Source organism: Lygodium microphyllum, chromosome 16 (genome assembly GCF_053477565.2).
Source record: "Lygodium microphyllum isolate KBCC chromosome 16, Lygodium_microphyllum_v1.1.10, whole genome shotgun sequence".
Lineage (NCBI taxonomy): Eukaryota > Viridiplantae > Streptophyta > Polypodiopsida > Schizaeales > Lygodiaceae > Lygodium > Lygodium microphyllum.
In genome coordinates this window covers 91,741,618-91,813,706 of record NC_141150.1, presented here as the reverse complement: position 1 = coordinate 91,813,706, position 72,089 = coordinate 91,741,618, and the positions used below count along the sequence as shown (strand labels likewise).

The 72,089-nt window shown below is 40.1% G+C and overlaps 1 protein-coding gene across 2 annotated transcripts; it reads right to left on the bottom strand.

Moving 5' to 3' along the window:
* Positions 1–14,373: 14,373 nt before the first annotated feature.
* On the bottom strand, positions 14,374–59,236 carry LOC148023114 (calcium-dependent protein kinase 8-like). Of its 2 annotated transcripts, XM_087696111.1 has the most exons (8): positions 58,069–59,234; positions 57,854–57,977; positions 57,589–57,732; positions 57,368–57,520; positions 56,884–56,996; positions 56,631–56,798; positions 15,277–15,498; positions 14,374–15,188 (listed from the first exon to the last, which is right to left on the bottom strand). In XM_087696111.1, the coding sequence occupies exons 1-8, from the start codon at positions 58,573–58,575 to the stop codon at positions 15,048–15,050; spliced, it is 1,572 nt and encodes a 523-aa protein (XP_087552237.1). In that variant the 5' UTR covers positions 58,576–59,234; the 3' UTR covers positions 14,374–15,047. The 2 variants fall into 2 exon arrangements, with proteins under 2 accessions (XP_087552237.1, XP_087552238.1); XM_087696112.1 differs by lacking the exons at positions 14,374–15,188; positions 15,277–15,498 and adding an exon at positions 54,021–56,421 and having other exon boundaries at positions 58,069–59,236.
* Positions 59,237–72,089: the final 12,853 nt, after the last annotated feature.

Below are 72,089 nucleotides of genomic sequence, written 5' to 3'. Positions count from 1 at the left end.
GCCATTTTTGAATGGCCAAGAATCGTGCATCCCTTCTATGTGCAGTGAATGGATCAAATATGGCAACAATATCCTCTCATTCTATAGATCTGAATTTAGAGCTTGAGCTCTATTGTACCATAAGCAATCACAAAAAAACTATTCTCTCTTTTCTTTGTCTTTGTAATGATAAAGCCCCTACTTCAAGTGGCCCTTGAACTTTGACAAGCTGGCACTATACTTATCTTTCACAAGTAGGCCCCAAGCTTAGGCTACCCACTAGCTTTTGGCATCCAATACATGAGCTTATCTAAAACCAACATTGATCAAAACCTTATTGCCATACATCATTTCTTGTCTCTTTTGGCTTCCCAAAAAGCTTTCAAAGTGAGCACCAATGCTTGAAATCCAAGCTCCAATGGCTTCACAAATCTATGTACCTATGTTGGGTGGATTAGATGAGGATTTGTATATGATTTAATGGTCGACAACAACCTCTCAATTCAATGTGGACCTCAATTTGTCATGCTCCTCAATTTGATATTTCACTTTTGCACTCCCACTTTAATACCAACTGAAATGAATCAATATAGATGCACAACAGAAGGGAGATGTCACAAGATATGGAGGCTCAAACAATCTTCTTCTTCTTCTTTTTCGTTCTCCTCTCTTCTTCCATTCAATAGGATACAAACAAAGTATCTAACTGAAGTGATGGATATCTTTTGACTCTAATGTCTCTTTACACACAACCTCTCATATTTTTAGTGCATACATAGGATAGAGACTTAGCTTAGCCTATGTTATATTTCTCAACCATTTTAAAAAAAAATTGAGATTCATGTTCATTATAAGATGTAAGTACTAGAATTCCAAGAGTGCATATCAAGTTTTTAAGATGTAAGTTTATAAAAGTTGTTTGAAAGAGAGCCATGGTGGGTTGCAAATGCAATGCAATGACATGTAAGAGAGTGAGAGAAAGCACACACAAAGTTTTTAGTGGATACTCGGTTACCTTTATTCTTCATTATCTTCACTTACATATGATTGTAGTGGTATATACTAGTACAAAGGGTGCTCACTTGCCTTTTGGCCATTGGCCTTTACCCCAACAACCTCCCACTTAAAGATCAATGTTCCTTTAGGGGAGAATAAAAAGTGAAGATACTATCCAATGCCCATTAACACTCTATAATGTACAAAGCACTTGAAAGATAAACTCTTCGAAAGAAGATCTATATGGCTATAATGCTTATTACAAAAATATTCTCACACAAATCCCCATGTAAGAAAGTTGCCTTAATATCCATCTACATGAGATCCTATCTACCTTGGCAACCAATGTAAGTACGAAGGTTGGTCATTTTAACAACTAGTGAGAGGATATCATCAAAGTCTATAACCTTCTCTCACCTTAAAGCCCTTGACTAGCAATCTTACCTCGTACTTGGGCAATGCATCAAATGGATTCATTTTCAACTTGTAAACCCATTAATATGGTAAGCCATGCTTGGCAGCGCTAGGCAAAGAAACCAACTTCCAAGTAGCATTCTTGGCCAAAGAGTCCATCTCTAATTGCATAACCTTCTTCCACTGATGATTATTATCTGTCATCGTAGCATCAACATAACACAATGTCTCACCACAATATATAACCATGATATTGTCAAGAGACGATTCATATCTCTTTGATGGTCTAGAGAATCTTAACACTCACTCTACCTAAGCCCCTAGTTGTGCTAATTGTCTACCATGCCTAATATGAGGTTGTCCATCTGCCTTTGACACTCCCACCTCAACATTTTTTGGTTATCCAAGCCTTGACTCATATGGGATAGGTCATATCTACTCATGTTGTAGTTATACATCCTACTAGAATACAACCCTGCATATCTCAATGAACTTGATGGCGTATTTATGCATCTTATCCTCATTGAAGATAATGCCATGGTATATTCTCAGCTTCAAGATCCCAAAGATGGTAACCCATCTCACTCGAATCTCCATATCCAAGGACGATTCACGTCTTAGACTTAGGATCAAGCTTGTTCCACTTTTCCTTAGAGGTATGCAGATAAGCCTCATAACCAAACACCTACAATTGATCGTATGAGGGTTTCTTACCAAACCTCACATTTTTTGAAATTTTACCATTCAATACCATGTTAGGTGATCGATTAATCAAGTGAACATCTATCTTCACAATGTTAATCTAAAAACCATAAATGAGACTAGCATTTAATAGCTGGAGAGAGAGAGAGAGAGAGAGAGAGAGAGAGAGAGAGAGAGAGAGAGAGAGAGAGAGAGAGAGAGAGAGAGAGAGAGAGAGAGAGAGAGAGAGAGAGAGGTAGAATTTGAACATCCTAAACTCCAATACATGGGGGAGGAAAAAGCAAGGAAATCAAAGTTGCACATTATAATTTTGTTTCTCTTGTAATATTGCTCCGTGACTATTGCAAAGTGACCTTGCATTCCTTGCACTTATATTGACACATTAGTTGAATTTTATTATGTTGCATCTTTTGAAAAATTTCTAGCTTGCAAATCTTGTGGTTGTCACATACCACTACTTTGCCCTCTTTCAAGCATCACAAGAAGATTGGCTACATATTCAAGAGGAAGAACATCGACTTCCTTGTCATGAGTTACATTTGTATTTGCATAAATATCCTCTTTCCTAGGCTCTTTACATAATGAGAGGGAGTTTAGTTCATGGATGCATAAGGAAAGGTCTTAATGGCCTAGATATAGTTGGTGATTCAATTTCTATCTCAACGACCTTAGGTGTAGGGTCTGTTGGCTTTAACAGTGTTAGAGGAGCTCTTGTTTCATAGATTGAGTGTATGACTACTAATGGGGAACAGTTTGTTATCATATTGGTTAGGGAGGGCTAGTTGTTTAAGTGCTCTATATGCTACAACATCACAATCGTATCTACTATCGTTGGTACAAGTCCTCACTTTTCTAGGCTCATGGCATGTTGAGGAAGGTGATTTCTCCCACAATGGATACAATGGAGAGTGGGTTTGTATAGATATTGATGTCTCATGCTCTCTACAAACATGAAGAGTTCCTAATTTCATTGTTGTAGACTATAAGATTTTAGGATGGTTAAAGAGAAGATTATAGGCATCATTGATGTTACTGCCATTGTATAGAGATCTTTGAATGGGTATTGGGCTTGTTAAGGTGCTTCGTAGCTTTCAAATGCCAACTAGAGTGAAAATCAAGGTTTTGCACTGAATTTTTCTCACCGCTTGGTTGCCACTTACCACTTACTATTGGATAAATAAGATTGACTACAAAATACCCACTCAAGGTAAAAAGTAGAGTTTTCACCTTGAGTTGTTATTTTTAGACCCTAGCAACTTCTGTTGAGCAAACTTGGTCTCCACGCATGACTAGTGGCACTAGAATTTTCTTATCCATACACTAGATCAAGTTTCGGTGTGATGGGCTACTAAAACCTTCTTAAGTCAAATTAAGGCAATAACTTGATCTTGAATTATCACTTTGAGTTTCACTTTCCAACTCTGCAATGCTTGAGCACCTCTTGTCATTGTAGCTTGACCCTTAAAATGGACCCATGCTATCAAAACAAGAGTTACAAAAGATTTCTTGGACTTTTTAGTTTTCATCATCAATTCACCCAACTCAATATGAACTTAATGTTTTTGCCTCGAGTTGTTATTTTTTACCCGTTTTGGCAAGCAATCACTTTAGCAATTCTTTTGATGCAGTCTAGATACTTAACAACACATAAGTTCTCTTATAAAGCTTTTAGGTAACTCAAGTTTGACTTAGGATGAAACTTTCTCAAGTCATAGCAATGTCCAATTGTTTTGGTTCTCGAGTAACTAGTGATTTGTAGGATGTTCCATGAGGTGAATACAAGTTATCAAATGGAGGAGTTGGAGTGTCTTACCACCTAGAAGGAACCAAGCAATTTTCATCTCGAGTTGGGAACTTGAGAAAATTTAATAGCAAGGTGAAGGTTGAATGCAACTAAGGTTAAGGTTCTCACTCTAATATTCAACCTAGTGTGGTCTAGAAGCAATCAACAAGCCTTCAAGTCTCAAGTACAAGTCAAGTTCCTATTCAACTCAAGTGAAAAGTTTTCCACCACTTGGTTAGTGTTTAAGTAGGTATATCCAAGTTTTGAAGCCCTTCAACAATGCCCTCAAATTCAAAATGAGCCCTTAGATGAACCAAGTTGTTAAGTGGGTTTAAGGTTGGAGTTTGCCTTGCACTAGCGAAATATCTGTTCGATGGTTTTCACTTGGACTTGATGTCAACTCAAGGTGGAAAAAGGTAAATTGCCAAGAGGTGATGAATTTCAAGTGCTTATGAAAGTAGAGATAGACTTGATACTTGGATACAACTCTTGCAACTATGCTATACACAAGCTAGATGTTTAGATGAAGATATAGTGCACCTAGATTGCTTGCCTTTTTTGACAAAGGCATAATTCACATGGATTGCTCAATGAACCAACTCATGATGAAAACCACTCAAGTAATGGACGAAGATAAGATCCAACTTGCTTTATGATAGCACCATTGGGTTTTGAGGCCCTCAAAATGTTCACTTCTGTACAATGTCTAACCCCTTTTCACTTTGTCTTGTAAATTGTTAACAACAACATTAACCTATTTCTTGGGTGCATTGCATATATAAATTTCCAATGGCTCAAATATTCTGAGAATGATATGTAAACACAAGTCATTTGGGTCCAATATTGATATTTAAATAGCATGATTTTGGATGTTGGAAAAATAAAAGTATCATTGCCATTTTACATAAAACCAAGATCAAAGTACAATGCAAAATGAACTGATGAGATTTGGAATTTGACTTTTCATCCCTAACTACTCAACTTGTTTTGATGACACAACAAAAGTAATGGGATATCTGCAAGCAATGAGTTAGCTAGGGGATGCGATAAAGCAAACAACTTGTTTTGATGACTAATGGGATATCTGCAAGCAATGAGTTAGCTAGGGGATGCGATAAAGCAAACAAAAAATAAGTAAAAATGATAAAGACAACAAAAAATAAATAAGGAAATCACTTACAAGTATGAGCTCTAGTAGAAATTCAAGTTTAAGGAGTACAATAAGAACAATGCCTTTCTTATACAAATAGATGATGAGCAATTAGCAAACTTTCTAACTCATGGGATCACAATCAGACACGTAGAGCCAACATATTAAGATTTTCCTAAATACTAGTGAAGCTCACGTGCAAGCAAAGATAAAATATAAGAAGTCTTACTTAATTGCTTAATATGTGGTAGACTAAACATTGGCGGCTAACAAACAGAAAAAAAAAAGAGATGCAACAACCACAATTTGCGACACATTGGTTGTAGAAATTTACATTTTAGAAATTTTGATGACAATTATTTTATATTGTAACAATAGGTGTAACCACCCCATATCATTGCAACCAAATGTCAAAATTTTGAAAACATGAACAATGTATATATCATAATAGCTTTAATTCGAGAATGGGATACATGCACACAAAAGACTTTCATGTCTACCTAAGTTATATAGTGAAAAAATGTCAAAAATTAACTACTTACTTGGTTTGCATGCGTCACTACTTTTTGACACAAATCATATGGTTCCTCATCTTTCAAGCAAGGCACATATTTTATATCTAGATGGAGGAAAATGATGCAACATGTGAGAATTTAATATGTTTATGGCACAAATTGAGATAAATGAACCTATAATGTAGCCAATATAAGAGAAGCACATTCATTGAAAAGAATTGAGAAGAACCATAGATGGCTACAATAAAGATTTTGCTTGGCAACAATACTTATGTATTAGTGGAGAGAACAATAGAAAGTAAATACCTTCTTAAATTGCATGTGTGATATGCCAATCCATGCAAGTGGTCATTGTAATGCAATAAATTTAACTTGTAATTTGATAAGCAATCACAACCAACACATTGATGTGACTATCAAGAAAATATTGTTGCAAAGACTTCACATGCTTCAAACAAAGGTAAAAATGCCCAAGGACATAGAACACTCACATTTGGAAAGGAACACATGAAATAAAAGATTGAGTCAAGCTTGATGTAATGTTGTGTTCAAACTAGAAAACCTATCTTTGTAAACAAAAGAAATAGGCGTTTGCAAAGAGCTAACAAATATATTGGCCCAAGGTAACCCCCAACTTGTCTAGCCTCTCTACTCCATCTTACCCCTCCTATGATCACCCTACTAGTTGTCTTTTCAAGTATTGAAATGTTGTGGACCAACTGTTGCCATCACCCTTATTATGAAATTTGCCATTTTTCTTGTTCTTCCACTCATAGCAATCTTTTCTTAAATATCTATTTTTATTACAAAAGAAGCAATCCACATCCTTATTGCTGCAAGACTTACTCCTTGACTTAATGCCTCTCTCTTGAGGGTTTCCCCTAACATTTGACCTTCCTCTCATAGTGAGTGCACTAGATGTCTTTGACCCTGCATTGTTCTTTTCATTCACCTCATCGATGAGAAAATTACTCTCAATATTAAGGCTTATAAGACCGCTTGCAAGCATAGAATTGCTAATGGATGTCCTAAAAGTGTCCCAACTCATAGGCAAAGTGACACATCTAATGGTTATCCTAAAAGTGTCCTAACTCATAGGCAAGGTGACCCAGCCACCAATAAGAAAGGTGACGAATACACAAGTTAAGAGAATGGAGTGACTGTGCTAGTGAAGAGCTATGAAGGAGTACTATAGTGGCTTTAGAGACCTTTCGTATTAGGAGATGTTGTTTGGAGGGTGATTGCATGACCAAATGAGGACTTTTTGTGTAAATGTGTTGTATTCATGATAGAGAATAAGTGTAAGAGTGAATGTGAGTGAAGAGACATTTGATTTTCATAAAAATGTTATATTGCTAAGAGAGATTGTAAGAGAAAGAATATTGTATAAGCACCCTTTTCAAACATGGTATCAACAAAGCAAGGTTATGTGAGCTAAGAGCACAAAAAGGTTCTATGAGTTAAGAGGCTAGAGGTCTAGTCCTAGATCTCCAAATTACTTACACTAGTTGAGTGTGAGAATTCTAGTCAAGAGGAAAGCATATAGTTAGGCCATGGACCACAAAATCTCAATTGACCTAATCATAAGCTTTCTCAATGTTTAGAAGAAGCATTATTATCCCCTATCCACTACATGGTTTTGGAAAAGGTCAAAATATTCCATAGGATACTCTAATCTTGGACAAAACCTTATAGAAGTGTCATGAATAATACTTGAACATGGGCACTATCTATTACTAATCATCTTTGCTAGGGCCTTATACACCATTGAAAATGAGTAATGGGACACCATGGACCAAGCTCTAGTTGTCCCCCCCCTCCCCCTCCCCCCCCCCCCCCCGCCCCCATGTGGCCTCTAGGGGAGGAGGTATACTAATTGATATAATGAAGGTAATTGGCAATCACCCAAAGTTCAAGATATCCTTAAAAGACATCAAGAAGGGGTGTTGCAACTCCTTCTAAAGGGTGAAAAAGAAGCCCCTTTCTGGCCAGAAGAGGATCTAAATATTATGGTTTTGTGGGGGATCCTATAGTGAAGAGTATGGTCTCTTGGAAAGCCTTGTGATAGCCAAGTGGATGGGTGTTAAGTCTCAATGCAATAGCCTCTCCTATCTTAGGGCGTCAGTGCAAGGATGCCTCCTAAAGAATATTGCTCAACTCTCCATGAGTTTAGGCCACCTCATCTCTAATTTGTGTGACCTAGTTCTAGTCTCTAGACCATGAGTCCCTATTATATATGTGTAGTACCTCACACCATAAGAGTTTGATAATTAACATGATCGATGGTCTAAAGCTAATGGGATAGTATCCAAGTTCAAAAGGTGTGGAGCATAATCTTATTAAGTAGTGTCTCCCGACTACCCAATATGTCCAACTTTTTGGTGAAGTTTGGTGGAATTTGGTTGAAGTACTGATAGTAAATGATTTCCAAACTTTTTGGTAGAATATGGTTGACGTAGTGGTAATGAATGATTTCCAAACTAGAAATCTTAGTATTCATGGACAAACACAACCATGCTATCAAACAACATCTTAATGAAAATTCCACAAAGCTAATTCTTTGGTTTGCTTTAGACTACGTGTTAGGTACCAATGCAGCTAATGTTAGTGCAAATAACGTTTGCTCCAAGCATGGCCAATGCTATAGTATTGTCACTGCCGAAGTTGAAAAGTAGATTTTATGGATTGCAAATGTAGATGGCCAAATCTTCCCAAAACAAGCTCCAACAAATAGGTGGGTGTAAAATACAAATGCAACTACTAATGAGAATTGATTTGCTCTACTAAGATAAAGAAAAGTTACAAAGCCATCATTGACCACAAAAAATGCTAAGCCAATATATCTTATTGACAAATAGCTAGCTATAAAGAATCTTATGTAATCCTAAATTTGTTGTGAAACCTAGAAAATGTCTTAAATGAGTTCAAATGTGATCTTATTTGCTTACAAAAACTAGAGCTAGACAAGTCCTCCTATTCAGGACCTTGTGCTTTCTCACTAGGGCTTGAGAATACCCAAAGCGGTTCTCAAAATCGAAGCAAGACGATGCTGAAATGTAGCCAATATTTCTGATTTATGCTTAATAGGATATGCCCAGACCTTATGCGTACAATTATCAATGAAGGTAACAAAATACTTCACGCCACCTAATGACTTGCAGGGTACGAGACCACATATGTCCGAATGAACAAGAGCCAATGGCTCACCCCCCATGCGTGTCATATCAAACTTTTTATGCATATTACATGTTTGCCTACCATATAAACAATGATCACAAGACTCAAAGCACTTATAGTTAAGGGGCGGAAGATACTATAAACAATTAAGCATTTTCATTACTTTCAAGGACATGTGCCCAAGACAATGTTGCCAAAGAGATACATGTGGAATTGCATTCACAATTAAAATATAGTCAATTGACCCATATACAAGCAAGGGGTAGAGAGTATGGGACTTAGCACCACATGCAATGACAAGATTTCCACTAGTAATCTTCCATGAGAAATCACCAAAATAAACTACATAACCTGCATCATCCATTGTGCCAGAGCAGAGATCAGGCTCTTCGTGAGAGCCAATACATGGTGTACATCATGAAGAGTAAACTTGCAACATGAACCAAACAGCTGGACATTACCAATACCAACTATCTCCAATGCCAGGTCATTACCAAACGGACAAATCCAGTCATACTGCATAAGAGTGAAACCACTCTCTATGAGAGGTCACATGAAAGGAAGCCCTGGAATCTAGGAGCCAACACTGAGTATACCCTGACAAAGCATTAGTCAGTTGTGAAGTATCAAGAAAAGAAGCTACAAGTATGAAATCATCATCAGAATCAATGTGCACAACATTAATCTCTTCAATTTTAACATTGGACTTGCTAGGGACAATGCTACGATTATCATTTTTGTCATGTACTTTACCCTTGCCATTTTCTTTGTGCTTCTTCTCGTGCATCTTATGGCATTGTGGTTAAATATGCCTTGCTTTCCCATATTAATGACAAATCAACGAGGACTTACAACCATGAGACTTACTGCGAGATTGTCCACTAGCCACACGACTGAGAGCGAGACTATTGAGAGTCTCTTCTACGGTGGTCATTACTGCCCCTACCATTATTACCTCTAACTATCAAAGCATGAGAGGTGCGGGAAGGATCGATATTCTTTTTGTTAACCTCTTCAGTCAAGAGGGCACCCTCTACATCCTGCATTTGTAACCCATTAGTAGGCATGTTGGCACACATAGTAGTGCAAAAGGTATCCCATGATTCAGGTAGTGTAACTAAGAGGAATAAGAGAAGAAGAGTGCCCTTGAATTCAATCCCCTGCGAAGATAAATGATTGATAATGGAATGAAACTCATTTAAGTGAGCCAAGATAGAAGTGCCCTCCTTCATGCAAAGGTCCATGTGTTGCTTCAGCTAATACATTTGAGAAGCGCGGCTCTGTTTATCATAGACATTGCAAATCTTCTCCATAAGTTCCATGCAGATTGCCCATTAGAGACAATATTATAGAACACCTGCTTAGAGAGGGACAATATGATGGTGGACTTGCATTGCTCATCTAATTTAGCCCAATTCTTTGCATCAATAAATTCGAGCTTGACACCCTTATGTTTTAAAGGCATGGTATGTATTTTTTATACTAAAATTTGCCAAATTTGGGCCTTCCAGTAGCTGTAGTTGGTGCCATCCAACTTGTCAATATTAAAGACAGTACTATCACTTGAGCCACCAGCCATAATGAAGCCAAACAAGTAAACAAATTATCAAAGCATGTTGTTGTAATTACTGCAAATAGCACTAAAACCACTGCCATATCAAACTGAAAACAAGAGGTACCGACTAAGGAATGAATTGTCCACAAACTCGATGCAAAGAATTCTCAAATGAAGGTGATTGCTTGCATAAACAATGCAACAAACTTTAATTACAACATGTTGAAGATGAAGCACATTAGTAATAAATCAATGTGAATAGGGAATAGCTCGAACTAGCACTAGGTGAAGATGTGATTCGCAATGAGAACTATCAAAGGATCAGTGTGTCAAACTGAGATACATTCCATAGGCATAAGCATCATGCATATAGTGGGTCTCACGGGTAATAGAAGAGACCAACTAAAGGCACAATGGACTGATAAATGTAACAAAAGCTCATTACATAATCGACCAAGATGTATATATCACTAACAACATCGTGACAGAGATAGGTGCCATCCCAAAAGTAATGTCAAACCAACCCATTAAGCATCAACTTCGTACATAAAGTACAACAAGATCATGTACATGCCACCTAGTCCCACGGTCTCACTATAAGACCCTCAAGCTAAACTGTGTAACCAAATGCTCAATGTAACATCCAAATGTTGAATACAGCTCCCACTGGAACAAAAGTCAAATGCCAAATGAGTAAACAAAGCTAAAAAGCATCATGTGGAAGGCATCCATATATCCAAGATCTAAGTAGTATATATTTGGGAGCACTTGACCCAAGTAACTTGCAAAGCACTTACTGGAGCATCAAATAACCATATATAATAGTGAATGACAACCAAAGTGAAGATTCAAAACTCCAATCTTAGCTCAAAAGCAATCCGGGAGCATAACCAACCATGCAACATGAACCATAAGCATCAGTACCTCACCCCCAATAGTCAGTAAGCACCCAGGAAGAGTAATAAACATATGCTTTCATTAATAAAATAGCATTCAACCTTGCATAGCAAAAAAACCCTTGTAAAGTTGAGCAAAAGAGTTCTCAAATTAGTCCCATAGCATTCCAATACATTGGCATAGCATTCCTAGATGATCCGACATCAAATAGACATTGCAGGAAGCAAAAATGACCTCCAGACAATGAATTAAGTGCTGCCCACAAGCAGTATACAACAAATCACTGTGAATACACAATCAATATTTGAAATGGAAAGGCTCAAATCCAACTCGAGGAGCTAGTAACCAATGTTGGGGTGCCAAAGGGTGAATGCCCAAGTGTTAACCATGGAGAATAGAGGCCAAACGAGAGGCAGGAGTGTTAGATGAGGCAAGAAGAGGGGCAGGGACAACATGTGCAAACACACTATCTGCAACCCCTCTTGTTAGAGCTACTACTACCCACAACGGAGCCCAAAGCAATTATGACTAGGACTAGGGAAAGGCTTGGAGCAAGCCTCAACAAGTTTCCTATCACCGAGAAGAAGGAGAGCACTAAATCATATCTCAGGGTGAAGAATCCACGACTACCATTGAAATTGTGAGTTGAAGCTTTTCTCCACAAGGTGAAGCAATGTTGGGTTGAAATCTTCAATGCTGGTGCAATGGCTTTGATACCTGTTGAAAGGAGTGAGCCCTAAAGTGGAAGCACAGAGTAGAAGAGCGAGCCATGGTGGAAGGAGAGAGAGAGAGAGAGAGAGAGAGAGAGAGAGAGAGAGAGAGAGAGAGAGAGAGAGAGAGAGAGAGAGAGAGAGAGTGTGTGTGTGTGTGTGTGTGTGTGAGATGGACACATGCCACATGTAGTGTACAAGTGTACGGGTATGCAAGTAGTGTCAGTGTAACTAATACACGAGTGACTAAGCACGAGCGCCTTTACCCCCAACACAAAATACTTACATCACACATATCATGGTTTAAGGGTCTAGATGAAGAAGTATTTATTTGTCCCCACCCAATATTGACACCATTGGAAACCTTCAACTCATGCCTCACTATAGTTTTATCTCCTTATTGGGAATCATCATATGCATGGATAAGTTAGCCCTTTATGTTTGAAAATTGTTGATTTTTCAATGAGAAACAAGCAGGAAGATAAGAAAGGAAGTTATATATGTCTAAAAATCCAAAGCATTCAACAACTCATATGTCCCACTAAATAATAGTTATAACTAGGGGGTTGATACTATTAAGGAATATTATAACCTTTGTGTGTGTGTGTGTGTGTGTGTGTGTGTGTGTGTGTTTCTCTCTTCTCATTTTATGACATACTTTAGTCTTTATGCCATATTTTTAGCTTTTCTTTAATTAGATAACCAATAATTATATCGCACTAAGCGTTCTAAACATTTCATATTAATCACTCACTTATCTTAAACATTTGCTCCACTTCATTCTTCTGACTAGGGCATGTGTTGTTTTTTCGAAAAGGGTATATATTGAACTTGTGAAAACAAGTGCACCCTCGCCCTCTCCCCATCTTCTATTCATACGTTTTCATTGTTGCCAACACATGTATGCCTCCTCAATACTTTTGGAGCCTCTTTACCATGCCAACATCTCCTAGACTCCTTCCATGGCATCATTTTTTAGCTTTTTATGCATCTATATCTTTTACAACTTTTGGTGCTTAACCATTTGATTTGTGAGCTCTATGTGGAATTAAGAGCTACAAGCTTTGAGTTGTGGGTGTAATTTGGGGGCATATTAGAGCCCTAGCTACTTTGACTTGTGCAAACAATTCATAGTAAAATGGCATGTTGGCATTGGGGCCAACTTGGTCACATAACATTTGAAAATCGACAAAAGCAAGATTTTAAAAAAGGATAATAAAGTAGATCGAAGGTTCCTCAAGTATTGTATTTAAAAAATGCATCCAAATAGCTAAGGATATAAAGCCTTAACCAGTAAGGAATCATTCCTTCAATGCCTTTGAGTCTCTTTGAAGTAGAACTAATTGAGAAGTAGCTCAATATCATTGAATGCCACATTTGGAGCTTAAAGAAAGAAGGGGCACATAAGTCTTCAAAGTCATGAAGGGCTACAAACAAGGTATTTTTGAAGAGCAATAGTGATCCAACCCAAATTTTTAACTTTAGTGATACCTAGTGCAATGAACATGAAACCACCTCCTTCCATTAACACAAAAGCTACAAGGTCACCAAATATCTTGACCCGAAGAAACAATTAAAGACTAATGAGAAGGCCAAATGTTGTGTCACACAAAGTGAGCTATAATGAGAATGTAAGGATATGTTTGCAATCACTCGTGCTCTTGAGTATGGATTTACCTTCTAAATATGTGAGAGTTGGGTCTCTCAAAGTCCCAACACACATCTCTTAAGAGAGAGAAGAGATGAAAAGCATAATCAAATGCATAGATAAGTTAGATAGAACAAGTATGGAGAGGTAGACATTAGTGTGACTATGAAGTTAACTTCCAATTGTGTAATTGTGGATTTAAGTACCATGCTAAAGGAAAGCCAACTTTGAAGACTTATAAAGCATGGATAAAAGGTGGTGAAGAAGGGTTCAAAAACATACAAAGAGAAGAGTAGACTAGCTTGCCACATATAAGCCTCACACCTTGCAGAACCTTAGGAGCTCTGAGGATCATTACCTTCTACAACAAAGTGATTGCCATGTAATACTTCCAATACTAGCCCTCGAAAATACTACAAAAATGAAGATTATCAATACACTAGTGAACATTGCCAATAGCCAAGTGCTTCAAACATGGGGTAACCCGTTTATCAAGAATGTACACTTCAATTGACTAATGGGTCAAAATAGAGCCTACACAAATACTTAAATGTATCGACCATTGGAAGTTGCAAAATTGTGTCAAATGCCTTTGTAGCAATGAAAAGTATACATTGTGACTTCTCATGAAGGCCTTGGATGCACACCCCTAGAGTTTTATTGAGTATTAGAGTAATGAATTAGCATTGTTTACAACCCCAAACAAATGGAATATGGAGCAATGAATTAGCATTCTTTGTGCGCATGCATGCATGCAACAATTAGTTAAATGTTAACTATCTTTTGCATGTTAATATATACGAAAAACCCATAAGTCAAAGGTTTCATATGTGCCATCAATTAGATTGTAAGAACCAATTGACTCCTTTTTTATAGCACATTGACTATTTCTATAAAGAATGAACAAATCATATGGTCTCAAACTCATGCCTCTTTGTTGGTGGCATGAACACCACCTCAAGCTTGAAGCCTTGGTAGCAGGCATATATGACAAGTATCCTCTTATCTTTTGCATTGATATACAAATGTCCCTCAATGGAACACACAAAATCTTTAAATCTAATTTTGTTGTACATACATTGAAGAGCATTCTATAAGTGCTCAAAATCTCCTACATATTTGTTACGTCTTGATAGAAGAAAGCTCTCTCATGTTGAAGACTCTATGTACCTACTTATATAAAAAGCTCCCATGCCTACTTGAGAAGAAGGCCAAGCAAAAATTGAAGGGTAAAAGAACTCAATAGAACATGTGCAAATTTCTGCCACATAGACCTTTTGTTTCGTATGTTTCAACATGCTTTCTTTGACCCATGTTTTTTTTCCAATCCAACCCCAAGGATAGTTGTACAAGCACTCCAAAGTGCAAGAACCTATATCATGACTAGGCTTCTTGTTAAACACACATGCATATGCTTGCAACCAAAGGCAAGTTAGTAGTAATAGCCAAGCCTTATTACAAGAACTCCTTTGTAATTCTTGATGCCTTCATTGGCGCGAACTATTTTTCCTTGTCACTTTCTCATATTTGTAATGATCCATCTTTCATCAATTTGATGCTTAGACTTTCAAACCTTTCTTGTGAGTAACGTCGTGATACTTTTCTCCAATCCGTCCCAGTTTGCATCATGCTTGCAAATTCATCGTAACTTATTTTACCATCCTGCATAACAAATCATCATATTGTATCTTATGGTCTTGTAAGTGAGAAGATTTTGTTGAGCTAAAACTATACACATTAAATCCTTTACCTCATTAGTATCCACTTCACTCATTACGTTATCTATCAATTCCGAATCGCAATTATCACTCAAGGCGATCCTGAGCTCATCAATATCAATAAAGCCATTTCCATCTTTATCAAAATAAGAAAATGCCTTATGCATATGCTCATCACTATCCATCCTTTTAAAATGCACTGCTAATGCTGCAAAGTTCCCATAATCGAGAGAACCATTCTTGTCTACATCAGCCTACACAAAAAATGAGATGTTAGTCATGTCAAATCAACTGAATTAATTGAATAGAACATGTGTAAAAAGACATTAAGGCCTATTAAATACATTGTTTAAATGCAAGCAAATCAATCATTAAACAATGTGAATTTTCAAGAATGGTATAATCTGGAGGATTCTTATTTGAAAGCATTTAAAAATAGCATGGTATGGACACAAGGAACACTCTTATAATATTAATTGATATAGAGCCATGCTTGTGAAAGAATAATTAGGAATGAAACAAAGATGAAATCATAAGAAAATTGGGGGTCAACAAGGTGTCAAGGGTGTTATATATATATAATTGTGTGTCAATGCATGTGTATCGAAAATTATCTATTCCATTTAGATGTGGCCAAGGGACATAACATATTAAAAAAGAAACCTCAAATTGATCCACAGTTAATGCTAATTCTTAGCAAATATCAACCTAAACATGAAGAGTCTTCAAGCCTTTCAAAGACGAGCCACAAAATAGCTTCCAAGATTCTTTTACATGTAATCCAAGTTCTCTAACAAAATAACTTGGTTGGAGAAAGGCATCATCATCTACAACTGACCTGAGATACAATAGATCAAGCTAGCTTCCTAGAGTTGCCTCCCTTTAGATCTTATCAATCAACTCGTGGAGGTTTATAATAAGCAAAGCCTCCATAGCCTATTGTCATGGCCCCATCCCCCAATGAAGGATTTGAGAGCATGGAGAAATCAGAATTGGACAACCCAAGGGTGAAAACTACATACATTCAAAATAGTTATTGTGAATAAGTTTTTTTTTCCAAACTACTAAAATGGCAAAAAGCTCTCCTTACTACCAACCACTAAATAATCTAGAATCAAATGTTGTCCCTTTGAAAATGGCTCCAAATCTTCTCAACTAATGACCCAAAGCCCACTACTGTGGTAGTTCGGGTTGAGTTTCTCAATCTCCCACTTCCCTTCATCCCTTTGTAGTGTTATTGTTAGTCCCAATATTGTGCTAGTTTGGGTTGAGTTTCTCGATCTCCCACTTCTCTTCATCCCTTTGTAGTGTTATTGTTAGTCCCACTATTGTGCTAGTTTGGGTTGAGTTTCTCGATTTCCCACTTCCCTTCATCCCTTTGTAGTGTTATTGTTAGTCCTTGACCAATAATGTTGGTTTAAGAACACATACCTTTTCAACCACTAGTCCAAAGCCCACCACATTGCTAATTTGGGTTGAGTTACCTTACCTCTCACTTCCATTCATCCCTCTGTAGTGTCATCGACAGCCCTTATAGATTGTATCCTATGTCAAGGACTTCTATGAGAGATCATCCCAAGGATGCATGCCCAAAGCCATGTAGTGGTATAAATTGTGATTCAATCACTTTGAAACTATTGTTTAAGAACCTACCGAACTCACATTTCCATTGTGGGAATGCCAATCATTTCATTAAGGATTGTCCCCTTTGCACTAAATCCCAAACTTTGACTAGTATGTAGAATAGAAAGGAGGCGGAAATATGGTCTCCAAACAACACAAACCTTTCAAAAATAGTAACTTATAAGATGAGGTCAAATAATGTCAATCATCATGTCCGGGTTACAAAATAGAGCAACCACATGCTAACATCTAGCATCTTCTCAATTCTAGCTTAAAAAGATAAGAACAAGAACCAAATAAGATGGAACAAGGAACAAAAAGCCTTGGAGCTATTTGAGGATTCCTCTATAGATGATTGTGATCATGAAGTTTAAACTTACAACCAACATACAATCCCACCTTCTAGTAGGAGGCCAATAAAATGGATGACATCAACTAGGAGGTGCAAAACAATGACCCGTCACAAATGTTAGTAGATTAGTTAGTTCATATGAGCCTATGTTGATTTTTTGGGGCACATTATTTACCATTTACGGTTTGTATTGATTTGTGGGTGCTTGATTTAGTGACCCGTGTTTATGGCTGACTATGAATATGCAAGGAAGAGGTATTAAGTCATCGTTCTTGAATGGTGAGCTCAAGGAGGAGATGTTAAATCAGTATTTTTGAATGAGAGTCACTAGGGTTTGAGGCTCCCATTTTGAGAATATAGATTGTTAGGATGAAAGAGACATTTTACAGGCTAAAACAAGCCCCTAGAGCATAATTGCCAGGGCTGAAAAGAAAAATAAAAATACTGGAAAGATAAACAGAAGTAAAAGCAAAGGAAACAAAACGAGTGATATTACTTGCTATCTGTGTGGTTGAAAGGGCCACAAGAAGCCTGATTGTAGGTATCACAAGAAGGAACAAGAGAGAAAGAAGAATTCAGGAGACAAAAAGAAGAAAGAGGATAAGACAGATGCATCTGAGGCAGCCAAAGGCAAGGAAAAGGCCAGTGTGGCCTCCAATGTAGTCATAGAGGAGCTTTCGGATGCAGAGACTAATGTATTGTGTGTAGTTAATTATGATGCCCTTGTATGCCACATGCAAGATATGCAGATTACCAAGGCTAATGTAATTGATGCACTTTTGTCAATTGATGATGGTGTCACTCAGACTTGGATTGTAAACTCTGGTGTCTCTTTTCATGTAACTCCTTGCTTGGAGTGTTTAGCTATGTTCAATGCAAGTAGTTATGGAAAAGTATACCTTGGAAATGACCATGCTTGCAGGATTGATGGGATTGTACACTTGTCTTTAGATAATGGGCGAGAGCTTGTGTTGAAAGATGTCAGATATTTGCCTAGCATCAAGAAGAGTTTACTATCTGATGGTCAACTTGATTTGCATGGTTACACTACATTGTTTGGTGGTGGTTTGTGAAACTTGAAAAAGGGTTTCATGCTGATTGCAAAAGGAACCAAGAAGAACACTTTATATTGTTTGCGTTGTAAAGCTTTGAATGACAAATTCATTACAGTTGCTGAAATCGGTTGTCATTTGGAGTTGTGGCATAAGAGATTAGGCCATATGAGCTAAAAAGGACTTGATGTCCTTACCTCCTTGAAGAGAGTTAATGGAAAAGACTCTAAACTTGACTTTTGTAATGAGTGTTAGTTTGAAAAGCAAATGAAAAATTCATTTTACTTTGGTGTCTCTCGTAAGTTCAATGTCTTGAACTTAGTGCATTCTGATGTATGTAGTACGCTCGTGAAATCGTTGGGTCGTGATGCATATTTTGTTTCTTTTATTGATGATTGTTCTAGGAAGATTTGGGTTTATTTGTTGAAAAAGAAAAGTGAAGTGTTTGTTGTTTTTAAAACTTTTCATGCATTTGTGACCACTCAGACAGGTAGAAAGCTGAAATGCTTGAGAACTAATAATGGGGGTGAGTTCACATCTATTGAGTTCAAGTCTTTTTGTGACTTACATGGAATTAAGAGGGAGCTTACAACTCCTTATAGCCCTTCTTCAAATGGAGTGGCTGAAAGATATAATAGGTCCTTATGTCAAAGAGTGTGATGCATGTTGTCCACTGCTAATCTCCCTCATGAACTTTGGGGAGAGGCACTTAAAACCGCGGTTCACATTTGCAACCACTCTCCAAACAGATCCTTAAATAATGGCATCCCTAAGGAGGTTTACTTTGGCAAATCGGCCTCATGTGACCATTTATGGATATTCGGTTGTGATGCCTTTGTGCATGTGGAAAATGAGCTGAGAAGTAAACTTGACCCAAAATCCACCAAAGGCATTTTCATGGGCTATGGTGATGAGGGTGAATTTGGCTACAGAGTATGACTACCTCAGTCTAAGAAAATTATTCACAACCATAATGTTGTGTTTAGTGAGGCAAAATTGTTGAAAGGTACTTTAGCCTCTAATGAAGACATGAAAAATGTCAAATTTCAGATTTTGCAGCCACCTATTACTTTAGATGATGAGCCTCATGGTGTTGTACCACAGGCTGAAACTAATGATCAACTCGTTATTTTTGAGCCAGATGATGATGGACAGCAAATAGAAGCACAATGAGGTCATGAACAACAAGATAGACTTGTTGATTATGAAAATGTCGATGCTAGTAATGAAAATGAAGGTGTTATAGAGCATGAACAAGATGCTGAAAATGACTTACAACAGCCAATAAATGCTGAAAATAACATAACTCCAGATGTAGACCCAATTCCTGAAAATGTAGATCATTGGGTGCACAGGTCTACACATTTAAAAAGGTAACAACATAGGTATGACACCTCTTTGCACTATGTGATGCTTATAGATGAGGGTGAGCCTCTTACATATAAAGAGACCAAGTCATGCAAATTCAGCAATAAGTTATGCAAGAAGAGATTAAATCTCTGTATGCTAATGATACTTGGGATCTTGTGTCGTTGCCCAAAGGAAGGAAGCCTCTTCCAAACAAATGGGTTTACAAAGTCAAGACAATTGATAGGAAACCCAAGTACAAGGCAAGATTGGTTGCCAAGGGATATGCATAGAAGGAATGGATTGACTTCCAAGAGGTCTTCTCACCTATTGTGAAGATGACCACTCTACATGTGCTTTTTGCTCTCACTGCTGTATTGGACTTACAGCTGTACCAAATGGATGTGAAAACAGCTTTTATGCATGGTGACATTGATGAGGAAATCTACATGAAACTGCCCGAAGGCTTTGTAGTTTCTCGAAAAGAGCAATTGGTGTGTAAACTAAAACACAGCTTGTATGGGCTGAAGCAAGCACCACGCTAGTGGTACAAAAAGTTTGACACATTTATGCTCTCTCACGGGTTTACACGCACCCATGCAGATCATTGTTTGTACATGAAAAAGGATACAAATGGCAGCCCCATCATACTTGTTTTGTATGTGGATGATATGTTGCTAGCTAGGAAACAAAAGACTAGCTTGGATGCTCTCCAAGATCGGCTGAAATCAACTTTCTCCATGAAAGACTTGGGGAATGCAGAGCATATATTGGGCATGAGGATTCGCAAGGATAGAACACAGAAATTGTTCTTCTTATCTCAAGAAAAGTATATTGAAAACGTACGGGACATATTTAGCATAGCTGAATCTAAGCCTTTTGGGGTGCCCTTACCTCCATATCTTAAGCTTAGTAAAGCCAATAGCCTAAAAGATGACGTGGAAGCCAATGCTATGAAGGGAGTCCCTTATGCACCAGCTTGTGACTCTCTTATGTATGCTATGGTTGCTACTCGCCCAGACATTGCTCATGCAATGGGAGTTGTTAGCAGGTCTATGTCAAATCCTGGCAAAACACATTGGAAGGTTGTCAAGTGCATTCTTCGATACCTAAAGGGTACATTAAAAAAGTGTATTTGCTACGGGCAAGGTGCACTTAGTTTGCAAGGTTATTGTGATGTAGACATGGCAGGTGACTTGGACACTCATAGGTCCACTAGAGGGTATCTCTTTACAGCTGCTAGTGGGGCCGTTTCTTGGTGTTCCAGGTTGCAAAATATTGTAGCACCGAGTACTACTGAAGCTGAATACATATCAGCTACTAAAGCTTATAAGGAAGCTATATGGTTAAGCAAACTTGCAAAGGATCTCGGCATGTCTATGGATACTGCACTGTATGTGATAGCCCAAGTGCCGTGTATCTGGCTAAGAATGCCATGTATCATTCACGCACAAAGCATATAGATGTGCGATATCACTTTATCAGACAGATTTTAGAAATGGTCTAATTACACTGACCAAGATCAAAACACAGGACAACCCTGCAGATGTTCTCACCAAAAGTCTAAGCAAGGCTCAACATGAGCATTGCATACGACTAGTGGGAGTTGGTTAGAGGTTCACTTCAGACCTTTTAAGTGGGAGGTTGTTGGGATAAAGGCCCTTTATTCACCTCCATGTATAGTGCACGTGTATTATTCAGTTGTACATGTGAATGCACTCTTTACATGCCCCAAGTATAAATACATTTTATTATTTGTGTACCAGCACATTGTTGATACACCCAAATCGAATTGTACTTTCTCTCTCTCTCTCTCTTAGTCACTCTCACTCACCTGCTCACTCCTCGAGCTACTGCTCACTCCTCCAACTGCTAACTTCTCCAACACATATTTTATCTTTGCATAGGCTGCATCCAAGCTTTCCACATAGTGATCAACCTCAAACGTCTAATCCTTAGTGTGCAAAATAGGGAATTATCTTCTTGCCATCCTCAACAATCTCAAATGGAACTTTGCTAGTGAAAGTATGCACCATGTTGTATGCAAACTCAACCAATGGCAAATATTACTCCCACCATATCTTATGGTCTAATATATAGACCCTCAAAAGATCTAACACTCTAGAATTTGCCACTTTGGACTGACTATCTGCTTACAGATGGAAGGATAATGAAAATTTCAATGTGATACCCATATTCTCAAACCCCTAAATAAATTGGTCATCCAAGAATCTTAATCACCAATGATCAACTTTGGCATACCATGGTACTTAAAGATATGCTACAAGAATAAGTGTGACATATGTTCAACCTTTATCTTCTTCCTCACCGAAATGAAATAGGCCTGTTTGCTAAACCTGCAAATGATAGTCTATATCCTATGATTTCTTGTAGGTGTCCTAGAAAGCTAAAAAATGAAATCCATAGCAATGCTCTGCCAAGGCCTATCTGGAATAGGGAAGGGCTGTAATAAACATGACATCTTTTGCCTATCATGCTTCACTTTCTAACATAGAATGCATGTCCTGACAAACTGCTCTACATCATGTCTCAAAGTTGGCCAATAAAATAAATGCTCCATTGCTTTGATTGTGGCATCAATCCCTCTATGCCCTCCATAAAGAGAAGCATGACTCTCACTAATGATCACTCTAGGCCTCAATTACTTTACATCATGTCTCAAAGATGGCCAATAAAAGAAATACTCTGCTATTTTAATTATGACATTAATCCCTCTATGCCCTCCATAGGAATAAGCATGACTCTCATTGATCACTCTACGTCTCAATTGCTTTGTGATACACAATCATCCATGCATTATCGCAAAACCATGTCTAAGCACAAAGTGCTCATGTCTTTGGCCATTGCAAAGCTGATCATGGATAATAGCAAAATCTAAATCAGTAGCATATTACTATATATCATCCGACTTAGTGTGATAAACCGTACTGATGATTGAGATCTCAGACTTATGTGACAATATATCAGTCACAATATCTTTTGAACCATCAAATGTACAGTCTGAAAATGAAACATAGAGAGAAAATTTGCCCATCTTATATGTTTCTCTAACAACTTTGTCTACGTTAAAAAGTACCTCAATGTCTAATGATCTGTCAATATTGTAAAATCAACACCTAGCAAACAATGTTTCCACATAGACAATGCATGAATTACAGCCAAGAGCTCTTTCTCATAGACTTGCGAATTCCTTTTTGCATTGTGGAGAAGATGACTCTTATAAGCTATAACTCGAACATCTTGCACTAAAACAACCCCAATGTTGTTTCCACATGCATCATACTAAACCACAAATGACTTCCTTAGATTAGGCAACACAAGCACAAGATTTCAAGTCATCTTTTCTTTTAACTTGTAAAATGTTGAAATCTCCATTGTTGTCCATCTAAATGGCACATTCTTTTTCTGCAAAGCATGCAATAAATACACAATTTCTACAAAACCAACTATATACTTCATGTAATAGAAACATAAACCCAAGAAGCTACGGATCTCATGTACATCTTTCAAAGGTGGCCATGATCGTATTACCATCAACCGATACAATGTGCCCCAAGAAGTGGATTTCATTCTAAGAGGAATTTACTTTTCTTGTCATTAATGACCAACTTGTGTTTACACAATTCATTGAATAGAATGCCCAAATGCTTTCTATGCTCTGCCTTATTCTTTAACTAGACAATCGAAGGATCAAAGAAGATGCCCACAAATCGTCTATATAGCTTAGAGATGTGATCCAATATCTGATTAAAAATGGTAGAAGCATTTGTAAGTCCAAAAGGCATGACAAGAAACTCATACAACCCAAAAGATGACTTGAAAGCTGTCTTAGATACATCTTCTGGTCTAATGCGTATCTGATGATACCCACTTTTCAAATCTATACGGCTAAATATAACTGCCTCCTATAATTTATCCATGATATCATCGATCTGAGGGATCAAAAACTGATTCTTTATCATGATTTTATTCAAAGCACGATAGTCAATGCACATACGCCATGAACCATTCTTTTTCTACACCAAAAGCATTGGAGAACAAAACGATGAAGAGCTAGGTTGAATCAGTCCTAAATCAACAGCTCATTCAGTTGGCTCATAATCTTCTCCTGTTGGGCTAGGGTGGCTTATTAGATGGGCTACTTCCAAGGATCAGATCTATTTCATGATCTTCAAGCCTTTCATGTGGTAGCTACCCTAGAAGTAATTAAGAGAAGCAATCAATATACATTTTCAGAAATGAAATGCGATTCTTATCTAACTCTGACATGTTCACAACATTTTCATTATCAACTTATTCTTAGCAAAAACCAAGTACGCTAAAAAGCAAATTTTCATTGCTTTTGAAATGGTAGCAACCAATATAATATGCGAGATTTCCCTTTCAACTTTACATCGAGTGTAGGGGCCGATTAGGCACGAAGATCGAGGCAGACAGTCGTTACGCGCAATGAGAGAGAGAGTGAGTGAGAGAGAGCAGAGTAGAGAGTGAGCACGTTTTTGTCAGAGTGCAACGATGTGGAAGCGTAGCATAAAGACTGAGAGAGTGAACACAAAGAGAAGAAAAAGAGAGAGAAAAAGAGACGTGTAAACGAAGAAAATCTGTGGTATAATATGCTGTATAAGAGTATAAAAATACACAAGGGGACAGAGAAAATATCTGCGTATGTCTCCGACTTGATGACCTCGATCTTTGTCAGCCCGAGCACAGTCTGTCTCAATCAACAAATCTCAAGATCAAAATCTGAATAATGAATACTGAAGTGTGCCACAAATCCGGCTATAAATAGCCGAAAAATAAAAAATAATTACAGCAAGTAGGCTACATTAAATGCAGCCGACTGCAGTAAATACTATCCGACTGCAAGTGCTGACGTGGCACTGATGTTCACTCTGTCCAAGAAATGATCGGCTAATACCCCCTCTCAAATCCTAGACGGGTGAAAAGACTGAGGGATCTGGAATGCTGCCAAAGAAGAGCCTAGGGAAGTGCCTTCGTGAATAAATCTGCAAGATTATCCTCGGTCTTGTAGTACTCCACATCAATGGTCCCATCCAGAAGCTTCTACCGAATGAAGTGATACTGGTCCTTAATGTGCTTCGTCCGGGCATGGAATACAGGATTCCGTACCAAGGCAATGCAACTCTCGTTGTTGCACCACAGAAGAGTAGGACGAGTCTGGGGGCAACCAAGCTCCTCCAACAATCTCCGAAGCCACACAACCTCACATGTGGTGAAAGACACAACTCGATACTCCGCCTCCGTAGAAGAAAGGGCTACCGTGGACCGCTTCTTGCTACTCCAAGAGATAACACATGTACCCAAGATAAAACAGTAGCCTGTAGTAGACTGTCAGTAGTCTACATTGCCAACCCAATCCAAGTCACTGCAACCTGCAAGAACCAGATCTGAAGCATCCGTACCTGCGGGATAAGAAATCCCTAAGTCAAGTCAAAGGTCCCCCTCAAATACCGAAGAATCCTCAGGGCAGCCTGCCAATGCACCTGTTTGAGTTCCGTCATGAATCCTGCCAAAAGACCCACAATAAAAAAAGATCAACACGAGTGTTGAGAAGCCAAATCAAGGATTCAATCAACTGACGATAGCGTGAAGCATCCATCACAGGAGAATCTGAGTGTGAAGTGGCCTTTCAATTCAGATCCATAGGAGTAGTAATGGGCCGACAAGTCTCCATCTCAAAAGTCACCAAGAGCTCCTGAATGTACATCTGTTGAGAGATGAAAATCCCCCTTTAAGACTGATAAATCGCGTGACCCAAGAAGAAATGAAAAATTCCCAAATTCGTAATCTCGAATGCCCGATGTAAAGTTGTCTTGGTCTCTCGAACCTTCTGTGCATGATCCCCTGTCAAAATCAAATCATCAATATACAACACAAACAACACACGACCAACCGCGGAAGTGTGCACATAAAGCTACAGATCGGCCTTGGAGCGTCGATATCCCAACTTCGACTGAAGAAATGAGTCAATATTCTCGTTCCATGCACACGGAGCTTGCTTGAGGCCATACAAGGCTTTCTTCAACCTGTAAACTTTCCCATCCGAGGATCCAAAGCCAGGAGCCTGCTCAACATAGGTCTCCTCCAAGTCACCATGTAGAAAGGCCGACTGCACATCCAACTGATAAACAAGCCATCTCCTATGGCCAACCAAGGCAAGAACAACTCGAATAGTCGCTATACGAGCAGTGGGGGAAAAAGTATTATGGAATCAATGCCTGGGCGGTGAGCAAAACCTTTAGCAACAAGGCGAGCTTTGTGCTTGTCCAAAGAACCATCACTAAGGTACTTGGTCTTGAAGATCCCCTTGATACCAATCACCTTCTTGTGAGAAAGACCAGGCACAAGAGACCAAGTGCCATTCCTCTCAATAGTCTCCAACTCAGCTTCCATGGCCTTCCGCCAATGATCTGACTGCAAAGCCTCCTTCACTAAAGTGGGCTCTCAATCCTACATAACACAGGTCAGTAAACAATAGTTGGAGCAGACAAGCTCCGAAGAATGGGTCTGATTCCTCCGTGACCTTCGCAGTCCATTCTGCGATTCCCACTCCTCAAGGACCCTTCAATCCCTAAATCTTGGAGTGTATCACGGGCCCAACGAGGAGAACGAACCTCTCCCCGTCGCTCTCCATCTGCTTAAGACTCAGAAACATCAAGCGGCGAAAGCTCCTCGGGGGTGGCCGGTGGAAGAGAAGACTCTGAATCCAAAGAAGAATCTCCATCAAGAGCCTCTAGCTCCAAAGAAACTGTCTCCGGAGCCCAACTCTCCCCTGGATCTCCAAGGACGGGGTGCTCCTCACCCCCCTCTGTGGCCGGTACTTCCACCAACCGCACATCTCAGCTCATGTAGACATCCCGCTTAACGAGATCAAACAAACGATAACCTTGGGATTGGCAACTATAGCCAACAAAAACCTGTTAGGAAGCTGCCTCAAACTTATCACGCTCTTGAAAATAAGAGACATCAAGCTTAGTCCCGAAGTAAGCCTCAAAAGGTGCCATCCTGTCAACGACTGAAAAGTGGGAGATCGATTAAGGATGTGAACTGCGGTAGCCACTGCCTTGGCCACACAAACTGAGGTGTCTTACGGTGCTCCATCATGGTGCATGCCATCTCGATCACACTTCGGTTCTTCCGCTCCAAAATGCCATTCTCTTGGGGAATGTTGATGTTAGCAAACTCCTGGTGAATGCCCCTATCTGCACAAAAACAAGCAAACTCATTAGACATAAATTCACCTCCCTTGTCTAAACTCAAGGTCTTCAATCGCCGACCAGAATGGTTCTCCTCAAAGAGAAGCCAATCCTTGAAATGAGAGAAAGCCTTCAACTCCAAAGTTAAGAAATGGACCCAAGTCATCATGCTGTAGTCATCTACGATCAACATGAAGTACAAGCTCCCCTTCAGGGACTCAATCCTCATCGGGCCACAAAGATCTGTAGATACAAGCTCCATGGATGAAGTAGACCGCCTAGGAGCTTTGTTGGGAATCGCATCCCGATGCAGTTTCCCACGAATACAGGAGACACATGGCTGATGGCTCACCACTATGTCCGGCAAGGCTCGGACAAATGACCCTCGCAACGCCTTCCGAAGGTATTCATAGTTCAGGTGGCCAAACCGAGCATGCCATTAGCTCGGATTGTGTCTGAGAAGTAAGAGCTGAAAAAGACTTCAATTTGTAGACTCCATTCTCCTCATACCCTCCAAAGAGAACCTTCCTCAATCCATGATCAAGGACTCGAACAGTATCATTGTCAAACTCCACCAAGAGGCCAAGAGCACAAATCTTATGAACCGAAAGTAAATGATACCCCAAGCCTGGCACATGCAACACCTCAGAGGTGTGGATATCACCACGTCCATGTAGAATAAGCTACATCTCACCCCACGCAGCAATAGACACAAAAGAGCTGTCTCCAATGAGAATCTACCCACGCAAAGGTCGCAAATGGGCAACACCACAATGGAAGAAGAGTCATATGCCGTGAGGCACCACTGTCCACAATCCACTCTCGAGCCTGTGGAGCTATCATCACAACATCAGAAGTTGTCGGTGTAGAGTCCTCAATGACTGCTAAGTGTAGAAAAGCAGCTGATGAGGGTGCAGCCACCGCTCCAGAGTCCTTCATGTCCTTCTTCTTGGTATCCTTCTTATCTTTGTCAGGGTAATCCTTCTTCCAGTGACCGGTCTTTTCACAAATATAGCAAGTTGATTCCTTCTCCTTGTCCTTCTTGGATTTGTTATCCTCCTTTTTCTTCTTTTGGTCCTTCCCCTTTTTCTGAGAGGCTTGACCAACCAATGCCTCCAATTTGAAAGCATTCTGTCTCTTCAATTGTTACTCCTGGTCGAAGGCCATAGGAACCAACTCTTCCCACCCAAGAGTCGACTCCCGCCTTGAAGCAATAAGAGCGGAATAAAAAGTACCGAATCGTAGCGGCAACTGGGATAGTAAAGTGATTGCCATGTCTTCGGAGGAAATAGGCTTCCCTACATTTTGAACCTGTATCTAAAGCTTATTCACGGACAAAGTCTGCATCTGCACCTCCAAAGAAGACTTATTCACGGACAAATCCGAAGCGAAGAAGACTTATTCACGGACAAAGTCTGCATCTGCACCTCCAAAGAAACCCTCTTCATCATGGTCATCCGGTTGTACATCTGGTCGAGCTCCAGCCATATCTCACGAGCCATCGTCAAGTGCTTGATGTGAGCTATCACGGCTATGGTGAAAGACAGAAACAGAAAAGATCGAATCCTGGCATTCAGTTTGTCCCAATGAGACTGGCCCTTGGTCAACTCCGCACCAGCATTGGAAGAGAGTTTGGACTCATCCCTCACTGAGGGCATGTTAATCTCCTCCATCACTAGTTCCACCAAATCATAAGACTCTAAAATGGCCAACATCATCACCCACCAAATGCGGTAATTGTCACCATCAAGCTTTTGATCCGTTGGAAGAGCCGGTAGGACAGGCACCTTCTTGTCCATGATCGCCTGGAACTCCAAATCAATCTCTGTAGATATGTTAACCTGCAATACCTTCACAAACACAAAAGCAACCCCCTATGGCTGTGAAAACATAGCCTTCTAGGACTGATTCCTCCGTTGCCCAAACCTTCTTCACCCGCGTGAGACGATGAAAAGGTAAAATCTGCAATGAAAGGCCTCAAACGCAGTCTTTCTCACCTTCGAGCAGCAATAACCTGCAACAAATTCACCAATTAGACTCATTTTCCACACGCCCACGCCCACGCTCGCTTAAACCTTGATCCGATGCGCAGCCCTCCCGCTTGCCCTCGAAACCTGGAAACGCAGCCTTGTCAGTCCATCTTTACTGCTCTGATACGATGACTGAGAGAGAGTGAACACAGAGAGAAGAGAGAGAGAGAGAAAGAGAAAAGAAGACAGTGTAAACACAAAAAATCTGCGGTGTAATATGATGTATAAGAGTGCAGAAATTCACAAGGGGGCAGAGGAAACATCTATGTATGTCGCCGACTTGATGATCTCCATCTCCATCAGCCCGAGCACAGTCTATCTCAGCCAACAAATCTCAAGATCAAAATCTAAATAATGAATACTAAAGTGTGCCACAAAACCGGCTATAAATAGCCGAAAAATAGAAAATAATTGCAACATGTCGGCATTGCAGTAAATACTATCCACTACAGCAACCTGTCCGACTGCATGTGCTGACCTAGCACCTGCTGACGTGACACTGATGTCCACTCTGTCCAGGAAATGATTGGCTACCAGTTTTCAGGTATAATGACGAGAGAGTACCTTTAGGTTTTTAGATAGATATATATGTATAAGTACAAGTACTAACGGTATGTTCACACCCGAGTACATTTAAAAGGCACGAGGCCTTTATTCCCAACAACCTCCCACCTAAAGACAATATGCGTTAAGAGTAGAAAAGAATCAACTAAGTCTAGGTATGTATAAAGCTGAAATACATATATCTATCCAACTTCCATCATCTGTTGACAATGAGCAAACCGCTCTGCTGGAAGACCCTTTATGAGAAAGTCTGCAGGGTTATCATCTGTATGCACTTTAACAAGCTCAATGCTTTTGCTGGCAAGTACATCTCTAATGAAGTGGTATTTCACCTGTATGTGCTTTGTCTTTGCATGAAAGACAGAATTCCGTGCCAGCATGATAGCACTCTGACTATCACAATGGAGAACAGGTAACTCTGTGATGTCAAGCTCTCCCACCAGACGTGAAAGCCATAAAACCTCCTTGCATGTCTCATTAGCAGCCACATACTCTACCTCTATAGTAGACAATGCAACACACTTTTGTAGCCTGGAGATCCAAGAGACTGCTCCTCCTGTAAAGTAAACACATACCCAAAAGTGGACTTCCTACAGCCACATACTCCACCTCTATAGTAGACAATGCAACACACTTTTGTAGCATGGAGATCCAAGAGACTGCTTCTCCTGTGAAAGTAAACACAGACCCAGATGTGGACTTCCTGCAGTCCACATGACCAGCATAGTCTGCATCCGTAAAGCCAACAACAGATGCCTTCTGCTTTCCAAAGCAGATGCGCAACTCCTTTGTGCCTTTGAGGTATCTCATAATACCTTTCACTGCTTCCCAATGCTTTTTACCGAAGTTTGTCATGTATCTGCTAATCACTCCCACTGCAAAGGCAATGTCAAGACGTGTAGCAACCATAGCATACATCAAACTACCAACAACTGAAGCATATGGTATCTTGGCCATTTCCGCCTTCTCATCATCACATGTGGGGCTGTCCTCTGCACTAAGTTTCACATATGGAGGCAATGGAGTCCCAATTGTTTTCCCCCCCTCCATATTGAAACACTGCAAAATTTCAAAGATATACTTCTCCTGAGATAGATAGAGCAATCCTTTCGACCTATCTCTGATTATTCTCATACCAAGAATGTGATTTGCATCACCAAGCTTCTTCATGTCAAAGTTTCCATGAAAACTTTGCTTTAGTGAGTCCAAGGCATGAGTATCCCTGCCAGCAATTAGCATGTCATCAACATACAAAACCAAGATAATCAGGCTGTCATTTGTTGCCTTCTTGGTGTACAAGCAGTGATCCACTTGACTTCCATGAAAGCCGTGGGACTGCATGAATGTATCAAACTTATGATACCATTCTCTTGGTGCTTGTTTCAGCCCATATAAACTCCTTTTGAGTTTACATATCATTTTTTATTTCCCTTCTTCAACAAACCCTTCAGACCGCTGCATATATATGTCTTCATATGCAGTCTTTACATCCATCTGTATGAACTCCATATCCTCAACTGGAACCAAGCCCAAAATGGTTCTCAATGTAGTCGTCTTGACTACATGAGAGAAAATCTCATCAAAGTTATAATTCCATGCTCCTGTTTATACCCCTTTGCAACCAATCTTGCTTTTTACTTTGGTGAGGAACCAGAAGTGACCTTCATCTTGTAAACCCATTTGCATGGAAGGGTTTTTTTGCCCTTTAGGCAACTGCACCAAGTCCCAGGTGCCATTTTTTCCAAGAGATTCCATCTCTGACAACATGGCTTTATACCATTTCTTGTTGTCCTATCTGTCCATTGCTTCCTTGAAGCAAGACGGTTCACCATAGCCTGTCAACATGACATAATCACCCACATTAATTGCACCAAGAACAAACCTGTCAGGTTGTCTAGTAGCCCTAGACGATCTCCTAATCCAATGGTCATTGTTTGTTTGCTATTCCTGTAAATTTCCATTTTCAGCATGCTGTCCTCGCATTTCAGCCTGCAAATCAGCATTAACAGCTTGCTTTCCTGGCTGTTCCTGCACATGTAATAGCTTATTTTCATGGACTATAGCTAGCTGATCATTTCCAACATCATTTCTTGCATTTACAGGTTCATTTACAATAGGTATTTATTGCTATACAGCGGGCACATTTTGCTATCCAAAAGGTATTTCTTCCCGGAATACAACCCTACAGAACTCCTCAGTCTTTTCGGGTTGTTTGTGCATGCGATATTCCTGGAAAATAACGTCATTGCTACGTACTACTTTCCTTTTCTTGGGATCCCACAATCTATACCCCATTTCACCCTTGTCACCATATCCTAGCAAAATGCGTTTACAGGACTTTGGCTCAAGTTTGCTGCGTATTTCTTTACAAATGTGCACAAAAGTCTTGCAGCCAAACACTTTCAAATGAGCATATGAAGGTGGCTTGCCCGACCACGCTTCTTGGGGAACTCCCCCCAGAGACCTGTTTGGTGACCGATTAATTAAGTGAACGGGTGTCATAAAAGCCTCGACCCAAAAACCATGGGGTAATGCAACATGAGGCAGCATCGTACGAACCTTATCCTGTATGGTCCGATTCATACGCTCTGCAACTCCATTTTGGGGCGGATTATGAGGGGTAGTGAGCTCCCTCTTTATCCCTTTGCTGTCACACAATGCCTAAAAGGCCTTGGACACATATTCCCTACCATTGTCAGAGCGAAGACACTTAAGTGTCTTATGTGTCTGATTTTCAGCCAATGCCAAGATTTTTTTAACTTATCAAGCACTTCATCCTTGCTACGAATGGGATAAACCTATATCTTCCATGTAGCATCATCGACAAAGGTAACAAAATATTTCTTTCCCCCTAAAGATAATCCTGGCATTTGACATACATCTAAATGTACTAACTCTAGAGGAGAAGATTTCAAAGAAAGAGACTTTTTGTGAGATGTCTCTGCGTGTTTGCCATAAATGCAATGATCACAATGCTCAAAATCAACATAACAAAGACAATGCAAGTAACCCAAACGAGAAAGCACTTTCATTCATGTTTGACTCATGTGTCCCAACCGGCCATGCTACAAAGAAACACCTGGCTGCTCGGTCACGACAACAACATGGTCACGCACACTAGATACATGAAGTGGATACAAAGTATTACTCTTGCAACCTCTGGCAATAACCCTAGATCCCTTACAAATCTTCCATTTTCCATCACCAAAGGTGGTATAAAAACCATCATCATCTAGCTGCCCTGTGCTAATCAAGCTCTTCTTAAGCTGAGGTACATGCCGTACATGCTGAAGTGTAAAGACAAAGCCATGCTGAAACTATAATTGCACACTACCAATACCTGCAATCTCACATGCATAGTTGTCCCCAAGATGGACAACACCATGTCGACCCCCTGTATAGGCGGAAAACCACTCACAATGGGGGGTGACATGAAAGGAAACACCTGAATCAAGAATCCAGGTATGCATGTCATCATTTGTATCTGCAAGTAAAGCATGTGCACCAAAGTGTGGAGAGACAAAAAGTACATCACTCCCACTGTCACTGTCATGAGTGACTAAATTCACCTCTTCAATTTTTACACTGCTCTTCTTAGGCTGATTGTTCTTCTTCTCTTCCTAGCTATCATCTGTCTTCTTAACTTTTCCTTTCTCTTTCTTCCATTTGTAGCAGTCATGTTTAAAGTGACCCTTCTTGCCACAATGATGGCATTCAATATCTTTGCCACGTGATTTACTGCGTCCCTTGCCATCATATTTTCCCTTTTGCTGTGATCTGTCCCTAGTATGCAAAGCACTGGAAGACTTACTGGATGCAATGTTCTGCCGATTCATCTCTTCCATAAGTAGAGCACTCTCTACATCAGCATACAAAAGGATTACATTAGAATTGCTCATAGCAGTTCTGAATGTATCCCAACTCTCTGGAAGAGTGCAAAGCAAGAAAGTAGCCTTAAATTCATCATCAATCATGAACTTCAAGGCAACCAGCTGACTGAAAATGGAGTTAAACTCACTCAAGTGAGTAGACATTATTATATCCTCTTTCATACGTAAATCCATAAGCTTTTTTAGCTAATACACTTTGCTTGCAACACTTTTTTGTGCATATAGTTCTTCCAGTCAAGTTCATATAGCATATGTAGAATCCAAACCTTCAATGTTGAACAACAAGGCATCAGAAATCGATAGCTCTATGGTTGAGCGTGCAAGCTCATTTAACTCATCCCAATAGTCCTGATCCATGTCCGCGGGCTTTGCCCCTTTGGTTTTGATCGGCTTTGCCTGCTTCTTTTGTAATAGGATATTGTAGCACTACTTTTGCCAAACTGCAAAATTGTGTGCACCTTCCAGCTTCTTTATGTGCATCAGATTACTGCTGTCATTGCTGCCAGCCATGATTTCCTGCCCAAATGTGACCAAAAAACCAGCAAATGCAGGCCCAAACTGTCACCCAAGTGACCAAGGTACAAACAAGTACCAATCAGCAATAAATGACCATGCAGAAGCACACATTTCAGATCTCTAATTAAATTTTCAGAAGCACCAAACAATGTGCTACAGCATTATCCAACTGATTACAGCTGTTCCAAGGGCATATGCATCACATTACATGAGGAATCCCAAAATTTCAACTGCAATTTCTGTTGTGCATGTACCCATGGGCATAAAATTTGACACGAGCGGTCAAAAGCCCCAAAATTTTGTGCTCAAAGCATCAAACACACATCTGCATTTCCTCTGTCACGCATAGGACAGGTCAGTTTTGCCAAAATAGAGCAATTTCAGCAAAACCCCCAAATTTTACCAAGTGTTGATGTTCAAATTGCGCGGAATTCAACCTGCATGTACATAAAATGCCCAAATGCTGCACTGATTTTGCTCAAACTGCAAAAGCTCCAAATTGCACAGGGTCCAATGTGCGTCAATGTCGAGAAATTGGGTAAATTTCACCCCTATTTGCACATGTACATAAGAAGCCCCAAATGTCGGGGCCAAAATGTCACAAATTCCTTCAATTCTGAGACAAATTTGCTTGTCCTACATCACAATCCCCAAATCTTGGAAAAGCCCCAAGTTTTATGGGCCCAATGTTGAGAAAATTCACTCAGATGAGCAAAATTTCAATAATTGTGGTGAAATTCCCAATTCAAATGTGCACAATGTTTGCAATTTTTGACACAGATGCCTCAATTTTGCATGAACAATACTCAGTCTAGAGAAGCCCCAAATTTCTAGGCCAAGATTGCACAGATTTGGCCCTTTTGTGCCTAGCGCGCGAAACCCCATCAATGGGTAAAAAAAATCTCAAAAAAACTATTGATTTTTACAAAAAATTCTGACGAGTCCGTTGACCCGCCAAGGGTCATGTGACTGACAACCCGCTGGCGGTCGTCCCCTGCATGTCATGTCATCAACGCCCACTGCAATTGCCGTCAGCAGAAGTAATCCCACCAACTACCGGTCAATGCCTCGCTGGTCGTCGACACAGCAATAAAGTCACCCATCACGCGCCCGGTCCACGCCTACTCCAATAGATTGCCCTTGCACTTGTCGCCTGGTCTCCAGCACCTGTCACGAAGACCGTTTCGCGTCGCATTCAGGTCGCCTCGTCACCTGTCACGCAACTCGACTGTCTGTTTGTCTGCTCGCCACGTGTCGCCTGCTCCTCAACAATCCACAAGACTGTTTCATGAGACTCTGCATGTCGCCAGCTCCTCTCAACAGTCCACAAGACTATTACATGAGACTGTTACGCTTGTTGATCTACCCCTCTACAGCTTGCGTGAGCCATTGGCTCTGATACCAGTTTGTAGGGGCCGATAAGGCACGGAGATCGAGACAGACAGTCGTTACGCGCAGTGAGACACAGAATGAGAGAGAGAGAGAGAGAGAGAGAGAGAGAGAGAGAGAGCAGAGTAGAGAGTGAGCACATTTTCAGGTACAATGACGAGAGAGTACCTTTAGGTTTTTAGATAGATATATATGTGTAAGTACAAGTACTAAGGGTGTATTCACACCCAAGCACATTTAAAAGGCACGAGACCTTTGTTCCCAATATCGAGTATATGGGTCTTGCTCTTATGATGAATAGAGATTATATTCGTATGTGAATCAATCACTACATGCATACAACGACAGCATGGCATACCAAGCAAGACATCACAATTCTCAAGTGGAGCAATAAAGAACTCTTTACTATCCACATATCCCTAAATATGCAACCGTAGCTTTCCAATGAGCGGTGTGACAGGTTCTGCATAGCCTTTGCATGCCATTCCAACTTCCCCCATGAATCCCATCTCATCCTCTCTAATACCTACACGAGTTGCTATATCTATAGAGATGAAGTTGGCTCATGCATCATTATCAAAGAATATTAACGCATGCTAATCTCTAATTTTGCCCCATGCTTTGTATAACTCAATAGTATCATCATTAAGCTGATTAGTAACAATATCCGATATTAGTCCAACTAATGTTTTGCGCCTCCTATCCTTGGGATCTCCTTGATTTTTTGATTTTCCAACTTATTGCCTATTGGGACAATCCTTAGAAATGTAACCCTCATGTTCACAAATAAAGCATTTATTTGTGTTGGGGGTAATCAATGCCTAGCTACCCGTGTATTACTATATTAACAGTACCCGCACACCTATATATTGCAAGTGGTAGGTGCTTATCACTATTACTTCATTCTTTATTCCTTCAATGACATTTGAATAAAGGGAAGGCTGGTCACACATTATGACTATTGGAGTTCCCACAACCTCTCTCTCTCTCTCTCTCTCGTGTGCTTCCACTCTGAGCTCACTCCCTTCAATCGCAATCATTAATTCCCTACATTGTGCAAGTGATTTTCATCCCTTTCTTTGCTATTTTGGTCTCTTTTCAAGCTGATTTTCAGATCTGCCTCTTTCCTTAACCTTTGTTAACTTTTTATTTAGCTTCTCCCAACTCTCTTCAAAGCTTAAATCTTTCCCGTACTACAAAGCATCTGTCATAGCAGCAATCTCTATGAGCTAAAACATGCTAGAAACTATGGATTTAATGCAAAAATCCATGATTTCTTTCGGTAACCCACATACAAACTTTTTCAATAGCTCATAAAGAGGAACTGGATGATAAGAAGTGACAGGCAGCAATGCATCCTAAAAATTCTTGTTGCATTGCTCTAAATTCTCACATTCCTTTGCATTAAGCTTACTCCAAGTTGTCACGATGTCCACCTTAAAAGTACTTGGTCAACCAATTCAATGCAAACATTTGCTCGGATTGTACCCATGTTGACGGTGCTATTCCTTGCATTAAGAGCGTGGACTACCACTGCAATATATTCCCCTTTAAGAGCATGGCTACCTTCCAAATTTTAAAGGATTTGATGAGGTTTTCCCCTAAATAGACTGCATCAAAACTACTAAATGAAAGTCAAAGCTTTGAATCTATCTTGTACAGTACTAAAGGACTCAAAACTTCACTCCTTTTTCACACTCATCATAGTCTTTTGCTACCCCTTTGGGAATCAAGTTGTCATACGCTAGTAGTTGCAAAAAGGATACATTTGTAGTATTTGCATCATGACCAAGACCAAAAGAAGCATTTGCATAACCAACACTCATTCCTTAATAAACTTGGACATTGGACATCCTATTGGCCCCAAGACTGCTGCCCCTTTTGATATTTCCTTAACTTTGATTGCTAATGGAATGAGTACAAGCTGAAATTCCACAATCTTCTTTGTTATTCCAAAAGCCCCTTGCTGTAATAACAATCAACGAACAATTCAGGCCATATGCCCCTTGACTTTTTACCCAGGACTTGCACAATTGGAACCACAAACTTTGCCAAATGCTAAAATTTATAGTTAATGGGCTGCCATTTGAATTCCCTAACAATTACACAAATTTCAGGTGCTGAATTCAATGTAAAATGCCTTCTCCTATTGGCATAGATCCCAAGGTTGCTGTCAAACCCTAGTTTTTGCAGAAATCTAGGATTTACAACAAGAATCCTCCTGATGTCCACCAAATATGGCTGAGATTTGCTCCAAATGGCTGAGAAATGCTAATATCTTTTAAGAAATTACTAGAGAAGGTGATAAAAAGCCAAGATGAGAGAGAGATCTGATTTTCTTCGCAAGAAAACCCTAAAATTTGCCTACTGTCTGCTCCAATCTCCATTTAATGCAATCAGCTACTGTTAAGCACCTCCAAAATCCTATCACTTGATCAATAATGCTACTGCAAGCCCTTAGAAGGTGTCTCCCTACCATCCCTTGCTTGCTGAGACCCCAAATGGCTGTCTTCTGCAGCAAATTGATGTTCCCCGATCAAAAAATGGACCAGCAACTCCCTCTCTCTCTCTCTCTCTCTCTCTCTCTCTCTCTCTCTCTCCCCCAAGCTGTAAACTAAATGAATGGCTAACACCCAAGCCCCAAAAACGTTTTCAGTTTCATGGACATTTTTGCCAAGTAGCAATCTTCTATATTCATTTTTCAGCGTTATCCAATCATTTAATTAATTTTCAAAATTAAATCATCCTAAAATTAATTTAGCCCTCCTCATATAACCCAAAATTGAATGTGCCCATCCATAATTAAATTCGCCACTATACTTATTCGCCAAACAATTGTGCTAGGATTAAAACTAACACCAATTGATCCCCAAAGCCCAGCTAGCACAACTTACTACAACTTTTGCCTTTGACACCCACTGTATCCTCAAATTCATTTGCCTGTTGCCATGAAATAACTGCCATGTGCATCACATGTGCTAAACAACCTTGCACATTTGATTAATAACTTAATCAAATGTTATCAATAAGATTAAAGCATCTTAAAATTTCACGTTCCTATGATAGACCTCCCCCTTGAAATCCTTGCAATTATTCTCGATTGCACTACATTGTGCCAAAAGAAAAGCATACTGCACTAGAATTTCCATAAGGCATCATAGTCACAACATTAGCCACTATTGTCCAACCATGCTACATGCCCCAAATCTTGCTAAAAATTCCCAGCCAGCATAAACATAAGGTAATACTGAGAATCATCCTAGAACTGTTACTAAAAACCCATTGGATACATCCATAACTCATGTTTCTCAATTGTTCTGACTCCAAAACCATAGTAAAGTATATTCTCAGCATAAACCGAGGCTAAAATTGTCAATGGCATTTACTAACATGCCGTTGTTCATGGAACCAACTGTAAACCATTGAAAACTAAGCATAATCTAATCATAAATTGATATTTGCTGCTTTGAGAACTGATCATAAACTACTGCAAATGTGACCCTAAACTAATCGCAAATTGATTGGCAATTGATTCAAAACTGATTCCAAAAGTGACCATAAACGGTGTTGAGATATCGAGCTCCACTCGTGATATGCCAGGGTGACCGTTGTGCATTTATGTCACCGACGTGTTAGTTGCAAATGCGGTTGGTACACCGCCCATGAATAATAGCTACATGATAGCTATCCTTATCTACTCTAGTTCGTGGCTCAGTTAGTATGCCACCTTAGTTAGTTGAGTTTGGTTTGAGACCCATATATAGGGTTCTTCTATTTCTTTGGATAAGAGTTCTTTTTTGCTTACACAACTAAGAAGAGAAAAACAGTTTTCAGCCTCCATCTTTGTGTGTATTCCCCCATTGTGCAAGCAAGAAAGCTACAAGTGAGACTCCTTCCTTCTCTCCCACAATCTTGACATGGTATCAGAGCCTTGTTCGTGGTAAGGAGCTCAAGAAAGCAAACCAAGCTCGCGGTGTTCTGGTAAGAGGAGCAGTGTTGCTTTCATTTTCTGTTTTGGGAGCAGATCTCTGCAGGTAGCACAGCCGGAAATTGCAAGAGTGCATTATCTCAGGTTGAGAAGCCCTTCGCGGTGAAGCAAGAGGGCACTATATGCTGCGGGAGAGGCTTTAGCCCTTGGCGACCCTCTTTTTTTTATTTGAGGCCATTTCGGGGCCTATTTTGGAGGCAGAAGTTTTCTGCACGCACTCAGGAAAATGCCCAGTTTTATGCTGTGCGACTACTGTTCTACAGATCGGTGAAAAGTTGCTGTAAAAATTGCATCGTATGCTTGTGTGCAGAGACATTGGGAGTTACAGAATGATCATTGTTGCCTGTTGATGCAAAATCGTCACTAGGAAGTGATTGTGTGGTCAAATACCACTTTCGTCAGTTTTGCAGATTAGCCCTTGTGAGGCTGAAGCTGTGTTCTTTGCAGTAACAGAACTTTTTGCAGTGTTCTGTAATGGCGTCTGATTCTCTCTCACAGATTGTCACTAAAAAGCTTGACAAGAACAAATTCCAAGCATGGAAGTTTAGAATGACGAATTTCCTTATGGGAAAAGGATATTGGAAATTTGTTGCAGGAAATGAAGAAGAACCAATTCTTCCTGATGTTCCCAATCAACAGCAAATGCAGGCATTTAAAGCATGGCATAAGAGAGCCAGGAAAGTTATGTACTGGCTGTCTATCAATATTTCAGACTCTATGATTGTGCATATTCAAGATGCAAGTACACCAAAGGAGGCATGGGATACTTTGTCAAAAATGTATAGCACAAATACGCAAGCCAGAAAAATGCAGCTCAAGCAAGAGTTGCATAATGTGCAAAGAGGAAATATGAGCATCAATGACTACCACATGAAGATGAAGAAGATTGCAGATGCACTTGCTTCCATTGGGTCGCCAGTGCAAGATGATGATTTAGTTTCTGTGACCTTGAATGGTCTAGGAAAGAATTATGCACAGTTTCGGACATCCATTTCAGTTCGTGAAAGATTTCCTGATTTTGGGGAGTTGATTGCTTTTCTAATTTCTGAGGAGCAGAGAAATGGTGGTGCATCTTCTTCAGGAGGAACTTCAAAAGAAGCTGTCTTCTACTCAAATGCTGGAAGAGGTAGAGGCAGAGGTAGAGGAGGCCGATTTGGAGGCCGTGATAGAAATCAGAATATGCAGCAAATTTAAGAAAATCAATCCTATGGAGGAGAACGTGGTAACTCTAGAGGCAGGGGGAGCCAAAGAGGTCGTGGTGGATGGCAAAGAGGCCAAAATGCAAACAGTAATGTTGAATGCTACTACTGTGGTAAAATGGGTCATATGACTAAAGACTGCTATAAAAAACAGAATGACATCATGAATGGAAAACTGCAACAAGGGAATTATGCATCTTTTAGTAGACAGAGATGAGCATTTGTTTATGGTGCAGCACATGAACAATTCTGTGACAAGTGCAGAAGAAAGCAATGATGTATGGTATATTGACTCAGGTGCATCAAACCACATGACAGGTCATGCAGAATGGATGAAGGATGCAAGGAAAATGAAAAAACCAGGATTTGTGGAGACTGGTGATGATACTGCATATCCTATTGTGTAGATTGGAAAAATTTCTTTGTCTATGCAGGATGGGAAAAAGAAATACATGTCCGATGTATTTCATGTCCTGAACATCACCAAGAATCTAGTTTCTATTGGTCAAATGGTTGAACAGGGCTTGCAGGTCAGATTTAATCCTCATGGATGCTTTGTTGAGGATATGAAAAATAAAGATCGCTTGATAGCAAAAGAAAAGAAGAAGGGCAGAATGTTTACGTTGGACGCAGACATGTCTGAATTGAGTGCAGCAATGTTTGCACATGGGACGGGTGTAGTTGCAGATATTGATATCTGGCATAAACGCATTGGTCATGTTAATGTACAGCGACTTAAATCAATGCAGGCCCAAAATATTGTTGCAGGATTGCCCAAATTCAAGATTGCAGAAATGCATAAGATATGTGAAGCCTGTCAATTTGGAAAACAGGCAAGGAAACCATTTCCTAGACATGTTCAAGAGAGTAAGAAGCCATGGAATTAATCCACTCTGATGTGTGGACTACTAAAGCTGCATCTCTTGGAGGCTATCATTATTTTGTCACTTTTATTGATGACTATAGCAGAAAAGTTTGGGTGTATTTTATGAAAAAGAAAAGTGAAGTGATTGGGCATTTCAAAACTCTTAAAGCTATGGTTGAAAAAGAAACAGGCCTGCAAATAAAATGCCTAAGGTCAGATGGAGGGGGAGAGTACCTCTCAAATGAGTTTGCAAGGTTCCTGCAGGAGCATGGCATAAAGCAGCAATATTCATGCAGTCATATCCCACAACAAAATGGAATTGCAGAAAGAAAAAACATGCATATTGGAGAGGTATCTCGCGCCATGCTCAATGAAAAAGACTTGTCAGATTTTTATTGGGTTGAAGCAGTTGCTACAGCAGTCTACACAATGAACAGGACTCCCACTGCAGCAATACATGGAATGACTCCAGAGAAGAGGTATACTGGTAGGAAACCAGATATTTCTCATTTGAAAATTTTTGGTTGCATTGCCTATGTACATGTGCCAAATGAGTTGAGATCCAAGTTGGATCCAAAAGCTGAGAAGTGCATCTTTATTGGTTACTCTCTGCAGCAAAAAGGGTATAGATGCTATAACCCTTCTACTCGTAAGTTTACAGTGAGCAGAGATGTTTTTTATGAGATGAGTAGCTGGTATAAACCAGTAAATGTGATTGATGATGTAGATGCACAAAACGGTAATGCTGCACAGAATTCTCAGTAGCAGTCACAAGATATTAGTGGACCTGGAGCGTCCTCTAGCAGTGGTTCACATTCTTCGCCATGGACAGGCAGATTGAGATCATGAGAATCTTCTGAAGGCAGCGCAAATAGTGGTATACAAGTATCACGAAAAGGAAAAAAGAAGGTAGATCAGCCCATGCTTGATGTGAATGCAGGTCACTCTTATGTGGATGGTGAATCCAGTGGCTTAGAACAGAGCATTGATGATGAGTTGGGTATTCCTTCTATTGTTACACCTGGAGTAAGGAAGACCAAGGATGTTTTGAGAGCACCTGGGAGTGAACCTACTTTGCGCAGGTCTACGAGAGCTAGGTATCCTGTGGATAGGCTGAAATATGATGGATTTACAGCCATTCACTATGCATATATGGTCAAAGTGATACAGGAACCAGAACCCACTTCTTTTGAGCAAGCCATGGGAAAAGAAAAATGGGAGAAAGCCATGGATGAAGAAATGGATGCCTTGGAAGCAAATGCTACATGGGAATTGGTACCTTTGCCTAAAGGTAAGAATGCAATTGGCTGTAAGTGGGTTTATAAGGTGAAGCACAATGCAGATGGTTCTGTGAACAGATACAAGGTAAGATTAGTAGTCAAGGGGTATGCACAAACATATGGCATTGACTATGAAGAAACATTCAGTCCGGTTGCAAGGATGGCAACCGTAAGAGCAGTCATTGCTATGGCTGCATCAAAGGAATGGTCTTTACATCAGATGGATGTAAAGAATGCATTCTTGCATGGTGACTTGCAAGAAGAGGTCTATATGGAGCAGCCACCAGGTTATGTGCATGATGTTCATCCTGAGTTTGTTTGCATGTTGAAGAAAGCCTTGTATGGCTTGAAGCAAGCACCTAGAGCATGGTCTGACAAGATAGGACAGTATCTTGTCACTATTGGCTTTCAGATTTCCAAGGCAGATTTCTCACTTTATGTGAGAAAAACAGAGAAAGGTATTATGCTACTTGTCATTTATGTTGATGATTTGATTATGACAGGTGACAGTGATGAAGATATCCTTCATGTGAAAATGCTATTGAAGCAGAAGTCTGAGATGAATGATTTGGAAGAGCTACGTTATTTCTTGGGCATTGAGGTGATTAGATCACCAAGTGGGATATAGCTCTTGCAGAGGCAGTATGGATTGGACATGCTGTCCAAATATGGAATGACAAGCTGTAAGCCTATTTCAGTTCCTTTGGAGCAGAATGTGAAGCTGAGCGCAGATGCAGGTGAGCTTCTGGAAGACCCTACTATGTACAGACGCATAGTAGGAAGCTTGATTTATATGACTATTACCATGCCAGATTTGAGCTATACTGTTGGATTGGTAAGTCAGTTTATGCAGGCTCCAAGGAAACCGCATTTGGATGCGGCTAGGCGCATACTCAGGTATGTGAAGTCCACATTGTAGTATGGACTATTTTATGAAACTGGGGTTCAGATACAGTTGTATGGATACACTGATGCTGATTGGGCTGGTAGCATTTCTGATAGACGTTCAACCAGTGGATATGTGTTCTCTTTTGGGAGTGCTGCAGTCACTTGGAGCAGCAAGAAACAGCCTACAGTTGCCTTGTCGAGCACAGAGGCTAAGTACAGGGGTGCAGCAATGGCTGCATGTGAGGTAGCTTGGTTGCATAAGCTACTTTATGATATGCATCAGCCTACAGATGGGCCAGTTGTCATTTATTGTGATAACATGAGTAGTATACACTTGGCAAATAACCCAGTCTATCATGCTAGAACAAAGCACATTGAGATGCATTATCACTATGTGCGGGAGAGGGTTTTACTAGGTCTTATTGATCTAGTTTATGTCAGTACAGAGGATCAGGTAGTTGACATATTTACGAAGGCATTGGGCGCAAAGAAGCTGCGCAAGTTCAGAGACTTGCTTGGTGTGCAGGAATTGGGATTGAGCTCGAGAGGGAGTGTTGAGATATCGAGCTCCACTCGTGATATGCCAGGGTGACCGTTGTGCATTTATGTCACCGACGTGTTAGTTGCAAATGCGGTTGGTACACCGCCCATGAATAATAGCTACATGATAGCTATCCTTATCTACTCTAGTTCGTGGCTCAGTTAGCATGCCACCTTAGTTAGTTGAGTTTGGTTTGAGACCCATATATACGGTTCTTCTATTTCTTTGGATAAGAGTTCTTTTTGGCTTACACAACTAAGAAGAGAAAAACAGTTTTCAGCCTCCACCTTTGTGTGTATTCCCCCATTGTGCAAGTAAGAAAGCTACAAGTAAGACTCCTTCCTTCTCTCCCACAATCTTGACAAACGGTTCTCAAACTGATCAACAACTGCACTGAAACTAATCAAAACTTAATCTTAAAACTGAGGTAAAAACTCATGCCCAACTAATCATGATTTGATCCCAAATTGATGCAAAAGTATAGTTTCAGAGCCATGGTAATAACCATACTCATTCGCATATATCTCACAGTGACTAGTATACTGAGTAGTGACCCCACGGCAAACATTGTCAACACAATACCTTGGATGTAGGCTGAATACATTCAAGATCCACTATATACGGCAGCTATTTATAACTGGAGGAGTAGAGTGCTACCTCTCCCTTGAGCATCAAGTAATACTCTAGATCCATGCTCTACTGAACCTTACTAAGTCTAAACTGAAGTCGGCTCTAAGTAAAAGGTATCTAGGTAAAGCTGCAATAACTGAGAATGGCCTGCCAAGTCATCCTCTTCCATCCACTTTGCATCTATTAGTAAAACAATGTTAAAGCTTCACCAAGAAGCACATGGAAACTTTACCTCTAACTTTACTTGCCTTGAAACCTCCACTAGGTTGTAGGCATTTTTTCCCCTTAAGCATTGTGATACTTTATACTTTCACATTGTTGCAATTCCAACTTAACAAATATGCAACATTGCATCTTGTTGACTAGCCCCTCATGTGTACCTAACATGCCAGGAGCATCAGATACATAAGGAAACATTCTTGTTGGCATACTTTGGACCATTGCAATGTGACTATGCATAGGAATTTGCATACTACCAATCATACCAAGATACATTTTTTTCATACATTGTATACATTACTAGTAGCATTTTTTCTCATGAACAATACTGTATGGAACATTTACATGACCAGTATTAATACAATGAGTCCAAACATAGTGAGCTGCATATATGCATTGCCAATCTTGCCACTTTGTGCCCAAACATCATGCCAACATTATTATACATGGGGTTATGCATATTAGCAGCCATACTCGGGTACATTGGGCCTTACACATTATGCATTGGTTGCTCCATATGATAAGGAGTTGTGTCATACATCCTGGTATGTGGTCCCTGATCCACCAAAGCATGGAAACTAGTGCCACCACCAAAGTAACCTAGCTGCCCCACAATTACATGCATATCCTGTTATTCAAAAAACATTGGATTGACACTTCCAAGCTGGCCTTGCATATGTATCAATTGCCCGATTGGTATCATTTGCTTATGCTCACTACTCACATTTAGAACATCATGCTGCTATATTGGCTCTTCCTTCGGTGCATCTTGATGTCCTAAAGTTCTTGAAGACAATTTCCTCTTGTTACCTCTGTTGCCTTGCTTTAAGGGGTTCAAAAAGTGCACGAACTAAGGATTGTTTACCAATTGCATAAACATTCCAGCTACTGTCCTCGGCTGATCTTTAAACTGGTCATCAATTTCCTCTTTCTCTTGCTGATCATCAGCTTCAAAACACCTAGAAGGACCCACATGTTGGTCAAAACCAACATTCTCAACTTGTTGCCCATGCTATGTGTCTTGTCCAAGATCAAGCATTGCATTTTTCCCAACACTTCGTGAATTTTCAGATTTAAGAGGCATCATCCCTGCTTTTGGTCCCGTCTCACTATCTGAAGACATTCTTGCTGTAATGCTCACCTAAATACAATTTCAGCACTAAAGCAAATCTTCTGACCTTCAATCAAGTATCTCAGGCCCACCAAGTCAAGGGATTGAGTGGTGTCCCAGCACTATCTAAAGACATCCTGCTACAGTGCTCAGCCATATACAATTTCAGCACTAAAGCAAATCTTCTGACCTTCAATCAGGTATCTCGGGCCCACCAAGTCAAGGGAACAATGAAACAATGAAACCTCGCTTCCTTCTTTGAGAGGGTGGTAATTCTCTAATGAAGCACTTAATTACAGCAATCAACAAATAAACATATATTGAAATGCACTATTTACCTTAATAATCTTGGACATTGGACACCTTATTGGCCCCAAAACTAGCACCCCTTTCGATATTTATTTAACTTCGATTGATAATGGAATGAGTAGAAGCTGAGATTCCACAATCTCCTTTGCTATTTCAAAAGCCCCTTGTTGTAATAACAATCAACAAGCAATTTAGGCAATTTGCCCCTTGATATTTTTTTCCCAAGACTTGCAAAATTAGAACTACAAACGAGCCAAATGTTGCTCCAATTTTCCATGAATAGGCTAGCATTTGAGTTCCTTGACAATTACACAAATTTCAAGTGCTGAATTCAGTGTCATATGCCTTCTCCTATTGGCACGGGTCCCGAGGCCACTATCAAGCCCTAATTTCTTCGAAAATTTGGGGTTTACAACAGAAATCCTTTTGCTGTCCACCAAATATGATTGAGGTCTGCTCCAAATGGCTAAGAAATGTTGAGATCTTCTGAGAAATTAATGAAAAAGTTGAGAGAGCCAAGATGAGAGAGAATTCTGATTTTCTTCATAAGAAAACCCTAAAATTTACCAATTGCCTACTCCTACCTGCATTTAATGTAATCACCTACTGCGAGGGCATCTCCAAAATGTTGTCACCTGATCATCAATGCTATTGCCAGCCTTCGGAAGTTATCTCTTTGTTGTCCCCTACTTGTTGTTGAGGCCCCCAAATGTCTTTTACAACAAATTGTTGTTCTCTAATTAAGAAATGAACCAGTAGCTCTCTCTCTCTCTCTCTCTCTCAGACTGTAAACTAATCGAATGGCCGAGACCTAGCCCCCCAAAAACGTTTTCTCAGTTTGCATGGGCGTTTTTGCCAAGTGGCAACCTTCCAAACCCATTTTTCAGCATTATCCAACCATTCAATTAATTTTTAGAATTACATTATCCTAAAAATTAATTTCAACCCTACTAACCTTGCCCAAAATTGAATATGCCCATCCATAATTAAATTGGCTAGGCCATTTGCAACCTAGAGTGGTCCCCACCCTTTGATAAACCTTAAGACTAGCATTAGTTAATTAATTAATATCGGTCTCTAGTATCACCATCGACACTTATTGACCAAACAACTATACTAGGGTTAAAACTAACACCAACTGACCCCCAAACACGCACTACATCCTTAGGGTCCTTGGCCTGTTGCCGTGAAATAACTGCCATGTGTATCACACATGCTAAACAACCTTTCACATACGATTAATAACTTAATCAAATCTTATCAGCAACATTAAAGCATCTTAAAATTTCACATCCCTGTGACAAGCACTTCCATGATGGCCTTGCATTTGCATTACTTGCCCCATAAGTACCAACTATATTTCTTTGTTAGCTTCTTTGGGAGCTTCAAGTGAAGGCTTTGGCACTATCTTCAGTGCACCTTACTGTCCTAAAGGTGTAGAAAATGACATCTTCTTCTTCTCCTTGCCCTTGCTATCCTTCGTAGAAGCATTCAAAAATTGAACAAACTAGAGATCCTTTGTCAATTCAGTAAAGAGATTTGTTGTTGCTCTCATACAATTGTTGATATGGTCATCAAATTCCTCTTCTCCTTGCTAGTCACATCAGCATCGAAGACCCTGCATCTTGACCAACAACGATACTTTTAGCTTGTTGTCCATTATGTCAGCCTTGTCCAAGATCAAGCATTGAATTTCCTTCTCCCCCATGTGAATGTCCATATTGAGAGGCATCATCACTGCTTGATTCCATCTCGTTGTACAAAGACATCTTGCTTTAATTTCTTAGTTGAGCACAAAATCAGCACTAGCACAAAGCTTTTGGCCTACAATCAAGTGCCTTCCACCACGTCAAAGGATTGAGTGTTATCCCGGCAATGAAACCATGAACAAACCTTCTTTCTCGAAGAGGGTGGTAAAACATGATCAAGTACTTAATTATAACATTAACAAATTAACATAAATTGAAATGCACACTTTACCATAACATTCTTGGACATTGGACACACTGTTAATGTTACAAGGATGTGAAAATTTGATGCTTTGCTTATGCTTAATTGACATTTGATTAAAAGATTAATCAAATGTGCAATTAAAAGATGCACATGTATTGCACATGAGGGGTGCAAGCTACTTTTTCACAGTTGAAGGCCGAAGGACCTTGTGAAAAAGATAGGTGTCAAAGGCAAAAGTTGTAACAAGTTACACTTGTTAGATTCTAGGTGAATTTTGGTGTCAATTTGCCCCTCGAACCATTAATTGGCTATTAAGTGTCAGTGGTGACACTAGGGACTAGGCATTAATTAATGGATTAATGCATGTCCAAGGGTCAATTAATGCATGGGACCACTTTGGGTTGCAAATGCCCTAGCCAATTAATTTTTGGATAGGCAAGGTCAAATTTTTGGGCATGGATTAAGAGCTAAATTAATTTTCAGAATTAATTAATTCTGAAAATTAATTAAACGATTGGAAATAGCTGAAAATAGATTAAGAAAGCTGCCACTTGGCAAAACTTTCCCATGCAAGTGGGAGAAAGGCTAAATAGGGCTGAAGGGAGAGGGAAATCTCATTGTTTTCATTTTGGAGCTGTTGGAAAGAGATGTTGGATTGTTACTGCCAGCTTTTGGGGCCATTTCCCAGCCATTGGAGACCATTTTGGAGATGGAGCTTGCATATTCTTGACCTTGGGAAGCTGGCAATTGCTTCTGATGCACTTTCTCCTGAAGATCACAGTCTCTGATGCTCCTATTGTTGTAGGTGCATCCGTTTGGGGCTAGTACAGCAGAGCAGCAACTGATTTTAATCAGTTTTCTTCGCGACAAATCTCAGACTTTTGTCTCTCTACAGCATTCTCTCGTCTCCTTCAGCCTATGCTCAACCATTCTCAGCAATTCTTAGCCATTCAGAGAAGATCTCAACCATTTTTTGTGGGCTGATCTGTAATTTCTGCAATAAACCCTAATTTACAGCAGAAATTAGGGTTTAGCAGTCACCTTGGGATCCGTGCCAAAGATTGAAGGCTCAAGGGACTGAAATCAGCAGCTGATAATTGAAGATTATCAAGGGATTTCAAGAGTCAGCCCATCCCAAATTGATTTGGGGCAGCATTTGACCAGCCAAGGGTCAAATTGGAGAAGAAGTCGTAGGTGAATCAAGGGGCAAATGACCCAAAAGGCTTGCTAAGTCATTTATGACAGCAAGAGCAATTGGTTAGCAAGAGGAGATTAAAAAATCTCAAGTTGTACTCCTTCCAATTGAATGAAAGCTAAAGAAATACCGCAAGGGGCGCCAGTTTTGGGGCCAACAAGGAGTCTACTATCCAAGAATGTTATGGTAAAGTGTGTATTTCATTTTATGTGCATTTATTTATTGCTGTAATTAACTCTGAAATCAGGTTATCACCACTCATTCTAAGAAGGAAGGCTAGTTTCAGTTAATCCCAAAACTGGTGTCTCTTGCGGTACTTCTTTAACTTGTATTGCCATTGGATGGAGTACAACTAAGATTTCTAAATCTCCTTTGCTCATCCAAAAGCCCCTTGCTATCACAATCAAACAATAAGTCTTCTAGGTAATTTGCCACTTGATCTTCACCCCGAACTTGTATAAGTTGGACCCTTGATTGGCCAAATGCTGCCCCAAATCAAATGGGATGGGCTGGCATCTAAATTCCTTGGCAATTCCTTGAATTCCAACCATTTATTTCAGTAGACAATGCGATCTATTGGCACGTGTCCCAAGGTGGCTGGTAAACCCTAATTTTTGCTAAGAACTAGGGTTCACAACAAAGATATCATTGCTATCCACCAAATCTATTGAGAAACTCTTCAAATGGCTGAAAAATGCTAAGATACTTAGAGAATGGACTAGAGAAGGTGAGAGAATGTTGAGGAGAGAGAAATTTCAGAGTTTCCACGTGGAAAAACCCCTAAAAATGTCTGCTGCCTGCTCTGATTATGAGTGCGCAACGAAAGAGAAACATGAACACAAAGAGTAGGAGAGAGAGAGAGAGAGAGAGAGAGAGAGAGAGGAAGCAGAAGATAAAGGAAGAATACTACACTAATTGAAGAAGAATGATGATACAATGAAGATGGACTGATCAATTCATGCATGCAGCCCAAAGTGTTAGTGAGGGCACCAAATCACATTGATGACGATGGCAACACCAAATGAGGAGTGTCAGAGTATACACCTACAAATGGAAAACTCGAGACTAAAGAGTATGTGTGTGTCTACCAAGTGGGAGGGTGTGGCTATAAGTAACCAGAAGACCAAAAAACTTATCAACCTGCACCTACAGGGGCCATAAATGCTGGCCTACCGGCAATAAATGCTGGTCACTCTTTGAAAAATACCCAAAAAAATAGGGACACCCCAGAAAAATCCCAAATGGCAATGGCAATGTTTGACAGGTATAAGCAAACTATGGAAACCAGAAATTAACCTAGGAATACACACAAGAAGCTGACAATTGAAGAAAATGCACCTAAACTACCAAAGCTCCTATGTCTTCGCCAAACTTTGGCAATAGCTCACAAAGATGACAGACTGATCAAAATTCATTAATTCTAAAAATTAAATTCAACCCTTCTGACACTGACAATTGAAGAAAATGCACCTAAACTACCAGAGCTCCTATGTCTCCGCCAAACTCTAGCAGTAGCTCATAGAGATGACAAATTGATCAAAATTAATTAATTCTGAAAATTGATTTCAGCCCTTCTGACCTCTAGAAAAACAGATTCTTATGGAGCCAGTTTTTGCACAATGGATACAATCCGCTCACGGCAAAGTCTCATATGGTTTTGACATTGACTATTTATTAGGAATTTCCTTCGACCCGGTCCAAAATGAAACCTGGTTTATAGATCAATAGAATTATTTGTTAATCGCATTGGGTCTGTTGCTTAGCCGAAAGCGATGAAAGCACTTTGTGGAACCCTGAAATTGGCGTGTTTAACGTTTATAACCTGTTGTCTTTTTTCATTATACTATAAAGTCAAGATTGCCTACAGTTGACTAATATGCCTACCCAAAATTAGATGTTCCCATCCATAATTTAGTTAGCTACACCATTTGCAACCCCAAGCAGTCCCTTGCCTTAATTGACCCTTGGACCGACACAAACTAATTACTTAGTGCCTACTGTCAGCAGAGTATTTGTCAGCTCATGTGTGAGTCTGAGCTTGATCTGAGCTGGGCATTTTTATTAGGTATTTTAGGTATTTTTCTGGTGTGGCATTTTATGCCAGTGGAGCATTTTATGCACCAGTCGGCCAGCATTAATGCTGTCCGACCAGCATTATTGCTCCCCACTTTTTCAGCCTATTTATACTCAGTGGCTCCTCCTCAGTCAGTCACTTCATTTCACCATCTGCAGACTCTGTGGAGAGAGGAGCCAGTGCCAGTGCCCACGCACCCAGTGACTCACTGTTGTATGCGACTGTCTCGTGTTCAGATATATGGATTCCATTTCCCGTGCATACATCTGAGTTCTCATCTGTATCGTGTTCTTTTCTTTTCTCTTTTTGTCTTGTGTTTCAGCAGTTTATTTCAACACATGTTTATGCTTCCACCGCTGCTCCACTTCTGACATGGTATCAGTTTTCAGGATTTGTGTTTCTGCTGTGTTTTCTTGCTGATTTCAGGACTGTTTTTACCCCTGCTGATCAGACGACTGCTGTCGCAGCCAGGCGACCTGTTCTAGGGCTGTTTTCAGCCTGCGTTTTTTGCAGTTTTGCCATCGCCTGCTGCCTCCGCACCCTCTGCTGACTACGCACCCTCTGCTGCCTGCGTTTTTCATCTGCAACTGCTGGCGACAGCTTTCTACCTGTTTTTCTGCAGTTTACAGTCTGCATTTTGCTGATTCAGCATCTCTCGTGACTGGGTGACTGTTCCTTCAGGCCGTTTTTGCTGTTTTTGGCAGTTTTTGACTGATTTTTTGACTTTCTGCAGCAGATTTTGTCTTCTATTAATCAGATTTTGGGTTATCTTGCATGTGAACTCTCATTTTCTGTAGTCTGTGCTTGTGTTTTGGCTGTGTTTCCTCTCTAAATTCCATCTCTTCTCTACTTCTCTTCTTATCCTCTCCATATGGCTCCTCCGTGCACTTCCACTGATGATAAGTTACATGGACCTAATTATCTCACATGGAGTGTTGTCATGAAAGCTTGGTTTGTGCAGACGCGGCTATGGTACATTGTCTGTGGAGCTATTGCTCGACCTCTCCGTCCTTTTCCTCTTCCTGAAGACTTTGATGAGGACAACCATGATGCATCCTTGAGATTACAGGGGCGGCTTTTGGCACATTATGGAGGTGAGGCTTATGTAGCTTCAGAGAGGGGTGACGGGAAGAAGAAGTCGAAGGCCCAGTGTTACCACTGTGGCAAGAAGGGACATTTGCGGAAGGACTGCAAGAAGTTAGCGGCTTCCAGGAAGAAGGAGCAGAAGACGAAGCGGGATGTTGACTCTACCGATGAGTCCTCTTCTTCATCAGACTCCGACTCAGATCTTCCGACCAAGGTGAAGTCCAAGGCGCGGAAGGGATCCTCTTCTTCGGATCGCGGGAAGGGCTTTGTGGCCCCTTCCTCGGCTACTTTCTAGTGGTGGTGATGAGGTCATCCCTCACGGCTCTCTTGTGCCAGAGAGGGAGTGTGAGCGGGTGTTCAGATGGGGCAGCCGCGCCTCATCTATATTTTTATACAGGTGCACAGGTTCCAGAGAGGGACGTCCCTGACGCATCGACTTCAGTCTGGCGGAATCAAATCCTGGAGCTGGGATTGACATCCAGGTTCATGCTGAGCTGGTTATTTGACAGAGAGCGGGAGGCTTTCGTCTGGAGCTCACATGAGGGGATACTTTGGCGGTCTGGCCAAAGGCGGGGACTCCATGGTCACATATGTTCAGAGGCATTTTTGACAGGCTGGTCTTGTATGCTACTGCGAGACATTGGTGATGGACACAGAGACATGCTATGATCTTCTCTATTTTTAGGTGTTTGGTACGATCGACATCGACATCAGGTTCTCTCCGAGGCACCTTGGTGGTGGCTTGATCACCCACTGCTTGGGTATCCATGGTTCTACTTGGTGGTTCTATGTTGTATAGTTTCTGATCCCTTTTCATTGTACTATTGTATTGTATCATATCACCCATGATCTGAGAGAGGGTGTCAGCAGAGTATTTGTCAGCTCATGTGTGAGTCTGAGCTTGATCTGAGCTGGGCATTTTTATTAGGTATTTTAGGTATTTTTCTGGTGTGGCATTTTATGCCAGTGGAGCATTTTATGCACCAGTCGGCCAGCATTAATGCTGTCCGACCAGCATTATTGCTCCCCACTTTTTCAGCCTATTTATACTCAGTGGCTCCTCCTCAGTCAGTCACTTCATTTCACCATCTGCAGACTCTGTGGAGAGAGGAGCCAGTGCCAGTGCCCACGCACCCAGTGACTCACTGTTGTATGCGACTGTCTCGTGTTCAGATATATGGATTCCATTTCCCGTGCATACATCTGAGTTCTCATCTGTATCGTGTTCTTTTCTTTTCTCTTTTTGTCTTGTGTTTCAGCAGTTTATTTCAACACATGTTTATGCTTCCACCGCTGCTCCACTTCTAACACCTACTTCCTAGTGTCACCACCACTGACATTTATTGGCCAATTAATTATACTTGGGCCAAACTAATACTAATTGACATCCAAAACCCAGCTAACATAACTTGCAACAATTTTGCCTTTGACACCGTTAACTTTCTCAGGGTCCCATGAAATAACTGCCATGTGCATCACATGTGCCTTACAACATTGCATATTTGAGTATTAAATTAATCAAATGTTACTAGCAAGAGCAAAGTATCCAAAAATTTCACATCCTCGAGACATTTACTCCAAACGTATAGCCACTAAAGCTTTCCTCATGGACCGCTTGTTGCTTGTAGCAAGGATGTGAGGAAATCAGTAAGGCAAAGCCTTCAAGTTATTGGGCATACCGAATGGCCTTTAATGTCATGGAAGCACAATGGTTGAGGTGGGCTTTATGTTATGAAAGTACAAAGGTGGAGGTGGGTGATGAAAATTTGACAAAAAAAGAAATTTGAGAGGTGAAATGGGATATTTGAGTTCCCTAGCTGGACGGCACTTTGTTATGAAGTATTTCCTCTAGCTCAGCCTTTCATATCTGCTTCCTGGAAACTGGCCAAATGTTAAATTAAAGATCTCAACTAGTCATGCACAAACCTCCTGTGGACAAAGGATAATGAGGCACGGAGCATGGTGACAGTTTCCAAGGAGAAAACCCAAACACTTGAGGGGCCTTGTCTTGGAGAGCTGGCAGACAGAGTTGTTGCTAAGTGGATTCTAAGAAGTATACATTACCCACAGGAGGATTGGAGTAGGCTTATCCAACAATAAAAACCCAAATATCATATCTCCTTGCCAGGTAGATGGAAGAAGTTCACAGACTAGATAATCCTTGTGAGTCTGGTCCAATTCACATTGGTGGGCAGCCACAACCAAACAAATGCAGTAACTTGGTCCCAAAATAAGCTAGAGCTGAAATGGGGACTCTCCAAATTCAGGACCACAATTCAGGCAGAGTTGGGCTTGATTTGGTTCTCTTTCATGTTTGATGATTTGTCTTTCTTAGGAAAAGTTCAGTAGCACTGGAAGCTCTAGCTAAAATGCATAAACAACACGTATGACATCTACTGAAGCCAAAACAGAGATCAGCTCCGCAGGTAGCAATTGTGGAAAAATACTGAGTGTCCTGGAATGATGCTGAGTGGGATCTTGATTGATATAAACCGTCATCATTTGTGGTAACCAAATACCAATATAGATCTAGCTTGATTTTCGTAGCCCTCCATAAAGTGGTCTGGACTAATGAGAAAGGCCTATCCATAGGGAAAGGAAGAGGATGGTTCCTACATGACCATTGAACTCCAGAATTGATAAGTCACCTTTTTATAGCCTGTCCTGCAAATGCTAAACCTAATTTATCAGAACACTACTTGCCTTCCCGTCTGTAATAAGGTGCAGGACTGGAACAAAATCCTCCTAGGCCTCTTCTCCCTCTTGAATGCTTGTTATTAGGAAACATTACTGGAGCCACTCATCGGACACTGGGCAGTCTTGAACTCTAGAAATGCTTACTGCTATACATTCTCTTCTTGGATTCCTGCTTGCAGGTGAAGCTAGCTAACAATGCGAAATTTCATAGGTTCAATGGAACCCTGCAAATGATGCAGGATCAGCTTGCTGAACAATGGAATGTGCTGTTGCTAGTGTTCTATTTGATAACAAGCTGAGAAGAAATGCCAATGTTGTTTTTCCACAGCTGCAGCTCAAACATGTCCCTTGTTTAAGACTCAGAGTGTAAAGCAAGATGTCTGTGAACTCAAGACAGACCTCAAATTTTTATCGTGGCAGCAGCATTGAAGATCAATATAGCCTCAATTGCTTCCACTACAAAATGCACAAGCTTGTTAGACATTTGGGATACCCCTTGCATGGGATGCATCTCATAAACATGATTGTCAATGTAGCTCTAATTACTGCTGCTGGTGTTGTGGCTTTATACTGGTAGTCCGTGTAGCTCTAACCACCCTGCACGATGCCCTATCTGCCCTCCAAGCCTTCTATTGACCCTGTCTGGCACAACCTCTTTCACCCTAACCTAATCTCAGCTTGTTATTCTTGAGCTACATGAGGTTGTCCTTTTACAGCTGTCGTTCAGTGAGATGACTTCTCCCTGACTGTTGCCTCACTTCCATCCAGAAAAAGATTTTATGTAATACTATTGATCAGGTAACAGTGAATGTACTGAAACCCTTCGGATCATGTTCAGTCTCTTGTTCAGCTTCTTAAAAAGATTCTATCTGTAATAGATAGATTGACAATAGACTAAGGGCTTTGAGAAATGTTTCTGTTTGGCTTTGGCTTTTTCCTCTTTCCCCAATACATGCGCCAAATGTAAAATCATTAGCTCAGGTGTTCCTCATGATCAAATGCAGTTTGCCATGCCACCTAATCCAGCAGCATTCTTGCGACAGGGAAGTGTGGTGATGATAAAACACTATGGCAGGCATAGGCCCAAAATGTGCATTAGTGACCTGAGGTTCCTCCGAGGACTAATGGGAAAATCTGCATCCTGGTAAGATTCAATGTACCTATCAATGGAAGTATGAACCTTAGCAACTACAACCTTAAATGTGGAAGGCAGAACAACACAGAGAATTCCAACTGCATTAAGCAAGCTTTCTGACAATCTGAATGGGTATATTGGTAAAAAGAGCGTTGTCATAATGGGGAAAAGCACACCAAACTCATGAGCATCAGAAATTCACAAGAGGTACTTACAGCCTCCATCAACTGTTGAATTTCATTATCAGCAAGCTGAGAACCAAGCTTGCGAAGACCTATCTTGAATTCTTCAAGACTTAAAGTCCCATTCTTATCAGTATCCATCATTTGAAACATATTCTTGAGTCCATCAACTTCCTCTCCAGACAGAAACTCTGCAATCACCTATTACAAAACTCCAACATTTGAAATGCTCAACTGCAAAGGCTACAATATAGCTTTGTGCCACAAAATAAGGTAGAAAACATACTTCTAGAGCCTTCTTCTTGAGCTTATTCATGGCTGAAAACTGCTTCAACCTTAAGCGAGCTTCACCAAGCGGAACCTCAGAGGCATGTTTTGCATTTTGCAACCAGGGATGATCTGCACAATGGAAATTATAAACCTTACAATGGTTAGTGGTGCAGCACTCTGAGACACCATAGCAGTTGATCCTTCAGCAAAAGCCACTCTAGATTAAGGAAAGCCCTATGATCCTAAGAATGGGTCACAACCGATGCAACCTGTCCTTGCAACCATGTAAGGGGCCAGAGACACATCCACAATGAACAATATCATGGGAACACAGGTGTCCTACCCATGGTGCCAAGGGCACTTGGACCCACTATTTTCATGGTTTGAGTCCAAGAGCCTATCATTTTGAAGAGCTCTAACCATGAAAATATCTTGGTAACTATGTAATATATATGAATTGACTTTTAGTGCTGAATGTAGCCCTGGATAGATTGATCTACCGAGAACTTGTTGAGCTGTTAGCCTTTGCCTGGGATCAGGTTCCAACATCTGACGAACCAAGGACTTAGCTTTTTCTGATACCTTAGGCCATGGATCTCTTCTGAAATCTAGCTTACCCCGCAAGATTGCCTGAGCAACTCCTTGCTCTGTCTCTGAAATTCAAAAGCAAGTCAGCAATCCTCATCAAGTTCACACAGTTTTCAAGAATAAAGAAGTTTACCTGCCCAGAAAGGAGGAACACCACACAATAAAATGTAGAGTATGACTCCTGCACTCCACACATCCACTTCTGGACCATAATTCCGTTTAAGCACCTCTGGAGCCATGTAATAAGGACTTCCTACAATCTCAGAAAACCTCTCACCTGCAACAATGGGAGAATATATGAACTGAGTTGCTAGTCATAATTATCCCTACTTGAATGAATGTTTGAATATCTGTATTCTTATTCCCTCATTTCTGACAGTGTCATTGCAGGAATGTACCAGGCTTGAAAAAGACAGATAGGCCAAAATCAATTGACTTAAGGGGTGAACTCTCCTTCTTGTTTGCGAAAAGAAAGTTTTCAGGCTTCAAATCTCGATGCATCACCCCATGCTTGTGGCATGCCTGTATCATAACTCAGACAGAAAGGACTTAGCTTGTGTCAGGCAACAAAAAGGTTATTATAATAACTGAATACCAGTGTCTTATATAGAACCTGGACAACTCCGACAATTGTGCGTGTTACACTTGCAGCTGCCCTCTCATGATAATGTCCACGAGCCACAATGCGATCGAAGAGCTCACCTCCTTCACAGTACTCCATGACCAAATGCACAGCGTTCTCATCCTCATACACGCCTTTGAGGCTAACTATGTTGGGAAGTGATGGCAAATGGTGCATTATCACAACCTCTCGTCGGACATCTTCTACATCCACAGCAGTGCGCAGCTTGCGTTTGGGTATGGACTTGCAGGCAAACAGCTCCTGTGTATCATTATCTGTACACAGATATGTGATGCCAAACTCACCCCGCCCCAGCTCTTTGCCCAATCTGTACCTGTCTGTGACGTTCTCCCCTTCATTGATGACAATGTTGCCTGGCAGATTCCGGAGCACAGTCAGTCTAGGAGCCCCTGCTGTATGGGAGGCCTTCACTTCAAAAGGGTTTGATCTGATTGTTTTTTTCCTTCTTGTGCCAGGAGCACCACAGCAGTTTCCCATGCTTCTGTACGGCAGGTCAGAAGCTTCTGAGCTTGGATGACTTCCTCTTGGCACAGAAACCCTAGTGCCGTGAGCTAGTTGAATATCCTGTTGGAGCAAAAACCCTAAATGCCTTTCCCTTTACTCTCTAAGTGCGCTCCCTTTTCTGGATTGTCTGCCAAGAAGGTGGTATGCATATATCCACTTGGTTAAATCTACGCCAGGTCTTTCGTTATGCCCTATGCCTACTCCTGAGCGATATTTTGGAAGCTACACACCCTACTGTCTTTCCATAACACACCGTCTTTCCTGTGATTGTCTTGATTAGGGAATGACATGCAAGCCTTTATGACTGCCCTGGGTGTGATTCCCCTTACGATACTTCCGTTGATCTTCTCTTTATCGAATGAGATGCAAGCCTTTACGCCTGCTTCTGTGGATGAGCTTCGCTTCCAAATACGGAGGCTGCACGAGGGAAAATATCGCGGCGGGCCTCGTGCTGGTCTCGAGGAGGAAAGCGATGGTCGAAGGATCGAAAGAGCGTCGCAGGGTGCCATGCTATGACGATGGCTGTCTCTGTCTCTCTGCGTGAATGGTCAAGTAAGCCGGCCACGACCCAGTAGAAGGTTGTTGCGGATACGCAGAATGGTCAAGCACCAAACTCTTTCTAGACACCCATTCCGGGTCAAAAATAAGAGACCCCATTATTTCTTATAGGTCCTTGTTTGTAAATAGCTCCCAAATGTTTTATTGGTGGAAGGCCAAGAGTTTAGAAAATGGGTCGAAATATTCTGATAATTTTTATGAGTGTTTTAAAACCGTTTTTTATTCCAAAAACATAATCTCTTTATCACCATGCTATTGTTTAACTTTTTTAAGCCAAAATTCTCTGGCCCCTAACACCCATAGAACCCCTAAAAAATGGTCACTCGACTAAGATTCACCCCTAATTTTTACCTTGTGTCTATTGCACTCTTTTATTAAAGAGTTGCCATGATTGCTTGGTTGCTTATGTCTAAAGTTCTAGATATGTATACTCTTGAAGAGTTAAAACCCTTCTAGATACCCATCACACCCTAAAAGACTTAACAAGTCTTGCTTGGTTGTCAACTTGTTGCCTTTGTCTTTTATTTCTAGATACCTATATACTCTTAAAGAGTTAAAACTAGTCTTGCCCATTTCCTTTATTTGTTATTTCTAGAAGCATGACATTAACCCTCTCTGCTTCCTCTTTCGTCTCTCCTAATGACTTCTGTGCAAGATGAAGCTTAAAAAGGCCATTTACTTTTGGAAATTTAACAAAAGTTCTATAATTATTTGTTGTTAGGTCACTTTTAGAATAGATTTACATGCTTGTTCTTGCTTTTCTTTTGAGAGAGAGAGAGAGAGAGAGAGAGAGAGAGCGCGCGCGCGTGTGTGTGTGTGTGAAACTTCTAGAATTATTTTGTTGTTAGCTCCTCTTTAGAATAGATTTGCATGTAAAACTTGTTCTTGTTTTTCTTTTGAGAGAGAGAGAGAGAGAGAGAGAGAGAGAGAGTGTGTGTGTGTGTGTGTGTGTGTGTGTTAAATAATGATTTGTTAATTATTATCACTAGTTTTTCTCTTTTCCTTTTTCTTGAAGGAAGAATAATAATAATAGATGAGAGTGGGAGAGAGAGCATACACAAAAAGAAATAATGTGATCACACTTTGTTTAAATAAGTTATGTTGTTGCCTACTGATTAAGAATTAAATTACATGTTGTTATTATTTACTTTTTGTAATGTCAATTCGAAAGGGAGAGAGAGAGAGAGAGAGAGAGAGAGAGAGAGAGAGAGAGAGTTATGTTAACATCTTCAAAATGCCAAATCAACCTATGCAACCAAAATGTCACATCTAAAAAGTTAAGAAATTTTCCCAACTCCCAAAATAGTTGTCATCTAATGCTATGACTAATTAAGTGGAAAATAAACAATAAACATTATATAGTTGAGTACAAAATGATGATTGCTCAAGAGGCACTCTCATCCTAAGATATCTCTCATGGGTCTATCTAGCATATAGAAGTTGAAGTGGTAAGGTACGGTCCTCGAATGACAGTGTAGTATCAACATAGATGGTGCCTCGTGTGGGGTGTGGACTGGGCGACAAGCTCTACATCTCTCAGTGTCTGTGTCTAGGGTGGTGTCCCATGGTGGGGACTCTATAGTGGAGAGAGTAGTCAATGCTCTATAGAACTCTATGAGCGTATGCTAGTGTGCCTCCCTGCCTCTACTCCTAAATCCATATGAGGTGCTCTCTATGGTGGTGTAGCTCCAAGAGAAGCCTAAGACATCTTTGATCTAGGAAGTCCATCACCCTAAATAGTGGCCAAATCCCAGTTCTATAATATTTCCTTGACTACTCTCAACTCTCAAAGTTGCCTCATCAAATCCGAAATCATATGAGAGAGATCTCTTTACATGTGCTCCATAACAAGCTTCCTTGTAAACTTTTGTTCTTGCAGCTCACATCTCCTCACCTAGATCATGTTGCTCTAATACCATGAAAAATATAGCAGGAGAGAGAGGAAGTTTGAGCTCTTGCAAGACACATAGCACATAGAGAATATACACAAGATAGGAAGCTAAAAACCCTAATCTTTATTCTTCTCCTCCTTCTTCTCCACCATAGCAGTCTACTAATAATAAAGGTAGGGTATAACATACAGTATATATACAAGTAATCCATGGTGTGAACATGCTAACTAGAAGGATGACTAGATAGACATAGCTAGTGTGAGGATGTAGGGAAATATCCAATGGTGCATTGTATACCATGAGACGAGTGTGGATCTATGTATCTTGAGTAGATAACAAAGCCATTGGGAAATATGTGTAGAAGATGCTTCCGAAAGAAAGCCATCTTCATCCCTAGATCCTCAGTAGGTGTTAACCATATCCTAGCTATGTGCAACTGAATAATGTCCATCTTGATGATGTGGTTTAGCTCGTCTTGACAAGTATAGAGGCGAGCAACCACCAAGGCCTATGGACCGCTTATTGTTCAAGCCTTTCAAGCAAGCACTAATGGCTACCTCTCACATAGCCAATGCGCTATCCCTCTCTACGAGTGTTGTAAGCTTACTCTAATGCCCGATTGAGTTGCTTCCTCTCTCAAGCACTTCGATAGCTCCACAATTTGTGATGCACACTCAAGCATCCTCAAGCTTCTTCCTTCAAGCTCCATCCTCCATAGCCATGCGTGAGACGAGAGAAGAAAAGAGAAGAAGAAGAAGAGAGGAGATGGTGGAGGGCTTCACCTCCAAGGTCTCTCACCCTCACACACTCTCTCTCTCTTTCACTTACACTCCCTCCCTCAAGCACTCACAAGCAAGCAAGAGAAGAAGAAGAGTCCACTTTGCAACACACAAAGAATGAGCTCTCATTTACTTTTTGAACTTTATATACAAAACCCTTTTTCCCTTAGGCGATCATCCCCTTTTTACATGGCTGGCCATGGCCTAGGCCCCTTTTTCTATTGTTCTCTTATCTTCCTAGCTCCTTCCTACCACCCATCTACCTTTACAATTTGCACAGGTAAGAGTCCGCCGCTATTTTACAGAGGTTTTGGTTGTGCCTTTATATTTAAAGGTGCGTCTTCTTGCGGCTTCCATGGTTGCATCTTGTACTCCTAGTGGTTGTTCCCATGCTTTTAGATTTCTTTCGAGTCCGCTCTCTTGTAGGATGCCTTTTTCTTTTCTCTGCCTTGTGCTTTTCCTCTTGATGCCTCATTTTTTGCTTCCTTCATTTTGCAGTAAACAACAACTAAGCTCCAAGTGAGGGCAAACCAAGTTGCACTATAGTGGTGGGAGTTGATCCATGTCTAATCCATGTAGTGGTAGCCATGACCGAGCATATGAGCATTCGATATCCCCCTATAATGCTAGTTGTATAGATGTCTACTGTGAGCTAGGAGTATCTCTATCTCGACAAGTTCTAGAGCCTATGCAAGGAAAGTCATTGTTTAGAAAAGGGTCTGTACCACTATGGGTGATGCTCTAATTTCTGCTCTAATAATCTCATGTGGTACAGAGTGCTTACTCTGAATCATTTGTGAAATCATCAATATTAGGCATCTCTCCATATGCTCCCATCCCTTGTATATCTCCTCTTCCCTGGGTAATTGTATGCAAACTGAAGTAAATGTAAATGTGTATCCCATGTTTGTGGTTTTGAAATTGTGTATGTACGCAAAAGATCTAAAATAGTACTATTAGTAGCTTCTATTTGCCCATTTGTTTCAGGAAGAAATGCAAATGAAAAATCAATCTTTATTCCTAAATTAGCAAACAAAGTGATCCAAAAGTTATTGCAGAATCTAGAATCACGGTCAGAAATAATAACTTTTGGCAAACCATGATTAGTGAAAATAGTTTTCAAGAACAATTGAGCAGCTTCTTGAGATACAGTTCATGTTTTCTTGCATGGAATGAAATATGCTTATTTGCTAAACCTATCAACAATAGTCCAAATCATGTCATGATTAGCTTTAGTGTTAGGCAAACCAGTGATAAATTCCGTTGAGATCTGTTCCCATGGTCATTCGAGAATTGGTAAAGGTATTAATAAACCATATTGTTTACCATGGTGTCGTTTAACTCTTTGGCAAATTAAACATTCAGATACAAAGTTAGATATATCAGATTCCATGTGTGGCCAATAAAATCTTCAATCAGTGTACGCAAAGTAGAAATAATTCCTCTATGGCCTTGGTATGGGGGACAATGAATTTCATGCAAAACAAATGATCGAAATGGAATAGTTATACATAATCTTTTTTCATAGAATATAAATCCATCAGTATAAGACAATGAATCAATGGGAATCCAGTTATTTGCAACTAATTTATTCCAATCTGCTTGAAAACTAGGGTCTTGGTCATAGGTATCTTTCATAGGGAGAAGAGAGTCAAAAGATATCACAGAGATATTTTGGATAGTCGGTCTTCTACTTAAAGCATCGGCAACAACATTCTCTTTTTTGGGTTGATATTGTATGAGTGGATGAAAACTTTGAATAAAAGCAGTCCATTTAATGTGTCAGTCAGATATTTGTGGTTGACTAAGGAGATGTTTAATGCTTTGTTGGTCAGTTTTGATCATGAATTCAGATCCCATTAAATAGTGTTTCCATTGACGTAAAGCTTGTACCACAGTTAGCAATTCCTTATCATAGGTAGAATACTTAAGTTCAGAGGGTTTAAGTTTGCAAAGCTAGAGTAGGCTATGGGATGAGAATCTTGCATAAGGACTGCTCCTATTCCAGATCCACTAGCATCAGTGACTACTAGGAAAAATGGTCTATTGAAGTCAAGTAATTGCAATACAGGAGCATGAGTTAAAGCATGTTTCAGTAAATCAAATGACTTTTGTTGATTGTCAGACCAATGATACACAATGCCTTTCTTTAATAATTTTGTCAAAGGTAATGCAAGCAATGAAAAATTTCTCACAAATTTTCTGTAAAAGCTAGCTAGACCTAAGAAAGAACGTAATTCGTGCACATTTTTAGGTATTGGCCACTTCAAATTTGCTTCTATCTTTTTAGGGCCAACTTTAATACATTCAGATGAAACAATATGTCATAGGTATTCTCAATTTGAGTTTGAAAAAATTCACTCTTTTCAGGATTAGCATATAATTGATTCTCTTTCAATAATTTGAAAACCAAGGATAAATATTCATAATGCTCATTCTCATTCTTACTGAAAACCAATGTGTCATCAAAGAAAACAATGACACAATGTTGATGCGTCAAAAATATGTGATTCATCATACGACTGAATGTGGCTGGTGCATTAGTTAAACCAACAGGCATAACAAGGAATTCATAGTGTTCAAATTGTGTTCTAAATGCAATTTTGAAAATATTAGATGTGTCCAATCGTACTTGATGGTATCCAGATTTAAGATCTATCTTGCTAAATATTGCAGATCCTTGTAGTTTGTCCATAAGATCATCTACCCTAGGAATCGGATATCTATTCTTAGCATTGATCTTATTTAGGGTATGATAATCAATGCACATCCTATAGGTATTGTTTTTCTTATTCATTAATAGGACAAGTGCACCAAATGGAGAACTACTACGTCTAATGAGTCCTGGGATTAACAATTCTTTAACTTGGGCTTGAATTTCTTTTTGTTCAATTTGGTTATGTCTATATGGTGCTTTACCTAGTTGTTGTGTTCCAGGAATTAGGTCTATTTTGTGATCTTCACGACGAATAGGTGGTAAGCCAGGTGGTAAGTCAACAACAAAACAATCTTGAAATTATGAAAGAAATTGTGCGTGTCTAGGATGCATCTAATTTTCTTTAGCTTCAATTTCATTCACCCATATTAAGTAGGATTTGTTACCTTTTCGTAATGCACGTTTAGCTTGTGTATGACTAAGCAATGGAAAATTATCAAAAGTGTGCATACCATGCAATGTGATTTGTTTCCCATTAGAATGAATCTTCATTGAATGCGTGGAATAATCTATATCGGGATTGTACTAATGACGCTAAGACATTCCTAAGATAATGTCACTAGATTGCAAAGGCACAACTAAGAAATCTCTACATTCAACATAATCACCAATTTGAATTTCTAAGTTATACACTTCTTGTGTCCCATTGTATCTAGTACCTAAGAATGCAACCTTAATGCGATAATGTATAGAAACAGTATATAAATTCAATTCTTTGACCAAATTGGCAAAAATAAAGTCGTGTGTGCTCCCATCATCACGTAAAATAGTATTTTCTTTACCATGCACAAGACATTTCATCGTTAATAAAGAATGGAGATTTGACATACATGGTAAAGTATCTGAGGTAGTACCGATATCGTCATCGTCTTCCATGAAATCTGGCATTTCTTCATGTTTTTCATCTTCAGTCGCTCCCAAATAGTTGATGTGAACAATTGGCATTTTGGTTTGACAATTCACCGCTAAATGTCTCGGTTGATGACATTTGTAACAGACTATGGGTTTGGCTTTAGACACATTATTTGTAATAGCGGAAAGTTTAGGAATATTGGGATTTGGTTGGAAAGATGGGTTAGGGTTTGGATTTGTGTTTGATGGTGAAGTAGGGGGTCGTGTCCAAGATTTACGGAATGAAGATGGAAGGAAACGGTTTTGATTGAATCTTCAAAAATTTGAATTGAATTTTTTTGAACCAAAGTTACCATTAGTTTGAAATTGTTGTGGTCGCTTCTCTCGTCCTCGAATTTTGTCTTAAGTGTCATGGGCCAAGGAAATTGCATCTTTGAGAGTCTTTGCCTTGAACATGTTCACCTTCGCATAAAAATGTCTAAGTAAACCAGACATAAACTTGCGTTTACGGGTTGTCTCAAGTACATCTTCGAGCATTCGAAGTTACAATAAAGCATTCCAAAAACGCTCGGTATATTGTGAAATAAGCTCACGATCCCTCTATATCCCATTGTTTAATTGCTTTTTCGTGGAATTGAGGTGGAAGGAAATTCTGCAAAAAATTCTTTTGGAAAGTCTCCCAAGTAGTAGGACAATCAATGCTTTTGCGGACAATAGTCCACCATAAGGATGCTCTGTCTACTAGATGATTAGTGACACACTTAATTTTGTCTTTCTCAGCATACTGTTCTTCATAGAAATAATCATCAAGTTAATTGATAAAAGCAAGTACAGTCTTTCCATCGTGTGACCCATTAAAAGTACGAAATTTGAAATTTCTTTTACTTATCTTTGTTTCTTTTCAAATAGATTGCGCTTCAAGTGTTGCATTGATTGTACGTCGTATAAGATCTTCAAATTGATGTCCATCTTGGTTGGCGGTAGATCATTGCAGATTGGCCAATTGAGCTTGCAAAGTTTGACGTGCTCTTTGTTCCTCTTGAAACTACATCATAATCAATTTTAGTTTTTGCTTCATCGTTGGTTCAGGTAAATCACCTTTAGCCCCATAAAAGCTTCCATGGTTTGATCGGACATCTTGCAAAATTTCAAAAGACCTCACACACTCAAAATCTTGTTAGCAGAACTAGCGTAGCTCAAAGTCAGGTTTACAAGGCTTTTTTTAAATGGCTTTTTTGTAGTATTTCTTCTTTGCGGATGCAGAATTTGATATCACGGTCTTCTTCCAAGAAGATAATTCGTGCGTGCAGACTGCAGGTAGCAATCTGTTTACTGAAATTGAATTCTATCACTCCACAGGTGTGAACAGGGGCTTGCCAGAAGGTTGAAGACGAATTCGTGTTTGATCCAATGGGAACTGCTGCTATGGGATATTGAAATTGAAATTTGAAACTTTGTAAGATTGAAGCTTTAAGCTTTAGGTAGTTAAAGCTTTAACTAATCATTTTTTTTAAAATCAGGATGACGGCAGCTTCTAAAGACGTCGACGACAAGAAGTACGTCCCGCGGACGTCTGAATTTGTGGAATTTAAGCTTTTTAGAAAGCTTATTAAGATTTCTAATGAAACTTGATAAAAGTGACTTATCTGATTCTCTCTGAGAAAAAACGTTTTGCAAAGGAACTTCCCGAGTGGTCCTTCGCCTGTAGAGGCCGGTCCTTTGCGATCCACCAGTGTAGCAGGGGGTTCTTCACTGCCAAGAACACGCTGGTATTGATGGATTGCCGCGAGACTGATTGTAGAGCTCGATCATTCCAGGAGCTTTGCCTTCGTGTGAGATGGTAAGCGATTGGAAGCCTTCGATCTCAGCTTCACTTTGATACCATTGATGCACAGATCGGATGTTGTATGCGCGTGTAGCAAGTGCCGGAAGGTCCCCAAGAACAAAAGAACTCTACTTTTGCACAAAAAACAAGAGAGAAGACTTGCACGACATGAAGCAAAAGACTAATTGGGTACAATCTCCCCCCATGCCTTGTGTGAGCACTCCACAAAGCATGTATTTGATATATTATTCATCTCCAAGCTCAAAAAATAGCCCAATTTACAATTAGCACGCTTTAGCTTTTGTGTTTCCTTTTGTCCCACTAAAGAATTAAAGCTATTGGGCGCCCAAAGAGTTGGGTTGTGTCCAAATACAATGTCCAATAACAAATATTTAAATTGTGCGCCCATGTGCATACAAAGTAATAAATAAATGTCAGGCACTTCAATAAATGAACGCATCAAAATAAATATTGACGCCACACCTAAGATGCCCGCCCCCCATAAAAAATGATAACTTCTTCTAAATAACTTGAATACATGCTATCGCCTAGTGCATCCCAATGCCACTGCTGCCTACTCTACACATCAACTAAAGCATTCACAATTGTTAGAAAATAATAAAATTAAACCAACAAAAGTGAATACCTAGCAGTCTTCAACTACAAAATAAATAAATTGGTTAGAACTCAATCCTAACCTTAATTTATTACGAGTGCGCACTCTAAACTCATAAATGTCCATTACTTTAAATATGTATTTTGTGGAATCACCCGCTATGGAATCACCCACTTGCACATTAAATTAACAAGACGCCTGAAAAGGACAGCGTCCCCATCGACTTTTCACACAAGGAATCCACCTTGTGTATGAGCCCTGGCAACAAATATAATTTTATGGAATCCCGTACAACCTCACGGAATCCACCATGGAATATGTCTCTTGGCATCAGTAATGGCTCTCCTCGTGACGGTAGAGGCTTGATCCCCATATGGGAACCTCATATAGAAATACTAGTGTGACCAAAGTTTCAAAGAGCCAAAGCTCCATTCGAGGCTCTTGAAACTATATGAATGCACATTAGCTCTCCATTAACCCTAGAGCCGCATAGCCTCATGTCAATCTATCCTCTATTGCACTTCTCAAAGTGAATCTCAACCTTGAAAATGTAATCCACAAGTGAACATATTTCTAGACCACCTGCACTATCCCCTCTTCATATGTGAAATGGGGTACTAATTGCCAAATCCATTGGAAGGAAGTATTAATCACCATAACCTTGGTTTTCCCAAGGTTCAATGTGAGATCTATATCTTGGTAGAAGGCTTGTTGTGCATCTAAATGGCATTACAATCCCTCTGATGTGTTGGAGACGAGGACTATGCCATCTACATGCATTATATATGGGTACTGATGGCCCCCCTAATTCTATCAATGTAATCTAATATCTCATCAATATAAAGGCCGAATAGAGTAGGTGAGAGCGAGCATCCTTGTTTCACTTCAACGGTGCTTTTAATCTCCTTCAATAGCCCTCCAGTGCTCATATCAATCATGTAATAGACTCATATAGTGCTAGTATCCCCCATCTCATCTCCATTGGGACCTCTCGCTTCTATACCCTCTACATGAGCATGGCATGTGGTACCATGTCAAAGGCCTTAGGGAAATCTACAAAGCATGAGTATATCCACCTCCCCTACATTGTGCTCTCCTCGATGATGACTTGGAGTGTTAGGATATGATCAAGAGTGGAGTATCCACTCCTAAACCTTGTCTATCCACATGCTCGATGTTGCTATTTGCTCAACTCATGCTTTAGTATCCCCTCTTAAACTTTGTTTGTCCACATGCTCGATGTCGGTGCTTCTTTGCCTATTTTCTCAACTCATGCTTTAGTATCCCCTCCTAAACCTTGTTTGTCCACATGCTCGATGTCGATGCTTCTTTGCCTATTTTCTCAACTCATGCTTTAGTATCCCCTCCTAAACCTTGTTTGTCCACATGCTTAATGTCAGTGCTTATCTACTGATTTGCTCAAGTCATGCTCTAGTATCAATCCATAAAGTTGATGCATGTGACCAACCATGATCATTCTATAGTTTGTAGTAACCATGGGGCATTTAGCTCTTAGGATTTGAACTATAGTACTAGTTGACCAACTAGTAAGGAAGCCTTCACATAGGGCCCTATTGAATAGGCAAACTAGAAGGGTTGTGAGTATATCTTGGCATGTGCTAGGAACTTTGCTACTAGTTTATCATGGTCATCAGTTTGGCCATTTGGGAGTCTATTGATGAACCCTCGCTATGTTGAATAAGGTAGATGACATGGGTCTGTTCTTCAATGGGCAAGGCAATGAGGATTGCTAGGGTATGTGATATAGTTAGGTAGCATATGCATGCCACATGTCTGGGGAGGTAATGGGTGTATGGCCTTAAGGCTCTTGGAATGCCTTCCACACCTCCTTGCTATCCTATTATCAAGAATAGTTGATAGAACTCATGACCAATCTAGATAGATATGCCCTCTTTTTTTACCACACTATACAATGAAAGATCAAGTGTGTCTGGCATGTGTATAGATTCCTTGTGCTTCACCTTGCTAGAGATGAAGACATGTCTCATTGCACTCCTCATCTTATTAGCTATTCTATGGAACATTCTTGCTTGGAGGGATGGAATGGGGGCATGCATGGGAAAAATACGTAGCAAGCTCCAATAAAGATGATCTAAGTAGGCACTCCCTATCAATCTAGTGAAGTGGTATTTGGGAAATCTCGGATGGCTACTCACTGGAGGGATCACATTATGTCTATAGGTGATGGTAAAAAATAGGTGGTCGGTTGTCAACCACACCACTGGTGGGACGAGGGGACACTCTACAAGAGTATATGTCAAGGATGAGAGACAAGAGCCCTAAATGATAGTCCATCATGCTCACTTCTAGTCTTTGTATAGATCCCCCAAAGGGGCCTCCTCCTGTACATCTAGATGCATGCTTATATGGAAAGCTTGTGAGAGCATCTGGTCCAATACATCTATGCAAGTGATCAAGGATGCCTAATCCATGTGCACCTACCAAGGCTAGGAGGTGGTCACCATAATCTTGTTGAGAAATATGTAGTCACACCCATGTGTGCCTCCTTGTATGGAACAACTAAGCAAGGAATATGTAGCTCAATCTAGGAAGAGTTGCCTTTATCCCATAGGCATTGTGAGGAAAGTGGTGCCATCCTGCAACTATAAAAGAGTGTACTTGACAATCATTTGAATGAGAATGCTATTGTACTTTGTACTTTTAGTCTTGTTTGTCTCTACTGAAGATTTTGTTTATGAGTCCAAGCTAATCTATCTTGGAACTTAATTCACTTGAGTAACAATCACTGTGTCTAATTCAATCTTCATGCTTCTTGTCATTGGCTTCTATCCTCCATAGCTAAACCTTGCTCAAGGATCCATATTTCTCAACATGGTATCGAAGCCATGGTGAGCTTGGTTTAGTTTAGCACAATGCTCTTCCATGTCTCTCAACCTCAACTCAACTCAGTTTCAATAGAAGTCTTCATCTCTCCACTCCATCTTCATTCTACATATCTTGACCTCCATAGCTAGCAATACCTACTTGTATTGGAGTGCTTAGATCTATTCAACTAAGCCATATCTCATTGAGCTTTCTTTGTGGACATCTTCTTGGGATCAGGGCACTCCCTCTTGTTACTTCACATCATAATGTTGGTCTCTCTCCTACTTTGTATTTTGATTTTTCCTACTCGCTGTGAATATCTGTTCCACTTTTGGTCATACATTTTTAGCTTCTGACACATAGCACGGTGCAGCCCAAGAGCTTAGGGTTTTGAAGCTTATACCCTAGCCTATCCCAACTCAAATGATTCACTCTATTAGCCACACATAGCAAAAAACCAGGCCTGTATGTAAACCCTGAAGTAGACAACCATAGACACTTTCACCAAAGCTCATATTTCACTTCATTTTCTCACTCCTCTCAGTTCAACAAGCCCATTGCCACTCTGATCCATTGTGCCACTGAAGTTCTAGTAATATTACTGCATCAAATCAGCTAGGAGGGGAAGATTCAACCATCAAAGTTCAAGCTCAATAAGCATAGTATATTTTGATACTCATCAGAGCTTATTAGCACTTGTGTCTCTCTTGACACATCCAAGCAACTCATTTGCTCATCTAATTTGAGATTTTTGGTGTTGATTTGTTGCTACTCATGCCATCTAGTATGGGGAAAGATTCACCATCATGCCGCTTCAAAGGAATAGGATTCCACACTTGGTAGATAAGGATCAAGTTGATCATGATGAAGAAGGGCCTTTGGTCAATAACCAGTGGCCAAAAGAAGAGGCCTAGAGATGTAGCTCTTGCAGCAGTATGGCAAAAGAGTGATGACGAAGCCCAAGCAATCATCAAGCTTGAGCTTGATGATACTTATATCCACCATGTAGATACATGTGATACATCTCATGCCACTTCAAAACAATTGGACATATTGTTTGGTACCTAATCTAAATCCTCAAAATATGGATTGTTGATTGAATTTTCTAGGTTGGATATGAAGGTTAATACATCCCTTGCAACTCACCTTAATTATATCAAAAGTTTGTTAACTAAACTTGTGAGGATTTACTTAAAAATGAAAGAAGACATATGCATTGGAGTCTTGATTAAGAGCCTTTCTCTAGAATTTAGTAAGGTCTCCACCACACTAATTAATATGCCAAATCCAAAGCTACTAGACATCAAAGCATCACTCCTCGAAGAAGAAAATAAGCTCAAAGGTAAAGAAGAAGCAAGCACATTAGAATTGGAAGAAGACATGTGCATCGGAGTCTTGCTTA

Excerpts from the sequence above, each read along its gene's own strand:
- LOC148023114 (XM_087696111.1), bottom strand. The coding sequence starts at position 58,575 with ATGGGAAACTGCTGTGGTGCTCCTGGCACAAGAAGGAAAAAAACAATC. Across the intron at positions 56,997-57,367 it reads AACAGCTCAACAAGTTCTCG|ATCATCCCTGGTTGCAAAAT; the intron begins GTAGATCAATCT and ends TCCATTGTGCAG. Across the intron at positions 15,189-15,276 it reads GTGAAGTGGATACTAATGAG|GATGGTAAAATAAGTTACGA; the intron begins GTAAAGGATTTA and ends TTTGTTATGCAG.